Source organism: Andrographis paniculata, unplaced genomic scaffold, assembly GCF_009805555.1.
Source record: "Andrographis paniculata isolate CXL003 unplaced genomic scaffold, ASM980555v1 Contig69END, whole genome shotgun sequence".
NCBI lineage: Eukaryota > Viridiplantae > Streptophyta > Magnoliopsida > Lamiales > Acanthaceae > Andrographis > Andrographis paniculata.
The window spans coordinates 7,806,233-7,878,321 of record NW_026137605.1 but is presented as its reverse complement, the minus strand read 5'-3'; the positions used below and the strand labels follow the sequence as shown (position 1 = coordinate 7,878,321).

Below are 72,089 nucleotides of genomic sequence, written 5' to 3'. Positions count from 1 at the left end.
AAATAAACGATTGTTTTTTTATTTTTTAATTTTTTTATCTAATATTTTGTTGATTGTTATAGTAATTTCAAACTTAAATAATCCCTCCGTTACTCTTTTGAAGTTTCTTAGTAGACTAAAAGATAATACTATTTTATTAATTAGTTAAAGTGTGTAAGAGATTTTAATATTTTTGCTCTTTTTAACTTTATATATAAAGTAATTGTATGTGAAATTGTATATTTGTAGTTTAAATAAACGTTAATGGTATTTTAGTATTAGTGTATGATTATTTTTACTAAAATAGAAAATTTATAATTTTTGAGTGGGACAAACGAAAATAGTAAAAATAATAATATTAGTTGAAATAGAGATAGTATAATATAAAATTTACTATCCATATATAAAAAAGAATCTATTAATGGAAATTTATCATAAATATACAATATAAACAATTATCTTTATAACTATAAATTTAATTCTCTACAATAATTATTAATCTATTTATTTATAATAATTTATTGAAAATATTTTAATTATTATTAATATATTTTTTATATATATAATTATAGTGAAGTTTATATTTTATAATTCATAATCATATACCTATAATAATGTTAATATATTTGAAGGATGGTAACATATTAATCATTGTTGAATAATTAATATAGTAATAAGAATAATTATATGATATAAAATTAATAATAACCTCTTTTAGAAAGATTGACTAATAAAATATATTTTTAGTGAATAATTTTAAATATTTATTATGATGTGAGTATTATAAAAATTATAAACACAAATTTACTAATTATAAATATCCATATATTAGTATGTGTAGTTATAAATATTAAGTAAATTAATTTTAATAAATATATATATATTTTTTTTTTACCTACGCACAAGCTTATGCATCCGATGGAAATTTCACCCAATTCAAGCACACATGGACTCACCACCCAAGATCGAACCAGGACCTAATCCTTAAGTCATGGATGTCTCACAACTTAATCTACAAGGGTTTGACAAATATTACAACATACAATTTTTATTTTTAGTTTTACAAATGATAAAAAATGATATATACAAGATAAAATTATTATTTTTCTTTAAAGATATGAATTAAAATACTCATTAATATGATTTCATCCCCAAATAAATATAAAAATATAATTAATGTATTTATATCTTCATATAGAATTAAATAAAAATATTTCATAAATATTATTAAGCGCGTATATTTTCAGCATAAAAAATCTCACCTACCGCGTCATTTCGTCTATTCGCTAGGCTTACTAGACATTTTTTTCCTTTGAAGAGTTTTTTTTCCTAATATGAAATTTGGTGTGCGCAATCATGAGAATTCGCAAAAATGCTAATATATCTAAACTATATGAAACGGCGTTTTCCACGCCGTTTCAACCTATTGTTTGTCAGATAAATCGAAACCCTTGGGATGTGATGGAGTTTCCTCTTTCACCACCTCCTCATCCAATGCCGCCACCCGCACTTGTAACACAATTCGCAATTCTTTGATTTTGTTATTTGAGTTTATTCATTTCGATTCAAACTTGTAGATTTGCTCTAAGATTTAGATTCTCGTTCTCTTTTTAATTTTTTCCTATTAGATCTAGATATTGGTAGCTTGTAATTTTGTTAGCTAAAATGCGACATTTTGTAACTCATTGTTTATGCGATCTTTTATGTTGCGATTTTATTCAGTGTTTAATACGCATTGTATTTATTTTTAATACGACGATTAATACATTTGTAGGTCAACGAAGACACATCATCTGGTTGTGAAAAAAATTTACCTGATTTGAATTTACTTCCGACAATGGAAGATGGATATCAAATCGAAAGAAGTTTGCCAGATCTGAATCTAGTTGCGGAGCCGGAAAATGAATTGCAGATGGTTAAGGAAACTTTGCCAGATTTGAATCTATCCATAGAGGAGCCGGAGTTACAAATGATAACGAATAGTTTGCTGGATTTGAATCAACTTCCAATGGAGGAAAATGAATTTCCAGTCGTAAACAAAGGTTTACTCAACCTCAATTTGACTCCAGAAGAGAATGATGAAACCCTAGATGGAAATAAAATTTTTCCTGAGCGGTAATATTCAATTACATTTTCTTCTCCGGTTCATTTATCATTTTTAATGCCTACAAAATAATTTAAAATTTTCCAAAATCATAGGTGTGTTTTTTTTTTTTTTTGGATTTTTAATAGTAAAATTTTAAACTTGAATAGTTGATTGATATGATATAAGTAGAAGTTTATGTGATGTGATGTTTTGAATATAAACTTTATGTTTAATGTAATATAAAAAATAAAGAATAGGCATTTGATTTGTTATTTTTTGGGAATTTTTTTTTGTGACTAGTGGAAATCTTGTCAAACTTGATTATATGATATTTTGTTAGATGAAATTGGTATTCGAACTGGTTATATAAAAATATTATTGTAAATAAATAGTTTCAAAACTGATTTCTTGATGTATGTAAATGAAACCTTATTTTCACTCAATTTATCAAGAACTAAGTAAGTTCTTTCCTCATGACTATCACCAACTTAAGAACATTGAGGATAATATTGTCACAATTCTAGAGATAGTACAAGAAAGAAGATAATTGTATTGCTCACAACTCTAGGATAATTTACAAATGAAGGAACCACCCCTTTTATATACATCTCAAGTCCAAGATATATGCTCGAGACCAATTCCATCCAATGGTGTAGATTAAATGTTTAGAATAATAGAATTCTAACAAGTGAAATGATAGAAAAAGCCATAAAATTTCGACTTTCTTTCTCGAGGTTTTTCTTTTTTCTTTTTTCTAATTCAAATTTTTATGTCCATAAAATAATTGTATGATATTACATATACTTTCTTTTACAAGGTTTCGAAGTTCCTTTTAGCCTCCTCCTAGTCCTTCGCTCTCTACATGTCTTTACCATGGGCACTTGGTTTCATTTAGACATAATTTTTTAAAATTTTGAAAATATTAGTAAAAGTAGAAGTAAATATTTGATTTTTAATAATTTTTTTTTAATGTATATCAACAGAACTCTCAACGGAGACAAAGACCCCCTAAAAAACGGGGTAGGTAAAATGGCATCTAACGACAAATCTAAAGGAAAAAGAAAGCGAGGTCAATGGGAAGTGGCATCATCTATCAAAAATCAAATGGAGAAGAAGGAGAAGAAATAGGTGCATGTCTGCCTATAAAAAAGAAAGCCTGCGGAAATCATCATATTTGACTTTGTCGAAGAAGTGAGGTAAAGTTCAACCAACACTATGGTTTAATTTGAATTTGATTTTCACAAGACTCAGAAGAGCAATATGAACTACAGTATGTTTTATTTATGCTTACATATAGATATGTAAGCTTTTCGAACAAATTTATTGTTATTACAGTGCAGTCATTATATACATATGATGTGAACGACAGTGATCTGTCTTTAATTTGTTTTGTTTTGTTTTGTTGGGAATCCTAATTCGAAAGAATGGGCAGGTTTTCTGCAAAAAAAATATTAGCACAAAAACAATTATTAGTAGATAAAATAACTATTGTAAAAGAGTCCTGTAAGGGATGACATGGTGTTGTAGGGATGGACTCGTAATTATGAGGTCATACTTTCAAATCCCGACGCCTTGCAGGTTATTAGGTTCAGTTGAGAGTTTATCGGACATTTAGTCTTCCGGTGTCAAAAATGCCTACGCGGCACCTAGGAGTGGCAATTAGGATTGGCCCGGTTTTTTTCATGTCGGGCCATATAGGCACAGCCCGGTTTGAAATCGGGCGGCTCCGGGCTGATCCGTTTTATTTTATATTTTTATTTTAAATAATTTTATCCTTTTTTCTTAAATTTTTATTTAATACAAATTTTATTCGAATGAGAATTTAACTCATAACCGCAAAACCCAGTAATCAACCCTCAAGCGCGATGTCTCACCAATTATCTACAAGGGTTTGACATAACCACATGTATATGTGTAAAGAACTTTGCCACCAAGCTATGTCTTCATTTTTCTTACTGTTTCATTAATTAATATATATATAATATTAATTTGATAAATCGAGCTGGGCCGGATACAACCCAGTCTTTATGGGTTCAGGCACGGCCCAACTTATTAGCGTGCCGGGCCAGGTGTAGCCCGAAAGAAATCAGGCCTATTTTTAGAGGCCTAAGCACGATTTTTTCGTACCGGATTCGGACTGGTTTTTCGGGTCGGCCCTATTTTTGCCAACCTTAGCGCACCTGTGTGACATACCGTAGGACACGTATCTGCTAGGTCAGTGCCATCTAGCGGACACATGGATAATTTTTATTTTTTATATTTTTAAATTTTATTTTTTTTATAACGTATCTGCTAGGTCAGTGTCACCTAGCGCACACATGGATAAGTTTTATTTTTTATATTTTTAAATTTTATTTTTTTTATAATTTTAAATTTTAATTTTTTATATATTTATTTATATTTTTTACTTTTAAAAATAAAATAAAAAATAAAAATTATCTACGTATGGCGCTGATCTGGTGAACACTTGTCCTCCAGTATGCCACGTAGGCATATTTGATGCCGAAGGACTAAATATAGGAAAAGCTTCTACTTACAAGATTATTTTAAGATAGCATTCAGTTACCGAACTAAAAAAAAATAATTTACCTTAATTAAAATGAATTAAAACAATAATATAATCAAACAAAATATCTAGAATTCGATAAAAAAAAAAAAAAAAAATCGGCTCAGATCACAGCCTATTTGGTGCCAACTTCAAGTCGCCAAATGAGGCAAAATCACACAAAGGGGGAGAAATAGCTTTGTTTCATATATAATGAACACAAAATCTACAGGAGAAAGATGATTGGAACAAATATGGCAATAATCCGGCAAGCACTACGAATAAACAACACAATACACTAAATCTCAAGTCCATCAGAAAAAATCCACGAACCCACCGAAATATATAGCTAACGAAGATTATAGATAAACCCACAAGTTAGGAGTAAAAATACCTCATCACAACAACTTCAAAGAAGAAGAAATGGACTCGGAAGAATTGAGGAAGAGAGCAAACTAAAACTAGTCGTGATAGAATAGGTCACAATGAAACAAAAGGTAAGATTATATTTGTAACCAACCCAGTCAGGTAAGATTTGTATCGGATTGGATTGGGTCCAGGTCGGATCGATTGAAAGAGATAACCCAACTATCTCTTCATTGTTTCTAGTCGACCATCATGATTACTTTAGAGAGATAAATAAGAGTGTGGAACATATTACCATCATCATATTTATACATGCAATTCAACACATAGTTATTGCATAAAAGAAGAATATATAAACACGGAAATATTATACATGCTATCAAAGTAAATAATACAAAGTTGTCAAATCAATACATTTATTTTCCATAGTTAACACATAACTAAAGAACCAAACCTTAGACTAATATAATCCATAGCAACAGTAACCTAATTCAAAATAAATTTCTCCAAGTCAATATCAAATAGTCATTCATTTGCACAGGATCACAAATAGCACAAATTTCTTTCACCATAAATACATTATTCATAATCTCATTCTTTATAGTCAAATTTGTTTCATTATATTATTAGTTTCTAATTTTTTTTCTTAAAATGTTGACAATAACTAATAAAATTTTTGTCCAACAAAATTAGATGATTTTCATTTATAACCAAAAAAAAAAATTCTTACACATTGGTTGTTTTAATATTATTAGTTTTAGTTATTTTTTTTGTGTTGGATATAAATCATAAGTCAATAATAAATATATATATATATATATTTCATATGAAATTATTGATTTTTGACTTTTTATATCATATAGAATTATGTAAATACTGTAATATTTTAATTTTTGGTAATAAAAACACACCTAATTTAACAGCCACTTAAATCAAACATACACTCATATACACACAAACATGTTACCATCACAAACCCTAATTTTGGCTTTCTCACTCCTCAACTCCTCAATCCTCACTCACCTTCTTCCATGAATTTCTGTCAGTCCTTAGCTTTGATGGCAAACTTTTGATGGTGAATCTACTCAACCTTCGATTCTAACAGTCAGTTTTCTTTCTTTACAATAGAATCCGTTTGTCTTCCCCTTCGTCGTTGATATGAATCTCTTCACCAATGAATTTCATATTTTCTTCTCTAGGGATGGCAAAGGGACGGGTTCAAAATGGGTCTTGCATACTTCAAAATTCGCCCTCTCAGAAAATTATAAGTCCCAAAATCCGCCCCCAGCTCAATCCGATCCCAAAATCAGTCCCGGCTTGAACTCTCAGATTTGGGGTCAATTCGGAAAATTCCTTTTATTTTGTAAACTATATTTATATTTTTTTTTCTTATTTACACTACAGACTTTTTTCAATTTGTCTTGTAATTAGCTTAAGAAACAATTCCGAGACTATAAAAATACATATATAATAAATATTAAATCAAATATTAAATTCAAGTATAAATTTGCCTCCTAACCACCATTTCCTATTTTTTAAAAATTCAAATATTATTTTTCTTAAAAGAAATATCAAAACATAATAAAATTCTCAAAAAACACTTTCTCATTTATTTTTTGATTCATTAATTTCACATATTCCTTCTTCTTCCACTTTATTCTCTCAATATCCTCCTCTCCCTCCACCAACTACTTGACAGCTCCTCTTTCTTTTTTTTATCCAGTAGGTGGGAGTGAACGGCGACATCATTGGCATCAACGGCGCGGATAGGAGCTTTTTTTTCTTTTTTCTCTTCTCCGGCTAGGCTAAGGCACTGGTGGCAGAGGCAGAGGCTCGACCTCCTCTTTCTTTTTCATCTTCTCTGGCTAGCAGCGGCAGGCGGCAGCACTGGCGGAGGATCGCAGCCTCTTTCCTTTTTTTTCTTCCCTGGCGTAGCGGCGGCAAAGCCCGACTCCTCTTTCCTTGTCTTCTTCGCCGGCGCAGCAGCAGGCAGCGCCACCAGCGGTGGCCCGTGCTCCTCTATCTTTTTTCTTCTTCTCCGGCGCAATGGCAGCGGCGCCGGTGGCGGCAGCAGAAGCACCGGCTGTGGGGCAGTGCCGGAGAGGCGGCAGAGTAGAATAATATATTCTTTTAAAAAAATAATTTAAAATTACGTCGGAATTTGTAGGCTAGCGGGATAATATATTCTTTTAGAAAAATAAAAAATAAATTTGCTTCGAAATTTTCGACGCTATTGGATAATATATATTTTCTTAAAAAAAATTAATTAATTTGTTTCGGAATTTCCAAGGCTAATTTGCATAGTCTTGGAATTTCCATATTTGCTTCAAAAATTCCAAAACTATCCATATTTGTCTTGGAAATTCCAAGAAATTACATAAAAATCAGTCACAAAATCATTTTCGAGATTATGTCCGAGACTGATGTAAAATAAGTTCGGATATAATTCATTTCCCGAATTAATTTTCGGAGTCAAAAACAGATTTTTCGGTAGTGTTATAGTTTATATAATAAAATATAACAAATTATTCAGATATTAAATATTAATTATTTTAAATTTTAAAAATTTTAATAATAGAAAAAATAATATATTTTTAATTGAAGTGATATGTATCGATGAATAACAAAATAATGATGAGTTGAAAAATAGAGAATTGAAAGATACATCACAATTAAAAATGGTAAAAAATTTAAAAATAAAAATGAATAAAGATGGTAAAAGTATTAAATTATAAATTTAGATTAATTATATAAATAATGATAAAAATATAGAATATTAATTTTCATAATTATTAATTTAAGTGAATTCAAGATTGGTTTTTATCCAATCCTAACCTATCCCGAACCCGGCCCAATGTAAAATTTTAAAATTCATAACCGGTCATATTATAAAATTTTAAACCCGAACTCACCTCATTGTTAATGCTGGGGCTAGTCTGTGCCAAGATCCGCCCCAATTGTCATCCCTATTCTTTCTTTCTTACGAGTTTGATTGACAAATGAATCTAATTGTCCGGAAATCACTTCTCCTCGTTGTTCCGACCTAGATCCGTTCTCAAACGACTGTCCCGATGATGTTTGCAGGTAATAGAACCCACGAACTCAATTATCTATTACCAACCGATGAAGGCACTTTGTTTTAAGCTCTAGTTCTTGTAAAAATATTTGACTCTTGTAATTTTTCTTCATGTATACATATCTACAGTGAATTCTCTTCTCTTCTATATATTCGAAGAATAGCTGTTGCGAGAAAACAAAAAAAAAAAAAAAAAACCTCTAACTGCAGTCACCACTCGATGATGAATATTTGTTATAAAATTTTACATTATTCATTTAATTAAATTTTTCAAAAATAAAAATAAAAAAGAAAGAAAAAAAGAAAAAGCATTCTATGAGCAAAAATATTAAATAATATTTTTTAACGCACACTTATTTAATTTATTTATCTATAATTAAAATTTTATGCAATGTTAATTCTCACACTAACCATAAGAATTAATTACACAAATTATGTGAGGAAAAAGTTGAGTCCACATAATAATTATGGGCTAATTAATTATGTCCAATTCTAAACTATATGTGAGCCCATGCAAGTCAATCTAAATAGAAAGCATTTTATAGGCACTATTTAGGAGGTGTTTTTTCTTTTTTCTTTTTATTTTTTCAAAATTTTAATATGTGATTTCATAATATTATATTTTTATTTAAAATACTACATTAAGCAATTACTTCAACTTAAAATATCAAAAATTATAATAAAAATATACATATATATATATAGGTGTGTGTTATTATTATTATTATTAAAACAAAAAAAATAATTATTAATTTTTTAAGAATATGACATCATATAAGATTGATACTAAATTCAAAACATCTCAACATACAATTTAATGTATGTTTCTTTAATCAAATTTTCAAATTTTACTATTTCAGTTTTACGTTTTTTTTTAAACAAAAAAATATACATATATTTACTTTGTTTCACAAAATATTATATCAAGTATTATTTAAATACAAAATCTAAATAATTTTTTTTAAAATTAAACCCAAAGAAAGAGTTCTTTACTTTTTCATGTCCAATATTACTAGAGAAAATTGCAAAAAATATTTCACACGTATATTATATTATTACTTTTATCATGTATTTATCTCGCTGACAAAATATATCTAACATGTTTGCAAAAGTAGTTATTTCTTTCATTTGGCCGCGCGTGGCAGTGCGTGATCACGCGTAACGGCGCGTGGTGTGAATGTCACGCGCGGACAAATGACATAAATAACGACTTTTGTAAACATATAAAATATATTTTTCCAAAGAGATAAATACAAAACAAAATAATAATAGGGTACAAGTGTGAGATATTTTTTTTCAATTTTCTCAATATTACCGTAATACAATTGTAGAGATAAAAAAGAGAAAGAGTTTAAATATGTTGGCGCCCGGCCCAAATAGACTCAATCCAAACCCGAATTGAATCCGACTCAAGCCAATCCATCCCGACCCGATTAAGATTAGAAATTTAAATAAAATCACACCAAAACCACTTTGACATGTTTTGTATTTATGCATTTCATTAGTGATTGAGTCTCTGTCATTTCTCTTCCAAATTCCTCCAAAGTTTATTTTGATTTCTTTGTGGTCGTCGATAATGTGTGTTTGTTTCCTAATTTTGTGGAATTATCCAAAATCTCTCTTGCTTGTATATATGTGGAGAGCTTTATGTGCTATTCGTCTCGTTTATTCCGATCACCTTAGACAGCCCGACAAGAGAAAGAATAAAATGAACTTATTCAACACAAGGGCGACATTTTTACCTCAAAAACAATAACTATTTTAAAGCATCAACCATAAATACAGCCTGATTTAATCATAAACATCCATATTAAGTATTTCAAAGCGCGATATGAAGTTAGAAACAAACAAACACTTAGCTCCAATTTTACGAAGAGCTGCAAATGTACCTTTTGCAAGTCATTTTAAGTGCATTAGAATGCTTCACACCCAAAATAAACATAATTCTGCTTAAGCAACTAATAATATATATAAGAAATATCATGTTTAGGTCCCGTAAGGGATAGGGATGACCTGGCATGGTGTGGGGAGTGAACTTGTGACCGCGAAGTTATGGTTCAAATTCCGACGTCTCCAAGTCCACCTGCCACACATGATTTATCTAGTATGACTTGCCTTGTCGGGCCTAGTTTGCAGGGTATTAGGTTAGGCTGGAGCGCACTGGTGGCTGCTGATTTCCACGTTATAAATAAAAAAAAAAAAAATCATGTCTGGTACTTATTCTTAAATATATCACATACCCTATAGAGCATTTGAATAAGACACACTTTAGGCCAAATTTGTTATGATCAATTTTTATTTTTATTTTTGATAATGTATGTGCTGTTTTATTTATTTATCTTTATCTTATTGATTTTTAACTCGGAAGTTTTATGGCCCAAAATTGGGTATATATTTTGAGACGTGGTCTCGCTTGGGATATATTTTACCTTTCTAGTTCTTTTTCTTTTTTATTTTTAATTAATAAAGTATCTATTTTAAAATTTAAATTAGTACATTAAACAATTATATTAAACTCCTATTTGCATTAATAAAGAAATATTTTTTAATTCAAATGATTGGTAATCATACTACAAATCTCCCCTGGAAGCCTTCCATGCACTAGACGCTGTCGTTTTGTCGGATAAGATGAATTACAAATTCGAAGCATAAGCTTATACATACATATATATATATATATATACATACATACACACACTATGTTATTTTACTACAACTAATTAGAGTGGATAAATTATTTTATCTATATATGCTAATTAATAATATGCTTACTATGACTTATCAAAACCTGTTTTTATATTCAATTTCATTATTAGTATATTGTTTTTTTTTTTTTTTTGAATTATGATTACTACATATGTCTAGTAGGTGGAATAAAAAGAATATTTTAAATCAAGCTTATTAGATCATATTCTTCGATGTAAACAAATCTTATATATTATACTATCAATTTTATTCAAATTAAAACCTGTATATCATAATGTAGAAAATAAAAATAAATTCTATAGCTTTAATTGGAATATATATATATATATATCTCTGTGGAACGAGTTAATATTTGTACCAATTTCCTGTAATAATTCCAATCATAAATTATGTACGACAAAAGTTTGTGTTGTGGTAGGGGGCATCCGATCCATGCATGCATGCACACACACAAATATAAATATTATATATATATATATATATATATACATTCTATTAGATTCCTCGATTCATTTCAGGCCTTATAATAAATTGAGTTGTCACATTGTTGGTCGGTCACCAATATATCAACATTTATAGATTACTATAAATTTTCATTATATATATTTTATATAAACCAAAAATTTGAATGAGAGAGAGAGGAGGGGGGGGGGTTAGGTATTTTTTATTAACCCTAATCAGCAGCACCATAAACTGACAATACATAATAATAATAATAATAATAATAATAATAATAATAATAGTCTTTGTAACACATTACACAGTTAGTTTAAGTAGAAGGTGCATATAATATAAATATATAATACTCCCTCCGTCCCGCAAAGAAGGGCGATGTTTGCTTTTTGCACGTAGATTTTTAAATATTAGCATTATATTGAATTGTAATAAAAAAGACAAAAATATCCCTATTAGTATGGTGCAATATAAAAGTAATGGTATTTGTGTAATATATTGTAAGTTGAAAGGGTATTTATTGTGTGAAGTAGGTAGTACAATTACTAAATTAGAAAATGATAACCTTATTTTGGGACGGACGAAAATAAAAAATGGTAATCTTTCAATGGGACGGAGAGAGTATATAAATTTATGCAATACATAATAATATATACAATAAATGTTGGTCTAATTCAAACCATGCGTCGAATAGGGCTAATCAGCACAACTCTAATCGCCCTTACATATGTGTGTTTGAATTTTATCGTGAAATGATCACATATTGTACATATCGAATCAATTTTGCGGAGTCGACATCATATTTAATGCTATTCAATAATCAATATGTGACTATTTATTATTAATGATCCATCACATTATATATAAATGTACTTAATGTATATATTTCGTGCACTCTTACACGTGAGTGAATTATATTTTAGATTACAATCAACCACTAATTAGAGAGAGAAATAGTTCGATAATACATTGAAAATTATGTAAATTTATTAGTATAAACTAAATTTAATCGGAATGTGTAGATATTCGTTTTTGAATTGAGTTTGGCAATTTCTTAAGAAATCAAAAGTTGAATTATGAAAAGGTAAGTAAAACAAATTATGAGTTAATTAGTATGTCAAATAAAAAATAATATTAATAATAATTGACACTACAAAAAAATTAGTATATTTGTAACGGAATTCCGTTTCTAAAGTTCACGTAGCTAATGTAATTCCATCTCTAATTCCGTCTCTAATATCATTAGTAACATAAAAAGTGAATTTAATAACGAAAAAATTTCGTTACAAAATTGATAATTTTGTGTAGTGTGAGTTAATTAGAGCAAGAATCATTTATTTGTAATTTTATATATTTTCATTTATTATCCAATATGTACTTCCAATGTATATTTGAGGTATTCATTGATTGAATTATAAATTGAGGGTTTGTTCTTTTCTTGTTTATGGTTAAGTTTATATATTAATTTGGGTTAAATAAATATTAGATGTGATATTTTGTATGAAAAATTTTATGTATTTGTTGTAAATCGCGAGTTGTATAGTAATAAAATTAAATATATATATATATATTAAAGAAGACATAATCTTAGGGTTTGTTTGGTTTTGATTTGATGAATTTGAGATTTTGATTTAGAGTTTGATTAAATAGTACTTTTGATGTGATATTTATGAGAATAATAATGTATTTTTATTGATAACTACGTGGATTCAGTAGTGATGATTTGAATTGAATTTGAAATAGAAAACAAATATGGCTTTATTTTCAAAATTGGGTTATAATCGAACTAAAATATACGCGGAACATCAATATTCGTACACATGCCTTGTAGACTTAATTAACTATAATAGACAACTAAAATTAATGAGTCATTAGATTCATAAATATAGAGTAAGAAAATTGGTTGTACATCAAAATAGCTATTTGATGTTAAAAGCACAAATCACTTTATTATTAATTTTAAATAATGGTGTATATTAAGCCAAGATTGTGCAGATATTACATATTGATATGATACTAAAGAACTTCATAATGATCAAACATAATGGAGAATTTTTTAAAAAAAATAAAATAAAATAAAATGAAATAAAATAATGGTTTGATTGATATTAAATAATTCACTGTTGAATTGAATGTGACATGTGGGATTCAGTCAAAGAAAAATATATATATGGACTTTAAATGAAAATAAAAGCAATTTAAAAATTGATTCAAATAATTGTGCCCTACTCTTAGCCTCATGGGCAATAATGATAGGCATGGGGGACACCTACAAAGTTCATTTTCATAATATGTCCTCAAATTAATTTTAATTTTTTCGAAATATATATATATATGTATATATAACACTATATTGAATGATACACAATTGATTATTTGGGGTAAAAATTTGGACTTGAAAATATGTGTTCAATAACTAAATATTTAATATGGACTACTCAATCCATGCATTCTATGGCAAGTCACAAATGTTTGTGTTTTCAAGCATTCAAATTGAATATTGATGTTTTTAAATTGGCAATGTTAATATATGTGATATTTTGAATGAAAAAAATAATAATAATAATAAAAATAAAAAATAGCACAAATATGATATTTAATAAATAAATATAATATATTATACAAATCTATTACTTTTATATTACACAATACTAATAAAAAAAATTCTTGATTTGTACTACATACAAATATAATATTAATATTAAAATATTTACGTGAAAAAAAAAATGAAAATCTTGTTTCAGGATAGAAGGGGTATTAAAACATAAATGGGTTTTGAGGGCACAATATTTTTTTATTATTCTATTGTATTATTATCTATAAAATTTTAGAATTTTAAAATCTACGTACAACGCCTCAGCCCGAACTTAATAGTTTGCAAACTAGGCTCTACAATGCAAATCACACTAGGCGAACCATGTGTGGCAGGCAAAACCTGGAGGCGTCGGGGTTTGAACTAGACCATCCCTTACGGAACAAGAAATAATAGTATTTTATTAGTTAGTGAAAATGTGTAAGAATTTTTTATATTTTTGCATTTTTATTTTATGTATAAAGGTAATTGTATATGTAATAGTATATTTGTAATTTAAGTAAAAGTTAAAAGTATTTTGGTATTAATATATAATTATTATTATTTTAATAAAAAAGAAATAATTTGAAGTATAACCAACGAAAAAAGTGAAAAAAAAAATGATATTTTAAACTGAGTCAGAAAGAGCATTACTTTTAACTCAAAATATGATCATATCAAAATATTATTCTAAAGCTAAAACAAAAAGTGCAAAAGAGAACACATAACTAAGATAACAATACATTAAATTAAATTAAATTAAAGGATGCATTTAATTTCTAACTAGGTATATATTATACATCTCAAGAATACTCATTAGGGTTTGTTTAGTTATTAGTTAAGATAGTGCTTAAAAGTTCGATTTTACGAGTAAAAATATTTGGTTAATTAATGATTATATTGTAATATAAAATATATATTTGATTAAAAATAAATTTCAAATATATATTGAAATTTTTTTAAATTTATGATTTAATAAATATATAATATGAGCGTCATTTCGTAAAAAAAATAAAAAATAAAATATTATATATATAATATAAATAAATAAACATATATATATACTTAATTTTAAATATTTATAATTGTTTTTACTTAGAAGAAATAGAAATATAAAATTATAAATGAATCTTATATTTCAAAAAAAAATTAAGATTAAAAAAAATCAGAACCATAATGCTAAGCAGAACTCAACCTGATAACCAAAACACACCCTACATTGTTAGGCAAATAGCCACCTCAAGTCAACAATAGCTTCTTCAATAATAATAATAATAACAACTAACGTCCACGTAGGAATTTACGAATTGCATTAATTTCTTGAAATATAGATTAATATCTATTTAGAAAAATTGGTTAATTAATTAAATATTGTGGTAATGATTTGCCTATAATTTTTTATTCTAAATTTAAGCAACAATATAACCAAACTGACATTCAATAATATTTAATTTTAACTATATATACCTCCCATAACTTAATTAATAATTATGTTTCAACTATATATCACTACTTTTTAATTTTAATCAAAAAAAAAAAAAAAACAATTTATAAAATTTAACTATGTTAAAGAAATTACACTAATGTGTAGGCAACCCTACCCCCCTACCCACTACCCATTGCTTCACAAACTTGGACTAATCAAGGATTTAAAGTTAGCAGCTCCAAGGCCCTCCAACACCAGGCACTCCCTTTCTCCGGTCTGGCTCTGTGATCCCCGGAGCTCCCGAAAATAACCTTCGTTCTTGATCTTCCACATCCGTGCCCTAATTTTCAGTGGCTGCAAATGCATTATCATTATTACATGATTATTTTTAAAAATATTAATTCTTGAGAAAAATAAATAAATAAATAAATTTATTGGAAGCAGATGGAATCATAAAAGAGACAATAACTAGTGCATTTACAAGAGTTAGCTCCCACCGGCAAGCAGCCACCATCATGTTTCCACCTTCTTCTTCGTCTTCTTCACCCACCTGCGACGACAACCTTAACCCTTTCCACGCCTTAACTTATGCTCACCCACAATCATCTAATTACTCCAAACAAGATCGAAATCAAGATCAAGATCAAGATCAGTTCCTATTCAATCTCCCAACTCAATTCTTCAATGAAGACGAGCTCCCTCTGAATCAGATCTTCTTCCAGACTCACCTCATGTCTGCACCCCCATCAGATACAAACCCTAATTTTGCCCCCAAATTATCTTCAGATGACGATCCGTCGAAAGAGGAGGAATCGGCTAAATCCGACGGCCAGAAAACGACGGCGGCGGTTCCGGGGATCGTGAGGCGGCGCAACCTCGGCGTCGTGCCGAGGAGGAGGGCCGGGAAGAAAGACAGGCATAGTAAGATCTGCACCGCACAAGGGATCAGAGATCGACGGATGAGATTGTCCCTCCAGGTTGCAAGAAAATTCTTCGATCTTCAAGACATGTTGGGGTACGATAAGGCCAGCAAAACTATAGAATGGCTTTTCACTAAATCGAAGAAAGCCATTAAAGAGCTCACCAAAGGCTGCAGTGCTGTTAATCATCAAAATGAAAACCTTAAAGCTCCCGACGACATTAATGGCGATACCAAGACTGAATACTTTTTTTCCGATCAGCCTGATCCTTCGATGAATTTAAGTCGATTTGATCCGAATTCGGAGGCCAAATTGGAGGCCAAAAACAGTAGCAGGGAATCGAGGGATAAAGCTAGGGCAAGGGCAAGATGCAGGGCGAAGGAGAAGATGATCATTAAGAACCTTGAAGGATCATCAGCTTCAGCACAATTACCAAACCCTAATTTTCAGAAATTAGGGTTTTCGAACATCCATCTGCTCGAAAATGGCGATCGTGACGACAATTCCTACGATCAGGAGAGGGCTTCTTCTTACACCACGGTTTTCAACACGCAGGATCTGTCTGATCTTGGAACCATCGACAAATTGCTCGATAATTCAACCTCGTCAGCCATGTCTTTTCCTTGCACTCTTTCCGACTACGTCGATCCGAATGGCAATCTAATGGGGTTTTCTGGAAACAATTGGGATTTTTTGAGCAATGATCGAATGAACTCAATTCAGTATGCAGTTTTCACGAACCAGGTCCAACTAGCTGCTGATAACCCTAACTCGATTTACATGGCTGCTACTGCAAATTTTCCATGATGAACAACAAGATCATCGATCGGGTGATTGTCTTTAAACTCTCTATCTCTGTGTTGTATTTTGATCTCAGGTATGTGTTAATTACGTATGGATGGATTGTAAGAATTTGATCTTGAGATCGAAGTTAATTTAATTTGAATTTGAATCGATCTTTAATTCGTATATGATTGTTGTGGTTCTAACTGCCAACTCCAGTCTCTGTTCATCAGTCATATAGATCGATATCCATTTATTGATTAAGACAAATGTTTTGACTGATGAGTCCTGATCCTTAAATATACCAAACCATAAATGGATGAACATGATCTTGTTCAATTATTTCTTTCTTTCTTTAATTTGTTTGCAGATGATCATACATACATATATATATATATAAAGGGTTTATTTTATTTTACTTTATTTTCAATGTCAAGCTATGATGATTCATATTCATTTTTTTTATTTAATATTTTTTTTGGAATTTTCAAGTCCTTGTGAAACTTATTGAGGACAATGGGTATTTAATTTGTGTTCTATACATATATACAAGACTGATGAAAAATTTAATATCAAATAAATGTCAAGCACTTTTGGTAACATTATGTGGCCATATATAATGTTCAATATTCAAAACATTTAAATCTGATCAGACCATCTCCAGTTCATATCTTTCCTCCTATTTAAATACATTTTCGAATTTATAGCTTTTTCTTTTTCAATTTTCTTTTTTTTTTGGAAGCTTTAATTATGTGTTGTAAATTTTTATTTTACAACAATACACACCCACCCAAACTAGATGCATTGAAAATTATAATAAATAATATTGGCGTTAAGACCATGTTTAAATTCAGGGATTATATGATCTTTATAGTAGTTCAAATAAAGAAGAATTGTAGTCGATTTATTTAAATTAATTCGACGCGCATTTAATTTAACTTATCCAGTATTTCCATGTCATATTCTGATATGGATTTCTTGAGCACACAATGGGACAAAAGAAAAATAAAGATTTGTATTTAAGATGAATAGTTTTCAAAAATTTGTACCGACATATCGTTTTCATGTTAGAGACGGAAAGGTGTTCAAGAGAAAACGATATGAGGCATATGGTCGGTTTGGTATTTAATATCGCATATAGAGTAGGAAAATGATAAGAATTAATGTGGGGAGTGATGATTCATACTTATTATTATGACTATTGATCTTTGATGATCTTTCGACAAACATATCTGTTTAATTTAATTATTTTTTTATTGGATGGAAAATTACTTTTTCAACATCGATCAATTCATTATTAATGAAAGTTTGGTGTTATGTATGTGCCATCATGATTAGTGTAAGAAAGTCGATGATAGTAGATGTACATACACTTTTGATTATATATATTAATTCTAGCGCAAGATTTCGACTTTCCTGTTCTTGTGCGCGGGACATGTAATACATTCATTGGCGCATTGATATTTGACATAATTAATAGGAAGATTCTTGAAAATAAAATTTATAAAATCTCATTAGAGAATTTTAAGTTTTACGGGTAAATGTAACCTTTAGAATTGGGTAAATGTAACATTTAGAATTGTGTTGCGGTGTAATAAAGAGTTATTTCAACTTGGATTATACTTAGCTAGACATTTTAGGAGGCTACTTAACTCAATTTATTTTTTATATTAATTATTAATACAAATTACTATTAAGTACGTAATGAAAGTAACATATTTTTTGTTAGGGAAAAAGAAAAAAAAAAATTGTATTGAATTTTGATATATAGAGGTATTACATAAGGAATGAGATTGCAGATGAAGCAATTATCATTCTTTACAGAACCTTAGTTGCAGCAACTCAAAAATATTAATTTAATTTACCAGGTAGATATATTATAATTAAACTGTCGGAAACTAATGACCGTCTCACCTAAAAGCTCGAACTTGTTAAGGAAACTAAGCCATTAGTTACATATTCCGCAAACGGGAGTCCCCAACATAAACCAACAATAAAAAATTAAATAAAGCAGCAGGTTATCATATTAAATTTTAAATATATATATATATATATATATTGGTTGATTGAATTAAATCAGTGGTAGCTATCATTTTTATTATACTGCAGTTAATTTTCTTGAACAAATGCATACATATGAACTAATTAGGGTTTTGAATGAAGATTTCAAAGGGCTTTAAGATCCTTCATATTTTATGTATTAAATAAGCTTTGAATGAAATTTCAGGGGGCTTCAAAATAATTTTTAATAATATGAATATATATATATATATATTATAGGCTGCATTGAGAAATGCAATAAATGTAGTCAACAAAGGACAAAATAATGTAAACCCTAATAACTAAAAGCACTAACAGAAGACATATTATTAACTGGATTATATTCCTTCGAAATTATATATGCTCTGTTGTTTAAGTTTGTGGTTTTTTTTTATTATTATGGTTTTAATTTTTAGTTAAAATATAATAATTTGTAACATATTTGTTGAGATATTTTAGATATTTAGTTTTAAATTTAGTAGATTTATATTTAGATTTGATCTTAAATTTGAGTCTATCGAGTCTATATTGCCTATATATAGGCTTCTTATTTTGATGATCAATAAGACAATCTCATTATTTTCCCCCAAAAGTTCTAACATGGTATCAGAACCTATTTTTTTCATGTTGTAGATATAACCTACCAACCCGGGTACATTCAACCTAAATTGTACCCGGAAGTCTTGTGATTTTGGGATCATGCCTTTGTCTTTTTGCAAATTTTTGCAAATCTGTCTCGTCTTCGATCTGCCATCTGTTGCCATCTGTCCGCTGCTTGTCTGTTGCCTGTGTGCAATTTGAAATCTTTGCTGCTTTTCTGTTGCCTGTGTGCAATCTGAAAGCTTCGCTGTTTGTCTGTTGCCTGCGAACGATTTAAAACGATCTGACATATATCCGTTGTCTGTCTGTTGTTGCGTGCAATCTGCCATCTTTTGTTGCTTATTTTTGTTGTCGGAAATCTATCTATGATCTGTCATATGTCCGTTGTTTGTCTGTTACCTGCGTACGATTTGATTTGTCCGATTTTGCATTTTGTCTGTTTTCGACTCCGGTGGTTATCTCATTTTCGGCTCCGGTAGACCGTCATCTCGTTTTTTTATTCCGGTGAAGTCATCTCGTTTTCGGCTCCGGTGGAGCGTTATCTCGTTTTTTGGTTCCGGTGGAGTCATCTCGTTTTCGGCTCCAGTTGAGTCGTGTCGATTTCGGCTCCGGTGGAGTCGTGTTGTTTTTCGGCTCCGGTGGAGCGTCATCTCGTTTTTTGGCTCCGGTGGAGTCATCTCGTTTTCGGCTCCAGTTGAGTTGTGTCGTTTTCGGCTCCGGTGGAGTCGTGTTGTTTTTCGGCTCCGGTGGAGTCATCTCATTTTTCGGCTCCGGTGGAGTCATCTCATTTTTCGGCTCCGGTAGAGTCTTCTCGTTTTCCGGCTCCGATGGAGTCATCTTATTTTCGGCAATGGTGGAGTCATCTCCTTTTCAGCTCCGGTGGAGTCATCTCGTTTTTTACTCCGAGGTGGAAAGTCATCTCGTTTTCGATTTCAATGGAGAGTCTACTGCTAATTTTATTTCTATTTTCTTTTTGCGTTTATATTCAAATTTCTTATCAAACTCAAGTTGGTTTCTGTTATATCACTGAGGGGGATGTTGAGATATTTTAGATATTCAATTTTAGATTTAGTAGATTTATATCTAAATTTGATCTTATTAATAGATTAGATTACTTACATTTGAGTCTATCGAGTCTATTTTGTATTGCATAGGCTTTTTATTTGGATGATCAATAAGACAATCTCATTATTTTCTCCCAAAATTTCTAACAGTATTTATTTTTTTAAAAAAAATGGTGAAAGTTGAACATATATAACAAAGTTAACAAAGCCTCTCGCTTTGTGTGTTTTTTTCCTCATTATTTAATATTATATTTTTCTATAAAAATATGATAAATTTTCGTATAAAATATCACATTCAAAAATTATTTCACCAAAAAATCAATTATATACAAGTTTTATGTGTTTTGATTTTTTACTTTTTTTTCAAGTAAAATGATAGTTGGATATATAATATTTCAAATGGAAAACAAGTAGTTTACTTTTACATATTTTTAGAAATAAATAAATAAATAACCTCCAACACAGTTTAATTGTGTATATAATTATCGGATCGGGAAAGTAGTCATAGAGCTGCATTTTTTTTTTAGTTTTATAGCTTATATGTATAGAATCTCTAGAATCTAACCTTTGTTGTCTGAATTTATTATTTTTAAACTTTTTTATTATGCAAATTTGAAAATTACTTATAAAATATCATACTCCGTCCGCCCCGGTTATCGTGTCATATTTATTGTAGATACAAAAATTTAAAATATTTATCATATAATAAAAATAATTTAAATTAAAATTAAGATAAATAATTAGTTTAATTAAAACATAAAAAGATTATAAATTAAAAAAATTTAAATGAGATTAAAGTTTAAAAAAAAAAAAAAAAGAGAATGACATAATAAATAGTACAAACAGAAATTGAAAGGTGAACACACTAAGTGGGACGGAGAAAATATTTAATAATCTTTCATGCAAAAAATTGAACATGTAAAAAGTAAATTATGGGTGTTATAGGGGAGGGAGGAATATATAATAATAATATTTAAAGCTTATTTATTTTAATCGAATTGTGTTATATTATATTTATTTATTTATTTCTATTAATTTTTTTATATGACAAATGATATTTATATTTGATATATTTTATAAATATTTTTAATTTATTCCAGTTGCATCATCTATTTAATTTATTACGTGGGCTAAAGATCACGTTTGATTAAACCTTGAAAAAAAAAATTGCTATTCCCTCCGTATGGGATAAATATGTTACTCTTTCCGTCCCAAAATTATAGTTTGGGTTGTCTTTGACACGGGATTTAAGTGGGTAAAAAGTAATGGTAAAAGACTTTTTTGCCCTTGTAAGTGTATTAATGTAAAAAGTAGTAACAATTGTGTAATAATAATAAAAAAATAAGGATAGTTTTATAATAATATGGTTATTTATGGAAATGAGACTATTGTTTTGGGACGGACAAAAATATAAACACGACTATTGTATTGGGACGGATGGAGTATTTTTTAGTTGTCCGGCTTATGCGGAATAATAAATAATTTCATCCACCTACAATTTTATTATATTTACTTTAACAAATAATAATCAATTCATCACTATTTTTTCTACTTATCCACTACTTTATTATTAACTCTTTAATAAAAATTTTATAATATTTTACTTTACTTTTTATTTATCATTTTTTTAGTCTCCCTGTATATATCATTATCACTTTTGTTTTGTATTTATCTCGCTGGCAAAATATATCTTATATGTTTGCAAAAGTCGTTGTTTATATCCTTTAGCGGCGCGTGACGTTCACACAACGCGCGGCTATGTGCAGCCAAATGATATAAATAGCGATTTTTGCCGGTGAAATAAATGCAAGACAAAAGTGATATTGAGGTATACACGGGATAGTTTTTGCAATTTCCCCTCTATATTTATGTTGATTTGTATTTCTAGAGGATGTTGGTAGGAATAATAAAGGTTGCGATTGTTTTGATTTTTTAACATCCTCGTGACAACTTTTACATACAATTTTTAATGAAAATATATCATTTCTATCTTAAAATATCAAATCAAATTACACTATTGCACAAGCTAAAACCAAACATACTCAAAATTTTATTAATTAGTCGATCGATTATTTTAAATCATATGTTGTTGTCTTTGATAGAAAATATGTATAATTTATTACTACTAATTAAAACTAAAGTCAACAATATATTTAATTTCATGTTTTTATTGGGGAATTCAGAAAATGGTAATGTGCATGTGCATGCAAATGGAATGATTTACGTGGACCAAACCCCAACCTCATTCACTCACACATAAATTAATTAATAAAACGAAAATGATATTCCTCTCAGAATAAATAAATAAATAAATAAATAATGCATTGATGAAACATAAATTGAAATTAATTAATATTGAAGGGGAAGCAATTAAATGAGGGCCGACTTTGAACCATACAGTCGAGACTTCTTTTTTTATGTGACTTTGACTGCATTATACGTGTGACTCGGACGTATATGTTTTTGTGTGAAGGATTGGATTTTGATTTGAAATTTGAATATTAAAAAATTTAAATTTGAATAGTTATATGATGTGAGATATATAAATATTGATATGACATTTTGAATGTAAAATTAATTTTTAATATAATATAAAAAGTAGATGTTTAACGTGAGATATATAATATTGATATTTGTTAGTTAATTCAATTAGTTGATAATTGTTAGTTGATTCAATTAGCTAGCTTGACTAGCTGATTTCACATAGTTGTTTGTATTAAAATATTTGATATTTCTATTTTATTTTTTTAAAAAAAATATATTCAATTGTGTTCTTTTTAGTTTAGAATATTTGAAATTTTTTGTTATTAGTTATTGAAAATTGTAAAAATGTTATAAAATAGTATTTATTTTTATTATAGTTAGATTTAAAAAATAATATATTTTTATTGAAAAATATAAATAGTTTTTTCTATTGAAAATGATGTAAAATATAAAATAATAAATTTTTTGTGTATATATTTATTATGTTAATTATCGATTAGTTCATTATATTTAGGGTAAACTGTTTTTTTAGTCCCGTAATTGGACCCCCTTATCATTTTAGTCCCGTAAGTGGAGCCTGTCGCAAACCAGTCCTATAAGTGAAAAATTTTCGTTGTTTTAGTCCTCCGGTGCCGGAGACGCCCGCGTGGCTCGCCGGAGGTGACGTGTCCGCCAGGTCAGCGACACGTGGCGCTGACCTGGCGGACACGTCGATTTTTTTATTTTTTTTATTTTCTTAATTTTTTTTAAAACTTATTTTTAATTTATTTTAAATTTTATTTATATATTTTAAATTTTTAAATTTGATTTAATTTTAAAAAAATAAAAAAAAATTGGAAAAAAAAAATAAAAAATCCATGTGTCCGCCAGGTGTTGCTGACCTGGCGGGACACCTGGCGGACACGTCACCTCCGGCGAGCTACGCGGGCGTCTCCGGCGCCGGAGGACTAAAACGGCGAAAATTTTTCACTTATGGGACTAGTTTGCGACAGGTTCCACTTACGGGACTAAAATGATAAGGGGGTCCAGTTACGGGACTAAAAAAAAATTTACCCTTATATTTATAATTTTCAATAAATTTAGTTTATTTTTAGCATAAAATTTATATAATGTAATTTTAATATAAAAATAAATTATTAATATTTATATTTTCTATTTTGTGTTTGATTTTGATAAGTTTATATATTTTATAATTAAAACTAATTATATATAAAAATTAATTATTTTAAATTTATAAAAGTAAAACTATAATATAATAAAATATTCTAATATAATTAATAAATAATCAAAATATATTTATTTGTGTAAAATGCAAGGACAAATAAGAAATAAAAAAATTTAAACTTTTCAAAAATTAACTTTTTAGGTAAAAAAACTAATTTACCAAACACCTAAATTAGTTGTTTTTTGACTGGTCAAACACCTAAAGTTATTCAATAAGCTAAAACCTCTTCAAAAAGCTCTTTGTCAAACACCTCAGTAAATAGTAGAAGTTTTCTAAAATTTGATATAAGAACACACCAGTACGCATGTTAAGGGTACATTTGGTTGCAAGTTCCAAACTGTAGTTGAAAATTTTAGTATTTATTACTCCCTCCGTCCCAAAAGAGTTAATCTTATTTTTTCATTTTTGTCATTTTTAAAACAATTGTCATATTTTCTTATTTAGTAACCGTGGTCCCTATTTTATAAAAAAATTATTATTACTTTTTCAAACTACCCCTAATTATTACTCTAATCTATTTTTTAAAATCCTTCACAAAGCAATGGCATTTTAGTCTTTTATATTGTACTTTATACCCACTTTCAATTAAATATTATTATTCCTTAATTCTCGTGTCAACTTCCAACAAGACGTGTCTTTGGAATGAAGGGACTATTTTTTAAAAAAAATAAGTTTTTTTAATTATAAAATTTAAAGAATATTAATATTATATTATAAAATAATAAAAATAAGATTGAAGATTTTTTTGTTTTGTAAGTGTATTTTAATTTAATTATAAAAATATTAATATTTGTGAGATAATAATAAAAAAAGTAAAGTAATTTATTGTTGGTATAGTTATTTATGATAATAGAGCCGGCAAAAAACTATCCCGGATAATTGGGTTTGATTAAAAAACTTTACTCAATTATGTATTGGGTCAACACGAAACCAACACAATAATAAACGTATTGGATTAGGATTGATGCCGTCAAATCAAACTTGCCACGAGAATCCGATCATAATATATTAGTATTATATAATAAGTTTATTATATATAAAATAAATAAATCTAATTTGATGATTAGTCTTCATATTAATTTAAATTAAGTTCCATCCTAAATAATCTAACATAAATCACTATACACATTATACTATAACCGACAAAAACTAACATAACACGATAACTCGACAATAAATAATTAAATTTGGATCAAGAATTTTGACCCAATTATATATACGAGTCAAGACAAGCCTGATACAATAGTAAATAGATCAAATTAGAACTAAGTGATTTAATCTGTTTAAAGTATTTAATCCGACACGAACCCGACAAAAATTGATCCATTGTCAGATCTAATGCTAATGAGACTACGATTTTTGTACGGACAAAAATAGTAAAACATGACTATTAAATTCAGACTCGGAGTGGGCAAAATATCCAAATCAAATTGTTGAACTATTTACCAAATTGAATTGAAATTAATTTTCGATTAACCGAACAAATTCGATTCAAATACAAACATATTTGATATTTATTCGGTTCGATTTCGATTTTTAACATTGTTTCGATTCGGTTAACCGAAGCGAATATAATTACATATTTAAATTATTATATTTTAAAATTCATTTTAATAATTACTCCCTATGTCCCACATTGGATGTCTTAGTTACAGTAGACACGAGGATTCATGATAAATATAATTAGTAAATAGTTAAAAATATATTACTGAAAATAATTAATCTATAATATAAATCATTATAGATTAAAATTAAGGTAACTCATTAGTTTAATTAAAATTAAAAAAATAGAAAATTTAAAATAATAATAAGGTGTGTAATCATTTTCAAAAAAAAAAAAAAAAGTGACATTAGAGGTGAGACGAACATAAACGACAACGTGGACATGGTAAGTGAGACAGAAGGAATATATTATATTCAAATTTGGTTCTATTCAATTCAGTTCGAAATATTTACAAATAATTTTAATCTATTCGAAATTTTAATTATTTAAACGTATTTTTTAAAATTCAATTTTAATTATTTGTATATGAGACCGTAGTAATTAATATTTCTCATAACAAAGTATTCATTTTTTATTTTTTTTTTATTTTTAGTAATTATAATATCTACCTAACATGATAAATATCCTTACAATTTATAATATTTACACAAATGTAATTACTTATATATTAGACAATACTGATAAACTTATTTTAGTTATAATACTTTAAATTATGTGTAAAAAACATGTACTTACTTAAGGACAAAGGGAGTATATATTTATTTAAAATATATTTTGAATATTTTAAAAACTTGTGTTTTTCAATAATGTACTATTTGTATTGTTCATCTACTACAATCATTTATTTTATTTTTTTTTCATCTTAAAACATCACATTATATATATTTAATACATGTAAAAAAATTTTATTTGAAACATTATACTATGAAACTTATATCATCTCAAATAAAATATTATGATAATGCATATTTTTTACTATTTAAAAATAAACCAAAACACCAAAATACAATCAAACAAATATTATATTTTAATAAAATATATTCACTATGATGTCACTTGATAAAATTGCATACTTCCTCTCCCACCAAAATGTATGACCATTTAATGGGCACACATTTTAAACAAAGTATATAAAAATAAAAACATTCTTTTTTAGGATAAAAAAATAAAAATAAAAAATAGTACTTTTTACTTAAAAAATAAAACGAAAATACATTTAAATAAAAGAAAAAAGAAAGTTAAAATAAATTTAGATGACTGATAAAGTATAATTTACTTGAGAGTTAAAAGTCATCATACTTGATATTGCAGTCATAAAATGTGAAAACTTACTCCCCAATCTTATTTACCATTTTTATCCGTTCTAAAATAATAGTTTCATTTTCATAAATAATCATATTACTATAAAACTATCCTTATTTTTTCATTATTATCACACAATTATCACTACTTTTTACAAGGACAAAAAAGTCTTTTACCGCATTTTTTTAACCACCATCATTTATTTGTAATGTAAAGAAGAAGCCTGAAACTAACTGCATGCCATGAATTGTCGGCCCATAAAAACCACACAGAAGAATAGCAATTTGAAGACGCCTATGTGTGAAAAATTTTCCCCAATTCATCAGACCAACATTCCTTAATTTTCTCAAACTAGAAAATTCAAATCGACACAGACAGACAAGGAATACCTCTAAAATCATACCTCTGATCCCAAGATATCGAATCACATCAGCCATCCCATTTCCACCTCCGCCCGGCCTCCTCGAGGACTTTCGCCCGAGCTTGGCTATTTTTTGCCTCCTTCTCCATCCAAGTTCTGCACCAAATACTTCCGAATTCGTCAAGAAACAATACTCGGGATCCAACACAACGAATAGCAGGAATACTGATTCTTACCGTAGCATTCGCATTGCTTCGATTTCAGCTTCCAGTATCGACTTAGTATCGATCAGTTTCGCATAATTAGCCTGCAAATCATGCCGCGTGCTGCTCACCTCGCGCTGTTCGTCAATGTGCTCCGCGCTCTCAGAAGAAAGTTTCTCCGACAAAGATTCGACTTCACCTTTCAGATTCAAAAGCAGCTTCTCCTGACAATTCAACGCCGCCTTCTCCCTCGCAAATTCCACAGCAGCGTTCTCTTGGAACATCTTCGCCTCTTCCAGCGCGCTTACTGCTGAAATATAATCCGCTTCCACTTTCACGCCCCGGTTTCGTTCCTCCTCAATCTTCCCCTCCCAATACTCGCGTATGTCGCCTCTCTCGAGGAGCTCAGACCTCAGCTCCTTTAGTTCACTCTGCCTTGCGATGATTTCGGCTTCCAGTCTCGATATCTCCGCCTGTATGAACTCTGACATTCGTCCGCTGGTCAGTGCAACAGCAGCCTGAGCCTTCGTGCACGGTTTGCTCGGCTGCAATCGCTTGCTCTGTCCTGTTAAAAGCATCTAACTCACATGAACATACATTTATGACGATAAAAATTAAAAACCAAGATGGAATGTAAAGGAGCTAACCGAAAACTGCTCTGATGACACTCTTTTCATCGGCCCTGATGTCCATATAAAGATCGGGTAATATGTCTACGGGAATCTCCTTCACATCCAGAAAACCAATGTTTCGCCTTGACATCTGAGCTGCAAGAAAAGTCATGTCCTTAGAGAAGAATTACGACGAATTGATACTCTTGTCAAAGAAATCCAATATGTTCTTACCTTTCCATCCACTTCCGGCACTTCATACTCTATTTTCGCTTTCCAACAAACCAGATCCTGACGAGATATAAACCTATTACATTAACCAATTTTTTATTCAGTAGAGTCAAATATAAAGCAACGAACACAATAGTGAGGGAGTTTATTTAACTTCGGCTATAGACTTAATGTACCTCTCAGGAGAAAAATGTGCAGGTTCTTCTACTTTATCTAGACTTGAACCAGAATTTCCATTCGACAGTTTGCTTCTAACAATCCCAGCCTCAGCCAGAGCTAAATGCAAGTTGGGGATGGAAATTTTCATTTTTTATTTTAAAACTGAAAGCATCCGCATATAATGAGATGATGGGTTAACAAAACCTTACATTGAATAGCTTCAAAATCGGGATCATCAGCTGGCACATCATCAAAGGCAGCAATTATAGATCCAGAAAGTGCAGCAGGGGAATTTATGCGATGCTTTCTACTTCTGATCACCAATTAACGCATCCATATCACTAATTTCAGTTTCAGTAAGACTGATGCAAATAAGAAATATATATATATCACAATTACCTCTCCAGATGTGAATTTGCCCGCACTAACCACCGTGCATATTCCCGTCTTGTACACAATTCACTAGCGCTGGCGTCATCTTCAATAATCTGTACAGCTTGAATGAAATGGTGAGATCACACAGTCAACAGAAGCTCATTTGAATTTTGCCTAAAATTGGGTTATTTTGAAAGGAGAATGTTTAGTAGTGGTAGATGCAAATTGAATAGACTATGCTTTGAGAACAGAACACTAAGAATAGTAAAGGTTATTCAGATGTTTCAAAGATTAACCCCTTGTTGAAAATGAAATTTGAATCACACTTAGTTCATCTCCTTGATTTATCAGCAGCAAGAGTTCAAACTTAAGTCAGTTCCATATGTGTCTTCAATGCTTAGGAAAGTAGATAAAGAATGCAGCATAGTTCTAAGGTTTTTTGCAAATGCCAAGCATGAACCCAAGCTTATTTATCGTTGTTAAGAAAATGTTTAAAAAGGATAATACCGAGGCTTCTATGATTCAGACAAAGAAACAAAGAAAAATTGTAGCCCGACCACCAAATAATCATCCATCAAAAACCAAGTTTGGTTGGAGATTTGGCCCAAGTTCACAGTATTTATCACTTTTTTTTGCGTCAAATCCACCTAAGTTAAACACATTCATTCAAATCATTGGTTCAAACAACTATTTACACCACATCAGAACCTACTTCAATTCAATTTCTGTAATTCTCAAACCCCAAATCCCCCATTGAAACAAGCCCTTGTGCCAGCACTCCCAAGATACTCTACACATTGATATATTATTCTCTCAATTATACATAATACTTCAAAAACACACCATATGAAATTGATTAAGGGATACCTTGAGTTTCTGTAATGCCAAGAAAGCTTCCTGCTGAGCCGAATCAACAACAAACGAAACTAGAATATGCTCAAACTTTTGTTCTTTTTCAGCTTCAAAAATTTTCTCTTCATGTAGAAAAGAATGGGTTAGAAAGATTGTTTCATTGCAAAGGGCCAAAGCATAGTAAGAACCACATTCGAAAATAGACTAATCGTATGTATGTGTATATATACATATATATATATATATATATATCCATACAAAATCTTAAGTAAATATTTAGCAGATCTTACAGATTAGGCCCAACAGTTCTTTGAAGTGATCCTACATATACCAAATTATAACTTCACAATATTCCATCCAAATACCTGTCATCACAGATGCCTCCGGTGCATCATCCAAGTTTTCAGTCGGGACGTCGGTGGCCTTTAATGGCACATCTGGTCTGGTTTCACTTCTGCTGTCATCTTTATCACTTGAATAAGAAGGCTCTGAGAACCCATGGAAACCATTCCACGGACTTCTGAGTCGAATCCCTGGGAAAGCAGAATAAACACATCAAGCCTGAAATTGAAACCATTTAATTGAACATTGGATCACAGTGCATAATCAACATCTTTCTTAACTCCCTATGAAGAATTAACCAGTGCACACGAATTAACCGGCAGATAGTTGAAAGTAAAACCAACCTTTGCTCGATAATGCAAAATAGGCAAGCAAACCGATAATTCCAACAGCAGAAGCTCCAAAACCAATCACAGCAAATACATTCAAACCTACAAAGAAAATCGTTCAATAACTATCCCAAAATATAACCGTCAGATTTAGCAAGATATGATTTACCCTTCTTTTTGACCAGTTTGGGATTATCTTCTTCCTCTATATCCCACCCGTTGAAGTCGTCAGAGGCAACTTTATCCCAAGAAATCCAAGCTAAATCAAGAGCTAAATCGCTCTCAGCAGTTGAAGCCGATATCGAATAGCGGCTAGGGTTCCTGGCTCTAATGTGCAAGGGATTGCCCCAAGAACTGGATATGAAACCGCGGTTCAGTAAGAAGGGGATTTTAGAGGGCAAGCAGAGTGAAAAAGATGCCAAAGAAGAGCACATGTTCTCGGGCTTTTCCTTCCTATCTAAATCTTCCTTCTTCTTCTCGAACTTCTTGGCTGCGCAGAGGCTGCAACTATCAGAGAATCACAGTTGGTTATGGGATCGAAATTGGGAAATTGCATTGACGTTAGCTCGAGAAAAAAATGGAGTGTCAAAGTCCTAAATAACGGAAATGACCAATGCTTCGTCTTCGTTGGGATGGGAGAGCGAGGAGAGCAAAACCCCCATCGAAATTACAGTGTCCGCTGCCCTGCTCTCGCCATTCTGAATTTTATTTTATTTTATTTTAAATTACAATAATAATTTTACGCCGCAACTCCAGTGCGATTGTCCGTTTATATTGAAGTTAAAACTTGGGAGCTCCAGGGACCTCAGGTCCTCCACTGATTAGGAGTGTGATTATTATTATTATTTGCTAAATTTTCCTAAATTTTACTCATTTGTGTATAATTTTGTAAAATATATTTATATACTTTAATTATATTTTAAAATTTATAATAAATTATTTAGTCAATTAACATTAATTTATAATTATTTTATTTATTATATTAGTAATTATTTTTACTAATATATTTTTTAATTATTTACTAAGAAAAAAGTAATATATTTTTGCTCCGTTCAAACTAAAATTTTAAAGTTTGATGTTGTTCGAAAAAAAATATATATTTAATATAATATTTTTAAATGAGTAATACCAAAACCTGTCAAGAATATAATTTCAATTAACACATTATAGGTTGTATTTGTTTGGAGATTCTTCCAAATTGTTCCTCCGTAGATATCAAATCAATTATACCCCTATTTCAATTCAAAATTTTTAGGTATTGAAATATATTCCACTAGATTGAACAAAACTAATCAACATATGAGGACTAATAAACACTCTAACCCTTCCAAAATTTTGACCCTAAGTTTCAATGTCAAGTAATAAATCCAAATGAGGGATGATCATGCAAACTATTCCAAACCATAAATGGATAATAAGGTCTAGATAAAAGTTCCAACCACAATAAACTCACAGACATTAGTACAGCCAAGTATCGATTTAAGAAAACAAAAGGATCCTAAATCTCATCTCTCATCTTATTATTATTAATAAAACTACCCTTCTTCATATAATGCACAGCGATTACAAACTAGGTTTTGTTGTAGTAGAGCAAATTCTAGGTTTTACTCTATTTGCCATTTTTTCTTATTGTACCACCAACATGCTTCGGATCTCTACGAGGCCCGGTTCTGGAAACCTCCTCGCCCACGGCCTCCTCCCCCTCCCCGACCAGAGTATCCATACCCGCCATAGCCTCCTCTGCCATGATAGGAGCCGCGGAAGCGGCCACCTCCACGGCCAGGGCCACGGCCTCGACCACCACGGTACCTTGAAATATCTCCAAAAGTCTGCTTTTATGTAAATACATTTTGGTCCCGTTACGACACTTTTTCTATTTTCGAGGGTAATATGGAGATAGACAGCAAATAGGTTTGTTACCTCTGAATCCAACTTCATTTGCTCAGAATATCTTGTCCTTCCATTGTTTGGATTGTTGTTACTCAGGGAATTGCAAGAAAGGGAATCGAAGAAGTCGTCCTTGTTATAAACAGCCTGGAAATAAACAAATAGGGACATGAATAATGATATCCTAAGTTGCAAGAAAGAAACACGCTAAAAAGATCTATCTCACGCACCTTTGGCAATTCACCATTTTCGACTTGCGCCTCATCTTCATCACTGCCACTTACATATCCTTCTTTATCCTTCCCTTGTGATTTACCACTTTTCCCCAGATGACCCCACACTTCGTCCTTATTAAATTTCTCATTCATGGCCATGAAATCAAAATCTTCAGTGAATTCTGTCACAGCGCGGGAGACCTAGAAGGCAAAAGTGGAGGCATTTATTTAAGGATCATTTGTATTAATACAAAATGCATTATATTGAAGTGAAGCCACATGAAAAAAAGCTAACTAAATAACTCCAGAAGAATGTATATCAAACTCTTACCCTGTATCCTCTCCCACCGCGCCCTCTGTAGTTGTAATTGTTCCGGGTGTGATAAGAACCTCCATTTGGCTGAAGGAACAGCAAGAAAAAGACTATCATGATGACACCCAATTTTTATCAATATTCACATTTATAGGCTATAGCAATTATCAACTAGGTAAAAAATATAACATATCGATCTATATCTGTGTTTGTGTGTGTTTTTGTGTATATATAGATATAAAAAGAGAAGGCTGGGATAAAAATGTTACTACAAGTCAACCCAGGAACACTATTATCCAAGGATGACATAGCATCTAGTCCTACAAAATTATTAACCAGCATTAGACAAATTTTTAGGTAGATAACACTAGCAATGAGCAGAAAGCGAAAACCAAACAAATATAAACCCATCCAGAGCCATCATTCCAAGGATGGATTAGCCATTAGCGTATTGAATAAGAATGATAGCAGGATGGTAGCAACTGTCAATAGCACCGCCCCTACTAATGCTTCATGATACTGAGGGTACATCATCTAGCAATTTTAAAAACTCTCGTTCCTAGAGATCATAGAATTGAAAACCCTAATATTCTATTTCATTTTTCATTGCTATTCAATACACTAGTAGGTTCAAAAGAAATTGCAACTCCTGTAACACTGAAAACACGAATAATTTACCCTGCTCACTATAGATCTACTTATTGGGTACACCAGCATACTACTTGACCAAATATTGGGACACAATTTTTCACTTCAGTATAATTACGAAATACAGCCAAACTATTAATGATATTGGGAGGGTGGAATTATCAGCAACACTTCTTATAGCATTCATTTGCAGCCATTAGCCATTGGTAAATACTATAGCCTCGTATCATCAAGCATATTGATTTTATTTACTCAGGAACATCAAACATTAGTTCAAAAATAATGGTATGTGTATGCAAGAGACATGCAAAAATAAATAGACAAAATACCTTTTGAGCTCGAGAATTTGCTGGTAGAGGCAATATTGGCGGTTGAGCTTCTGACACTACTGGCTGTGAAGTTTCTGGCAATGGCTTGGATGCCACCTGTACTACTTCCACATCCTTCTGCGTTGTTTGTAATGTCTGGGGCATAGCACCAGGAGCTGGTCCAGAATGCAGTAGATGACCAGGAGTTATGAGTGAAGGCGTCGGTGCTTCTGTAAGAACTTGACCAGATGTCCCAGAAGTTCCATGATTGGATAAGGGTTGCTGTGGCAAGGTTGCAGTGCTAGGTATTGTGCTGGGTTTGCTAGAAACTAAAGGTGCTCCAGGATTATCAGGTCCAGATGTAGGAAGATGGGATAGAGTCGACAAGCTAGCGCTTGGAATCAATGTAGGGATTGTAGCAATTGGATCCCTGTTTGGAAAATGAGAGAGAGATGGCAAGCTAGTGTTTGGAGCTGAGGTAGGGACTACTGCAATAGGATCCTTAGCTGGCAGAGAATTATTCATCGTCTCAGACATTAGAGACATAGGTTGAATGGGTGGTACATTCAAAGTTGAGCTAGAGGCAGGTAAAGTAGATGTAAAACTAGAAGAACTAGATGTGTTGGGAATGAAGGAAGCATGGTAGTCAGGTAAATTAGAAGTTGGCAAGCCAGATCCAGTTGTTGGCAATGATGAATTAAAACCAGAAAACTGCATCTGTTGCATGGAAGGAGGTAAAGACAGGCCAGGAGGTGGCCGAAGCAGGGATTGCTGAGGTAGTTGAGGTAGCCCATTAGGTGCACCATAGAATCCTTGCCAATACATTGGCATTGCTAAGCCAGTACCATTTGCATTAGGAGGATTTGGGCCCCATGAATTCAAGTTTCCGCCGGGTTGGTACATAGGTAGACCACTTTGGAAATTAGATCCAGTAAGTCCCGAATGTGCACCATGCTCAGTTAATGAACTGCTAGGAGCTGTAGGCATGCTGGCTGGTGGTGGTGTAGGATGAGTATACTGAGACTGCACCAATAGTTATGCAGGTTATGGTCATATTTTTCCAGCTCAAATTACAAACATAGTTGGATTATTGGTTACCTGAATAATTGCAGGATCATTGTTAATGGACGGAGTACTTTGAACTGGTGGAGAAGCTTTGACCTGTAAATCCTGTGGAAAAAAATTAAAAGAATCATACTTGCAGTTTGACTGAAAATTGAGAACTTTGTACTTCAAATTTATATTTCTTTTCTGTTTAATCAGGTGACCAGTTTTAATTTCAACTAAATAACTATTGCGCAATTGAAAATTCTTATTTTGTTTGCGACAGATAATAGTTCAAATATCATGGACTAACTAGAGGTGGAATGTGGATATTCCAAGCAGGACAAAACAAATATCTAGTCAGGAAGCTGATGCTTGACCAATCCAAACAAAAGTTAGCTAACAGGTGAACAGCCAATTACAATTCGCACCTTGATATCGCTTCCTCTAAAGAGTATGTATTCAAAAATCTTGTCGCTTGGAGGGACCTGTGGACCATCCTTCTTCCTCCCTTCCGTACCAAAAGACCTCACTGCCAAAATATATACAAGAAGTCAGCAACAAAAGGCTGTCAACAATATCCAAGATTTTCAGCTACAAACAATGACAAAAACTTTGGTTACGATCTTCACTTACCCATATTTAACTATATGGTAAATTTCATGAATCAAATTCAAACATTAAATTAGTGGCAATATCCGTGAGTCTCGAATGCACCAAAAGTCATTTAAATTCATATACCCTCATGCAAAAGGAAACAAGACAGCTTACAATAAACCCAATTTTAATAGCTTGTAAAGAATAAACAATGTGCCGGAAGTCCTCGGACTGCATCCCAGTTATATATATAGTAGCACCATTAAGTATTTAAGCAAACTTTTAATATCATTAACTTATAGCTGCCCTGCGCTACCCTACCTGATTATAACATCTTAAAAGAATTTAATAAATAAAATAAATAGTAGAAACCTCTCTTGAAGTAGACCTACCACAGATACACTAATCTGGCTAACAGAATGTGCCCAATAGCATGTTCATGAGAACCCAAAAAACAGCAGAGCACAACAAATTGCAGTCGAAATAAGAAATAGGGTAATATCTCATCCTCAAGGATTTTGTGCTTCAATTCAAAAGCCCAGTAAAACTTTTGAATTCTGATCAACAAAAGGATAACACGAACAGATGCATGAGCACAGAATATATGAGATATGAGCCTCGGCGAAATTATAGACGTGAGAAAAGGACAATTAAAACAATCGACAGTGAAAGGCAAGAAAATGGCGACCAAGATGTAATGAAGAATTACCCAACCCCAGACAAATGCGAATTCTAAAAAAGCATAAAACACAAAAGCAAATGCGAATTACAAAAATAAAAAATAAAAAACTACACAAAACTAGACCAGTAACAGCAAAGAAATGAATGCATATCCTCCCTAATCCTTCTCACCGTTTCGTAGGCCGATGCTGGACTCTTCGGTGTTGATATTGTACAGTATCCCTTCGTACCTGATCTCGCTCTTCGAAGTCAAGCTAATCAAACTTCCGATGTACGAATCCGCCGACGCTCCTCCGCCACCAGATCTACTGCTCGCTGCCGCCGTCGAACTATCGGCTGCCATTTTCTCCTACGCCTAAATTATCGTTATATCGATCCTCCAAAAAAAAACAAACAAAGATTCGAACACAATACAGTCCGTAAGAGAGTGAGATTAGTGTCGTTCAGAGAGAGAATCTCCAAACATTGACAATTCTTTGAAGTGAGATTGTGTGGGTGACGACTGATGGCTGGGCCAAGAAAATTTTTAGGGTTTTCAGTTTTCCCTCTTTTCTTTTCGTTTCCTCTGTTTCTTCGTCGTTCTTTTCTACTGCGATTGCAACTCATCTGGGGCTTGTGGGTGATAATAAGACAAAGATGGGGTCCTTTTCGTAATTTCACAACCCGCCCTTTAAAAATTGGAAAATTAATTGGGCCAACTCATTACCGAATTAAACTCACTTGGGCCCAATTCAAAATCCAATTTCAGCCCAAACAACTATGCATGGGCCTTGCTGTTATTGATAATTACATTGATTTATGTTATTGGGCCTACACATTTTTCAAATTTTAGACACCTCCACTTCTTTGTATGCTTATTACCCTAAAATCAAGTGGCTTTTATTTAGAGTATAAAAATGATAATGAAGTCTAGATAAAAATTTACAAATTTTTCTATTTTATTTAAGAATAATGGCTTTGGTTACTTTGATTTTTTTTTTTCAATTTTTTATGATACAATATTTACTAAAATTCAAAATCAAAACATAAAATAATATATATATCTAGGAAAAAATATATATAGACCTGATATCTTTGATTTGATGTGATTGTATATATTCTTGGAGATTATACCATAATAATGAAAAATAAGTAAATAATATTTTATTAGTGCATCTTTAATCCACGCTAAATCCAACGCCGAGTGCAACGTTAATTTTGGTGTTGCACTGTATTTGGCATTGTTATATTTTTATTTTTTCTAATTTTTTTAATTGTAAAATTATAAATTTTATTTTTAAATTTAATTTTTATTTTTCAAAATTTTTAAAAATTTTATTTTAAATTATTAAAATAAAAAATTATTTAAAATAATATGAAAAATTGAATATTTGAAGAATAATAGTGAAAAATAGAGTTATGATTAAAGTAAAATTACTCTAACAACTACATATTTGGAGTTAAAACTGGATAAATGAAATCGATTGGGTTGAAGATGGCCTTACACAACACTCTCCTATTAAATAAAAATATTAAAATATATTTCTTCCCTTCTATACAGTTGAATCTTTTGAAATTTTTAATAAATTAAATAATAATAATATTTTATTTAATTAGTAAAAATATGTAAAATAGTTTTGATGTTTATGTAATTATGAATTTGTTTGTTTAGTATTTTGATTAAAATAATTTTTAATCTAGAATATAGAGAATTGTATAATTAATAAAAAAAAATACTACGTCCAGCTCTAAGGTCTCAATTATTTTTTGCTCGTTGATTTTTATATATTAATTATTATATTAAAACGTATTACAAATTAAAAAAAATTGCAAAAATATTTTCATTAGTATATTATAATACTAATAAATAAATATTTATAAAAATATATATACAAATACAAAAATATTTTTAATATTAAATATAACTATCCAAAAAAGTAAATGTAACTCAAAAAGTAAATGTGACTCGGATATGTGAGTAATATTTTATTATTGGTAAAATATGGGCTACAAAGTTTTGACTTAATTTTCAACTGCATATATCGGTGATTTCTATATTATTATTATTAGTATTGGTATTATTATATCGTGAGTTATTCTACGACCGTGTTCTTTTAGTCGTTGCCATTTACCTGGTCACTGCCACTTACTCTAACTGCTTAACGTGCTTAGTGGTTTTTTTGTCCTTTATTTGTATTTATGTTTTTTTAGATAAAATATTATATACAAATTTTACTTTTTTTTAATCGTGGAAACTTGCAGCCGCTACCGAAAGTAAGCATTGGCTAAACTCTCGATCGATCCTAATACCCCGCAAACCAGGCCCGACGAGAAAGTTACACTAGGCGAACTATGTTATCCAGTAAAAAGTTCAAATTTAAGTTCAAAGCTGAATAAAAATATTTTAAAATACAAACTTCGGAATACATTGAAATATTTTAAATTTATATGTAAAAAATATTTAAAAATCAAATTATAATAAGTTTTTAAATGAAGTGTGTTTATTTGAGTTTGGTTTAGGAAAATTTGGTTTGGGCTTAAATTATAAAAAATGATTTGAAATTTTGTATTCCTTTGAGTTTGTAAATTTAGTTTCGATTTTGTAATTCCGACCGATATTGATGCGATATGTAATATTAATTGGACATAAATTGAATGGTTATAATTCCATTTAAAACATCAAAGGTTGTGTTTGTTTGGAGTTTTTAGGGTATTTTTATTATTCATATCATTTTTTTCTCTAAAATTATCAAATTAAAATTTTATTTATATTAATTATATTAAAATTCAATCTCATATTCAAAATATTATATTAATATTTATCTATACACATCATTAATAACCTGCTTAACCAATGCCGGATTTACCTTCCAACTCTCTCCTACATTGATAACATATTAACTAACTTAAATTTACCCATATTACAACTTAGCTCAACATCTTTTTTTTTTTTTTTTTTTTTTTTTTTTGGAAACGTAACAAATTTGATTTATCATAGGATTTACAAGCCAACACCAAAAGTCGAAGAGCTTTTTACATTAAAACTACACACCTGCATTACTTAGGCCTAATTTCTTACCAGTACATTTGACTGTTTCCACAGCTTCTGTGCTTCGTAACGACAAATTTTTTGTGCATCAAAATAATATAATGCCTATAGGAACCATTGCTCTTGTATACATGCTTCAAAGCCAGGCATTCCTATTGCGCCGCATTTTGCTAGACAATCAACCATAGCATTGTCTTCCCTAACAATATGTTTAACCTCAAATGTCTTTGTATGATTTAGAATCTCACAGATCTCTTGAAACTCTCATCTAATATCCAAGGATGTATTGATTTTTCGGAATACCAAGCCATGACTAATGATGAATTATGTTATATCACCGATTTTGAAAAATGATATCCCCTATGAATTTTCGGCTACACCAACACTTTCCGTAGGGCTTCTATAAAATTTGAGAGAATAAAGAAAATAATTCATTTACCATCTCGGATAATTGCACCAATTGAGACACTCGAATGCTAAACCATCAATATTAATCTTCCAACATACATCTTCATAAGGCACCCAATAAATATTTTTGCATTGGGGGTTTTTGTTTCTCCAATTAGATGAATTAATCAGAGATGGATTCTCATAAAGCACAACCGACACTAATCCAATTTAGGAGTTTTTTGCTTGGACTTATTTTCATGCGTTCAATCTGCTTCATTCCAATCCAACATCCCAACTGTCAATGCTGATTTTCTTTGAAATATTAGCTCATTGTAAGATGTCTAAATACTCCAAATTGCTAACACCATTACCAACTCTCAAATATCTAGAGCGCTTTTTTTCTTTTTTCTTTTTTTTCTAAGGAATCTTCACTGAACAATTAGCTTCCAAATATTTTTTCATATCACCCAAAGCACTTTATACCATTGTATGATCTCAGAATAGATACTTGACGTCATGACACAGTGCAAGAACAGATGATCAATAGTTTCAGCTTATGGATTACAAAAAGGATAGCTACGGTGACTCACGTCTTAAATCCCTCTCATTCCTAAGGCTTTTCAAATGGGTATTCCTACATGCATAATCCTTTACACCATGTATAGGAATTTAGGAAGAGCAACAAATTTCCATAGTTTCTCATAAATAGGATTAGGCATTGAATTTCAACCTATCGCTACTCGACCAGCTTTAATTGATTACACCCTATTTGAAGTTTATCACCAAATGACGCGATCTTCCATACCTATCTAGGGGCTGCAAGTATTAATAACTTCAAAAAATTCCTCGCACACTTGAATTTTTCAATCAAAGTAATGTCTTCTGAGTGTTAATTTCTAGATCCAATATCCCTCTGCCCACTCTTCAAAATCAAATATCATGTCTTCTTTTTTCACTGATAGTGAAAATATTCTTAGAAAAATAATTTTCAAAATCTCTTTCTCCACCCATACATCTTCCCAAAATCTTATATTCTTTCCATTTCTCATCAAGATTTTCAAATAGCATTCCGAGTTTACAACTTGTTCAAAACCAGCCCACCATTTTTAAATCCACCACATCGAATTAGTTAGGATGACAAGTCCCCTCCACCTACGACTCTCTACACTCGAGATTACTTATTTCCAAATCGGTCCATCAAGCTGAAATCTCCATTTTCATTTGTATACCAAAGCTAAATTGAAAAGGTTTACATTTCCCACCCCTAATCCTCTTGTTACTCGGGGTTCTTGAATCAGTTGATAATTAATCTAACATAATTTAATCTTCCTTTCTTTATCCCTCCCAAAAAAATTTCATTTCATTTCTTTAATTTTTGCTGCAACCCTTGCTTGAATTCTGAAAATAGATAGAAAATATAAAGGGATCGTATTCATCACCGATTGGATTAAGCACAGTCTCCCTGCTTGCGAAAGAGATATTTTTTCCAATGGCACAAAAAACTATCAATTTTTTTTCAATGATCGACCTCCAAATAAATTTTATTTCTTCCTTCAATTGGAATTTTTAAGTATAAACACGGCCACCTTCCCTTACAACATCCGAAGATCTTTTTAGCACTCCCAAGTTGTACATTTGTCACCCCAATGCCAAATACTTGGGATTTAGCAAAATTTACTTTGAGACCGGTGCAAATCCGAAAAATCCGAAGTATTCTCTTTAAAGCTAACAGATTGTCATCCTCTTTCTCTATGAAAAAGATTGAATCATCAGCATATTGAATGTGACTTACTTGGACCCTAAGACGTCCTACTGAGAAGCCCTTTGATCGGACACTAGAGCAAGCATTCTTCATTAAAGCGTTCAACACTTCCACCACCAGTACAAAAAAAAAATACCCGGTTAAGGTCTCCTCTGCGAATACCTCTACGTATTAAGAAGAAGTTTGTTGGAAAGCCATTGTTGAGCATTGCAGCCATTGAGGATGTGATACATTTCATACTTCAATATCTCAAATTATCGCCAAAATTTATGGCCGAAATTATATTTTTCAGCTCCTTGCAAGCAACACTATCATATGCTTTAGATATATCAACCTATATGAGAAAACCCTTTACTCCGGCCTTTTTTGCTGCTTGAATAGTTTGTGATGCTGTTAAAATTTCATTTAAATTTGTCGTCCTTTAGCTCAAACCTTTAATAAGTTTCAAGTTCAAATAATTGATAAAACTTCAATTATTTCAATCTTTTGCTCAATATATATATATATATACATATTTCTACTTACCAAATAATCAATTTTAAAAAATTTAAATTTAAGTTTCTGTAAATTAAATTTCATCAATTATTTAAACCGATTTATACAACAAGATATATTTATTATAATTGAATTATTTAAATTTAATTATTAGTAATTTTGATTTTCCTTATGTACATAAATATCACGTGATAGGCCATATGCATAACTGAAATTTCCATACTACTCTTCTGTAGTCAAGAAAAATAAAATGGATATTTAATATAAAATAAAATAAAAAATTGAAACCAAATATCCATATCTAGTTGACGACTTATAGATATACCTAAAATAAAAATAAAAATAAAAAACAATTTATTTAGCACCAATTGACAACAAATTAAAATAAAATAAAATAAAATAAAATGATTTGGAGTGGAAGCAGCCGGTGGAATTTCGTAACCGTTGACATTGAATATTCAACTGCTCTCTATTATTCCTAAAACTATTTCTATTTCCTTTGCGTGTACAATACTTTCCCATGCAATTATAAAACCCTAATTCGATTCCCCAAATTAAAACCCTAAATCCCAAAATTAAATCATACAAGCATTAATTTTTTAATTATTTATTAATTATTCCATGAAGAAGATCAGTTTTGCCATGGTTGCTGCTCTTACGTTGCTTCTCCATTATTCTTCCTCCGTCGAAGGAAGGGCGGCGATGATTTCGCGGGCGCCGGCGCCGGCGCCGGAGACGGCCGGAGAAGATGAAGAAGGTGGATTCAGAATGATGACGTGGTGGAGATCGTATTTTAATGAAAAGGAGAAAATCAAAGAATTAAGTATTTCTTCTTCAAGTGAAGATGGATTTTTATACTTCAGTAGACTTCCCCGAACGGTTCCGATTCCGCCGTCGGCTCCTTCGAACAGACACAATTCTCTGCCGCCAAATTGATGATCTTCGATCGCCATTGTTCATTGTGCTGTTATATTATTGTTGTTATAATTTATTATTCTTTGATTCTATTATTTTTATTTTTTTTATTAATAAGAAAATTTTGGCTGACAAAAACGTGTATAAGTAATTTTTCTTTGGGTCCTATGGTGGTTAAGGTTTTGCCATAGTTTTGATTGTTGGTGAATTATTAATGAAGTATAATGATATGTGGATTGTTGTTAAATTTTGACATGAATGATGTTATGATTTAATATTTTTGTAAGAAAATGTAATGTTGAACTCTTGAGGTATGATAACGAGAGCTTAACCAAAAATCTATACTTTTGTTCTTTAACACAATTTTATATTTTAATAAATCAGGTCAGGTCAAGCATGGCCTGACTCTTAAAAGACTGGGCTTGATACGGTTCATCAGTTGTGCCGGGCTGGCATGATCTAAATTTTATTGAGTTTATCTTTTTAAGTTCAAATGTGATTTTTTTTTTTTTTTAATCGAATTTGGATTGAATTTTTGGACCGTATCTATATTTGCCGATTTTATAGATAAGTTTGAAAACATAAGTAAAGATGTTTGCGGGCCCAGCTACCTGACATTCTAACAAACATTATATAATATTATTATTGCAACACATCATTTATATTAATATAATATAAATGCAGCAAATGAGTTAACAAGTTATAATATTATATTACATATTATGTGTAATAAAAATATGTATTATTTCTATATTTTACATTTGTTTATTTGAAAAAATCGTCGCGGCCCTAACCCTCCCCGAATGTGTGATATCATTACATCCTACGCCATCAAATTTTGAAAATTTCAAAATGAAAATAATAATAAATAAAGCATATAAAGTTATTACTTGTAAAAGTTTGTAATTTTAAATAGAAACCATAGATTTGTACACGTCAATGAATTAATTAATGAAATTAATAAATAAATAGGCCAGGGGAAAAAACTGAAATATTAAAATAATGGAGCAAAAAGTGTATATATATATATATTTACTACGACCATTTATAATCGTTACATGGTGTGTTTGGCCTTGATTTTAATTTAAAATAATAATTATCCATTTGGCATGATTTTATATTTCTTTATAAAATTATTATATTTAAATTTTATTTGAATAAAATTTAAATAAATATTTAATTTTAAATTACAATCGAACAAAGCTGACAAACTTGGAGAGGAGGGTAAGTCGCCGGTGTATATATATTTGTATGATTGACTGTTTGAATGTCTCAACGTCAACGTGGGTTATTTGACTTTGGGCACAACTAATGTGAATTTTATTAATATTATTATTTATATGATTAATTTCTAAGTAGGAAATAGTCAAGTGTACAAGATTCAATGGTCCAAATCTTACCCCACACGTAAGAAATCCATGCGTATTAAATTCCACGCTGAACTTTGTAGGGAGTGTTTGTTTGGAAGTTTGAATTTTGAGTTACGATTTGAATGGTAAAAATTTTGAATTAGAATAATTGTATGATGTGATATAAATAGGTGTTGGTGTTATATTTTGAATGAAAAATTAATTTTAGAATAATATAAAAAATAAAAAATAAGTGTTTGATGTGATGTGTTTTAGAGGAAAATTTGAGTGAATAGTAGATTTTTGGCGAAATTCCTCCAACAAACACACCTATGATTTTGAGGGGTTTGGATTTGAATACTAAAATATTTGAATTTGAATAATTGTATGATGTGATATAAATAGGTGTTGATGTGATGTTTTGAATGTAAAATTAATTTTTAATATAATATAAAAATTAAAAAATAAATGTTTGATTTGATATTTTTGAGAGAAAAAATTTTAATGAATAGTGTAAGTTTGGGACTCCCAAACAAACACACCATTAGTAAAACAATTGTACATGAATACTTTTAGGTGACTTATGTTACAGACAATGAAATAAACTTGTGGAGAAATGAGAGAAGATAATAGCATTGTAGAAAAAAAAAAAAAAAAGAATTTAATAGAGAAAATTGTTAAAAATGCATGTATTTGGATGAATCGATCAAGAATAAAAGATTAATGGTACAATAAAAATTTTAACGAATGAAAATCCAAAAAAATGATTTTTTGTGATTTTTTTTTTAAATAATAAATTAGATGTGACACTCTGGCTTGTAAGTCATGTAAAACCGAGCGTGTCAGTGTCAGGATTGTAAACTGGCCCTACAGGTCAGCACAAGTCCTTTTTTCTGTTTTCTTGAGAGACTTCCTATCTTCAAATTACTCTAGGACAAGCTCGTCAGTAGGGTTTTCGAAAAAAAACGTGCATATTATCTATTAAATCTCTTTAATATATATTCAACCTTGAATGGTCTGACACCGACTCATCCACGGGAGTTGATCTAGCACCGGCCAAACTCCGGATATTACATTAGATACGATATTTTGTAAAATTAAATTTAGTATAATTTTTTTAAAAAATAGTAAAAATAAATAAATAAATATTTGAACAATAAATTAAATATAATATTTGATAAGATCAAAATAACATTATTTAATAAACACAAAAATTAAATAATACAAAAGATAAAAAAAATAAATATAATGCATCAATATACAATTCTTTATATTTCCCTGTAAATGATAGAAAACAAAATCAAACAATGAGAAATAATTTATTAGACCATGTAAAAAATAATAGAAAATATTTATGTAATTTATATAATGTATTTATAATAGAAAGTATAATGTATATATAATAATATATTTGTAATTTATATAACAACTAAAACCGTATCTTGATAGTAGTATATTATTATTTTTTTATAATAGAAAATAAATATTTTTTAATAGACCAATAAAAAAAAAAACATATTTTCAATAGAGACACTAGAGTATCATCCAGCCCCTCCCAAGCAGACGCTGCCTTTCTTCTTTTTTTTTTTAATTTTTTTTTAAATATTATATTTATTTAATATTTATAATAATTATAGGGTAAAAAAATATATATGTCTTTTTGTAAAGAATAAAATTTTGTATAATACGAATAAATAAAAATTTAAATATATATATGTTTGATATAATATAAATTCATAATCAAATCATAAAATATAAATTTTATCAATTAAATTTAATACATATTTATATTATTTTATTCATTATCCATCAAATTAATACATATCAAAACTCCTCAAACTCTGACCAAATTTAAATACAAAAAAAACAATAAGACTCAAACACATCAAATTGCCCCGTACCCCTCTAAGGAAACACACCCTTATAATTAAGGAAGTTGAGAAATTTTCTCCTATGGAAATTAAAATTTCAAAATTTGGACCATTTTAATAGTCTTAAATAGAGTGTCTTTTATATAGCCTTATTAGACCATATGAGAGCAAGCACAATGGACTAGTTTTGGATAGTCTTTTGGTACAAACAAAAGTTTTTTGTCCAACCACACAAAACATACATACAACAGGTGTGTTTGTTCGGGGGATTGGATTTTAAATACATTATTCATCATTTTTTTTAAAAAAATAAATTAAATCAAACACTTATTTTTTATTTTTTTATATTATACATCAATTTTACATTCAAAATATCACATCAATACCTATTTATATCACATCATACAACTATTCAAATTCAAAATCATAGATTTCATATAGTACCTGGTATTGTAGAGACACTGTCGATGCAAAATTTTTTCATTTCTCCCTATTCTATCTCACAAAAACACACACTTCCCACCAAAAACATTAAACTCCCTATTCTCGTTCTAAGATTCAATGTATATAATTACCACCGGAACTCTATTTTATTTTATTTTCCTTATCATACATTGCCGTTGGCCAACATCGATAGTTGTTGGTGATACCTCCATTGATGAGTGCACCACCTAAAATTATTCTTCGATTGTAATATGTCAAAAGTTATTTATGTTGGATTTTTTTTTTGTTATTGTTTTTGCGTCATTTGCTTTCAGTGATTTTTTTGTTAATTTATTTAATCGGTCGTATAGTTTTGGAGTGAGTGAAATAGTGTATGAATTTTTGTTGATGTGAATAGAAATGAGTAGGATTAATCCTTGAGGAAGAGTTGAGCTCAATGGTGCATTGATTCACATGTTACTCGATCACAATTGGTATAAAATTTAAATGAAAATAGTAGATGAAATATCAGTGATCACAAATGATCCAATAACAATATCAACACATGAATCAACGAAACACAACCACTACACTTCGTTTAATGCTAACAAAGTACTAATAAATAGATAATCATCATCATACAAAGAAACAATACAATCATACTTTTTGCAATTGATCAAGAGAAAAAGTATCAATGTGTTAATCTGAGTAGATAGTGTATACCACATGACAGATAACATCATTACGAGCTATAGAACACCAATGGGAGACCTATAAGATAACAAAGAATGAAAGAACAAAGAGTAAAATATAAAATGTGATTAATTATTGATAGATGAAAGAATATTGATAAAAAAAAATTAACCACATAAAGAGTATAAATAACTTATAACAATATAACGTTACGACTAAAAAAAATAATTATAAAAATACTTTATTAGCTCACACAAACTAATTTTCAAATATATGTAAAAGCATGCTCCTAAAACATAACATTTTTTCAATTAGTAATTTTCATATAATACATAATAACAAGTTCACTAACTTAACTCGTTTTTCTACACAATGAGACATTCCTTATCCTAAAATTGTTATGCATATCTGATCTAAATGTCTATAATTAACTTCATTTTCAAAATTAAACATAAAATATATCTAGACATAAAATAAAATATAACTTCGAGTCATCCATAAAATAAATAGCATGTTATGCCAATAGTGAAAATATTGCAATATAGTAGTCAACCCCGACAAATTATGTAAATACATATGTATATACATCTGTCTAAGTAAGCAACCAAAATAACTTCGGCCTCATAACAACCGATTCATTAGACTATTGTCAATAAATAGCTAGCAAATCCTCAGCTCAAAAATAAAAAATTTGATAAATTCATAAGAATATAATGGTCATTTAGCCAATTTCATTTGTCTATCATACGACCCCCAAACAATATATATTATGGATAGCCGACGTTGTCATCATTAACCATAAAATACTCTATAGTTTGTGATAGCGAATATAGGATCTTCCGATCTCGTCTTAATATGAGTAATATAGTTGTATTCGTGCAACCTAAAATCACTCAATGAAAACTTAGAATCAAACTGTCATGAATTTTGAGCATATGATATATTGAGGCCCAATACATACACAATCGACCCGCCCAATTGAAGCTCGGATCTATAACCTGCAACCCGACCTGGTGGATTAGAAACAACACAAACGATCGTTATATTAGATGGAATAAGTCATTGTACATAATTTGTAGCATATTAGTACTAGGTAACAATAATTGGTTAGTACACAAAAATTAAAAAATAATAATATTTTAATATTAAAGTGATGCAGTTAAAAAATAAGGGAAGAGAATATTATAAAAAATTTGTAAATAATTGATAAAAAAAATAAAAAAATAGGTAAGTAGAAAAAACAGTGGCAAATTGAAAATAGTTTGTTAAAGTAATAATAATAAAATTATGAGTGGATAAAGTTATTTACTGTTATAAATGAATTGTTTATAAATTTAGTTGATGATAAAAAAACAATAATAATATTGAATTTATTTTAAAATTATAAATATTATTAACTATATAAAAAATAATAAAATAATATAATTAATTAAATATCATTACCTTGATACTGTATTACTAATAAAAATTGTCAATTGTGCTGAAATTATGGGAATATAAATTAAAACAATTTCAATAACAACGGGTGTATTTATTTTATAAAATAGCTTGAATATTTAAATGCTAAATATAAAAAATAATAAATATATATAATATATTATTATTATCTATATATATATAAAAAAGAGATCTGTAGGGTTGGCTCCACTAAATCTTTTTTATTCATATTTTTGATTTTTTTCAATAAAATTAAATTAATATGTATTAAATGCTATTAATTATATTATAATTGATAAAATTATAATTAATATATTTTTAAAGATAATAAAAAAATTGATTTAATTTTATGATTAAAGTAAATTTGTTTATATATATATATATATATATTTTGGATATGTTAGTTTGGAAAACAAAAGAAGAAGAAGCCTATATGCCATAAATAAATAAATAAAATATAAAGACAGCCCAACTCCGACTCCAAATACAATCCATTCCATCTGCAATCTGAGCCCGCTTTCCAATCCCTACTTCGTCTCCTCACTCCGCCCGGCCCCCTCCTCCGCCCCCGCCCTCCTCCTCCTCTCTCTGGACATCTTCTTCTTCAGAGGTTTTGTAGGTGCATCCATTTTGCTTCGTATCTGATTGAGGATTAATTTTCGCCTTGGATTTCCTCTTCGCCATTTCAGAGGGTTTTCGGCTTTTGGGGCACTGCACTGGAAAATGACGAAATTCAGAAAGCTCAATCGGCCAACCGGCCACCGAATGTCAATGCTTAGGTATTAGAGAATGTTTTTTTCCGAATTTTGCCCCCATTTCGTTATATGTCTACTTGTGCATATATTACGTTTTGTCCTGGAGATTATGATATAGGTTTTGATTTTGTACAGGACTATGGTATCGCAGTTAGTGAAGCATGAGCGGATCGAGACCACAGTTGCTAAGGTGATCATTTTCCCATTGTATTTTTTTATTTTTGGAAAATTAGGGTTTAACCGAGGTTTTACAGTTTCTTTGAATTGATCCTGTTAGCTTAAAATTTTGTTGGACCATTGTTGAAGTGGTACTACTTCTCCTTGTTTAAGTCAAAATTTGAAGGATCCAAACTTATAGATGTTGGGCGTGAGGAAGAAGGAATATTTGCTAAGAGTTAGAAGGATAATTCAACTTTGAAGGCTAATTAGCAAACGAGGATGTGCTTTGTTGGAAGAATGAGATATTAATCAATGAAAGATGATGCATGTTAACACCTCTCAGTTAGACTGCAGTAATACAATTCATCATGCTTTTAGTAATACAATGCATATGTGCCGATTTTTCCTTCTACTTTGGGAGATTTATGCTGCGGTTTGGTATTGTGAATCCTGATGTTTTCAACAGCCTGCCTAGCATCTCGATGTTGGGCAAGTTTTTGGTTCAGGAATTAAATTTTGTCTTTGGATCTCTCTATCTGTTTCTATAGGCAAAGGAAGTTCGTCGGCTTGCTGATAATATGGTACAGCTTGGAAAAGAGGTATGTAATACAGTGGTGCTTGATTTACATGGTTCATATGCTTTGTTGTTTATAAGACATATTTTTAAAGAGAACCTCTTCCAAATGGGGTTGAAGTGGGAAAAAGTATTTTCAGTTCAGTGAGTCGAAGAAATCAAATGTTTTTGAGAACTTATTGTTTGTCAAAAAACTTTTAGCAACATCTATTCAATGTAATGCATTTGATATTTAATGTTGCTTATTTTATTTATTTATTTATTTTATTGGATCATAAACTAATCTATGCATACACTTTAACAACTGCTTTTATCAGCTACATGTTACATAGCCGAAGCCTAATCTTTTGTGAGGTGATATACTTTGGACACATTGGCTTTACTGAAACAGGATAGAATTTAGATGATTCTGCACAGTCATTACACACAGCTTTCTGAAGATTAAGCTGCTTCGATCTCTGAACTTAATTTCAAACCAGTTGATAAGCAATAACCCCATTGATTCCCCTGAAAATAAATTGAAATGACTCTTACCAGTTCTTGCACAGCATGCTCTTCTGCTGCTTCTTGATTACTACCTTTAGTGAGTAGGTGCCTTTTTATAAAAATTTCACGAGTGATCACTACCATCGATTACATGCAGTGATCTATTCATTTCATTTTCTTCATTACAGCTCCCTTTTGCTACCCTGCACAAACATGATCAATGGGACAATTTTGGCTTCACTATATCTAGTCTTGGACCCATACCTTGTATTGTAATCACCATTTTTAACATAGACTTGAGCTTTCTTGAACTTTATATACGCCTAAGCTATATTAATTTAGCCCGAAAGATCCATATGAAGATTTATGTGGATCATATGCTGATGCATATACATTAGCAGCTATTAGTGGATCATCGAGACTTAGTTATTCTAATAATAAGCTACGAATTAGGGAAATTTATCTGCTAGTGAAGTAGGCGTTAATGTTTGTAATTCTTGGTGGATTTTATAGCCCTCGATTTTCTTATCAACACTTATGCCCATGTAGGGAACTCTTTGTGCTGCAAGACGTGCTGCTGCCTTTGTTCGTGGGGATGATGTGATTCATAAACTCTTCACAGAATTGGCCCATCGATACAAGTTATTGTTCAATCTGCATCTTGTTAACCATCATGTTAAAAGACAATGCAATAATACACTGCAAATTTGTTGTGACAGGGATCGGGCTGGTGGATACACTAGGTTGCTCCGAACTCGGATTCGCGTTGGTGATGCCGCACCAATGGCTTATATTGAGTACGTGAAGTCCTTCAAGCTATTTGCTGACCTTTTTTAAAAGCCCGACTTGTCTTTTTCAGACGAAACTCACATTATACCTCCTATTTTTTTTGGACTTTCTTGCTTTCCTTGGCAGGTTTATAGATAGAGAAAATGAACTTAGGCAAGCTAAGCCACCAAACCCGCAACCACCACAAAAGGCACCCTTAGATCCATGGACAAGATCCCGGCTGACCCGACAATTTGCCCCATCTAAAGAAACAAAACCTTCTGAATCTGACAGTTGATTGGAAGTCAGTCGGGGATGCCAGAGTTGTGTTTTCGTCTTCATCCTGGTACACGTGAACTCTCTGTTTGCATAAGCTATATTGTTCATCCGGGTATCGAATTTTGGTTGAATGCTATAGCAAAGAATTTGAAAAAAAAAAATAATATTTTGGTTTCATTCTCTCATTCAGGTTTATTCTGTGATGGTATTTACTTACATTACTATTCAATCTAGCAATTACATCTAAAATGGTTTCAGGCAACAATAATATTTATTTAGCACTATGACTTTACTCATTTTGTGGGCTGTGTAGGCAGTTTTATTTTACATTTTAGTGATGCTGATGATCATCTTTTCTTTGGACATCAATATCTATAATTAAATTTATGATAATCTCTTTTTATAATTCTGTTATATGTGTCAATGGTTGTATTCAAATTCATTGTAGAATATTTTGTTATGGACACTAGTGAATTACATTATACAGCCTAGGATGTCAATGGGTGAATTTTTTATTTTTTATTTTTCAATAAAATTATGTGTTATTTGAACTTTAAGGGCACCTTTGGTACAAAGAATTGGTGGTAGAGAGATTAAAATAAATGGTTTTTTTTTTTTTTTTGCAAGTGGAAGTTGAGAATTGAAAAATAATTCATTTTTTATTTTCTATTTTCAATTCTTTCCAATATACAGAAAAATAAGAGAATAAATTTGTGATTTGTGGTAAAGAAAAAAAATATACAACTTATATCAAATTATTTTTATTACTTCTCAATTTTATTTTATTTTATTTTTGTTTTTCTTCAATTTTTCTCCTCCATCTTCGTCTTGGTCATTATTACGTCATACCGTAGGGTTGGAGGATTTTATGTATAAATAATAGGGTTCTATTATTATTATTATTAGTATTCTCAATTATTATTATTATTATTATATATATATATTTTTTGTTTTATCAAACAATAACCAATTCTCATTTTTCAGATAAATTTTTTTTTCTACAATTTAATTTTCTGCTTTTTTTTTTTTTTTTGTAATTTTATTCCCAGTACCAAAATGCACTCTAAATAATGCCCAAGTTCGGATGGGTTTGGGCAACAACCACCTTTCGAAAACTTGAAAGTTTAGAAAAATTTAGAACTGATAAAAGAGTAAATATTGGATATGATATTTTATTAAAAAAAACAATCATTTAATATAATATTTATTGAAAAAATATTGATAAGTAATATGAAACTTTCAAAAATATACAATAAAAATAATTGAGTGCTTGGGGCATATGTTTGTTATTTATTATGCCAAATATAATAATGATATTCTATGATTTATTCAATAAAAATATTATGCAAGCAAAGCAAAGATAATTAGGAAATAATACTCTTTCCATCCCCAGTATTATTATTTTTATTTATAATTTTTTTTATTTTTTAATTTAATAATTGTAATACTTTTAGAGCTTATAACAAATGCTATTGTTTTATATTACATAAAATTAATAGGAATATTTTTTTAACTATAAATTAATATAATATTAATATTTTAAAAAATATACAAAAAATAAACACTATTCTTCTTATAGGACAGAGTATAATTGTTTTTGGAAGGCATGAACATTCTACTTTGGAAGTTAAGTAAAATATAAAGTGACAAATATATAATAACAATCTAAACAACACAAAGCTATAATATTTATGAAATAAATCATTTATAAATCTTAAAAAAAGAAGAAAAAAAAATCTAAAAACATATGAACTTCGTACATGGTAAGACATATTACAGCTGCATTTTAATAAGAAAATATAAAAAATAAAATAAAATAAGTAGGAATAAATCCATTTTGTTAACTTTAATAAAGTGTGTCATGGGAATCAGAGAATAGCACTAATTATTTTGTCCCAAATCTGTTTTTAGTATGACACTAATTGCCATCTTTTCCCTCCTCTTTCCTTTTCTTTATATATATATATATATATATATATATATTTATTTATTTTAATATTATTATTATTTTTTTTTAATTTTTTTTTTATTATTACTGAAAGAGAAAAACATTGGGTCTCTTCTTTTAAAAATATATAGACAAAAATGCCTTAAAAGAATAAAGCCCTTTTGAAAACAATGGTTCTGATCAAAGAAGCTGGACCAGTCTTATACTTTATGGACATTTTTGCCCTCAACAACTCCCCCATGGTTATGACATATCTTGTCACAAGAATGAGACATCCTTTGAATCTTTACAACCAGCCAACATGTTTGGACATCACTCACTCAACTGTGACTCTCAATATATATAAGGGAATGGGGGTGCCACATTCTTGGGGACTCCCTGGAGCTCAACACCAGATTGGTAATTAGTGAGATGTGGTGCTGGGCTCCAGGACCTCCCAAGAATCATGCAATGAAGTGATATTTTCTAGTAATTTATTTGATTTGGGACAAGAAAATTTAAATGTCAAAGAAGGTTGGCATGGCATGATCACATATATATATATATAGATATATAATGTTGTATGTGTCCTTAGCATTGATGTGTGCAAAAGGGATTTGTGTTTTTTCATCCCAACAAGATGAGGTGGGTTGTTGTGGTCTGAAATTAATTTAAAATAAAGTGTTAGATTTAAATTTTTATTTAAATGATATTTTGTGACAAAAAATAATATATTATATTGAAAATTGTATAAATTGAATAATATTTATTTCAATTTGAACTTACAAAAGAACAAAACTAATATATTATCTCTATTTGGAACAAAACAAAATAGAATGCTAGGGTTTGTTCATTTGGATTTGATTTAGTACTTTAGTTTTGAATTTTTATTTGAATATTGAGATGATTATATATATATATATATAAAAATTCAAGTCAAACTCGTAAGTAAACAACCCAAAGTATAGTGAAGAATTCAAATGATATTGTCCATGACGAACGAGCTGATAATGTGGGGTAGGACGTATGACAATGAGGTCATGGGTTCAAACTTCGGACATAGTTTACTTTAATAAGAAAATAAATTATATAATATTTTCACAATTCCTCGTACTCTAATGGGATTAAAAAAAATAATAATTATAGAATATTTATAAAATTATATGAAGTATTAATTTTATACTATAATGAATGAGATGCAATCAAAAGTACTTTTTGGCATATGAACCAAACCGTGTAGTGTTTGAATATTAGTTCATTACTATCATACTATTATATAAATAAAGCCAAATAAAATAACATGAGTGCATAATTTATTATTTAAATCCAAGACTCTGTATCATTACAAATTTTTCGTTTTTTTTTTTTTTTTTTTTTTTCAAATTTAAATTGTAGCTTTGAATATAATTTTTGGTGAAAAGAAATATGCATTTTTATTAAAACCGAATCATGAAAATTAATTAGGATAACTTTTGAAAAAAAAATTCAAAACAACAAATCCTTTTTATTAATGGGAGAGATGTTTGTTATTATTACTCTCTCCGTCCAATTTTTATTGTCTTAAAGTATATTTACACAGTTTTTCTAGGTGATTATCTTTTTTGTTATGAATTGACAAATTTGCTCTTAGATGAAAAATAATAAATTAATGAAGGTTGCATTTTAAAAAAAAATAATAATAATAGTTGTTGGACATCCCAAATAAGAAAGTAAGACATTAGTTTGTGGATGGAGGAAGAGAGTATTATTATTATTATTATTTTACATTTGAAGTACATTATACTATCTATATTTTATTTAAAATATTATATAAAATATCTAATTTTTATTTAATATAATATATAATATTTATTTATATTATATTAAATATTTGAGACTCCTTCGGTTCAGTAATTATGTCGGTTTCTTTTTTGGTTAACTGCTGAACTTTTGCAATAAAATACTGTATTCAGTCATAATTTTATTATATTTTTATTTTAATAAATAATAATTAAATTATTATTATTTTTTCTACTTGCCTCAAAAAAACTTTTTTAACTCTTTAATAATTTTTTTATAATTATTTTTAGTTTTCGCATCTAACTACACAAAAACAAATATACTGGACAAAGAGAATATATTTATTTTTTATTACATATAAAATAACTAAAAATATATAAGTGTTATTTGTTTGTGTTTATAGTAGTTTACTTTGATATTTTATAAGAAAAAATTGTATTTTTCTAAAAAATTATAAAATATAGAGTATATAATAAAATGATTGAAATAAATAAATAACTAAGATAATTAAAAATAAATAAATCAAAATGTGTACATAAATTAAAATAAAAGAGTGAAAGTGATGAGAGGGTGTTGGGGGTAAATTGGAAGTCCATAATTGATGTCTCATATCAATCATTTGCTTCCCCTCGTGGCTATATTTCATCATTCTATTTCATGCCTAATTTAATCATTCCCATTTTTTTTTTAAAAAAAAATAATAAATTAAATTAAATTATACAGATACCCACTGGGTCGTTCTCATCTTGGTAGAAGAGTATGTGACAGATGAACAAAACATCTTCTAGAGAATCCCATAAATTTCTTTAATACTACAAAATAAAAATAAAATAAAATAAAATAGTACCAACACTTCTTGTCCAAGTAAGAAGATGGGACCACAACTCCTGATGATACCCTACTAAAAATTTATATATGATATTTAATACAACTTAATTTTTATTTTTTTTTTTGATATATATAACTTAAGAAAATATATTGCAACTAGCCATTTTATTGATCTTGGTACGAGTGATGTGGTTTGCATTGGGGGTTGGAGTCCCGGGACCCGCCAAAAATCAGCACCACCTTCATCAATTCTTGATGATATTAGTTTAGGGAGTAGCAGAAATTTAGGTGCAGCTATTCAAGTGGACTTTTAGGGCTACTCTTTGATTTCTAAATAAATTAATAAATATCCCAAACTCCCATTTGGATATCACCAAATTCAATCTTAGCATCATGAAATTTTTCCAAATTTGTACTTTAAAATTATGTACACACATTTTATGTATATATCTAAAAAAATGTGTTAAAAAACTAGTTTAACAGAAGTGGGCAGACAAACCAATTACTACAATAGCCTCTCCCTCAATTTAAAACAGAAAACAATTAAAAAAAAAAAAAAAAAAAATCTCCAAAAACCAAACACCCCCTAAACCAATTTCTTACCATCAAAATTAATTGATTAGTTATTTCAAGAACTATATATGAAAGATCAGAAACTATTATATATATAACTCTTTCATGAATTCATTCATATCATATATATATATATATATATTAAAATTAAAAAAAAAAAGAAGAAAAATCAGACTCTGAGCAAATAGATACTAAGCTCAGGTCCTCCATTGCCATCTGGATTCATCATATAGAAAGCTTCAGAATCTTTGCTGCCCACAACCCTCTCAAACTTTGCCCGCATGTACATCATCTCCCCCTCCGAATCTGCCCCGGGCAGCACCCCCGCCCCCATCGAAATCGGCCCGATGGCGTCCAGGACCTTCCACTCCTGGACCCCACAGTCCCTCCTCATGGCGTACCCACACTTCTTACCGTTGCAATACGTCCGCCAGATGGGTTCTTCTAGAAGCTTGAACCCTTTCTTCACCGCCGCCGCCTTCTTGTCGCATTCCAGCGCTATCCGTACAAGCCCCGACGCCATTTCCTTAACCAGTATGCTCGTCGGCGTCGCCATCTGGACCAGGAACGCCGGGACCTGCTTGAAATCCTCCTGGAACGCGAAATGGACGTGCCCCCGCCGGTACCCGAAGAGGGTGCCCACAACTTTGGTCCCTAATTGGGCTCGGCCCCCCCGGCCCAGGGCCAGCGCGGCCCGGAGCTTCGAAACCGCAACGGCTCCCGGGAGCTGCTTCTTCCTGGGGGTCCTCGCCGAGCGGGAGTGCTGTAATTGGACGGTGGGGATTATTTTGGAGGAGGAATCGACGGTGAGGATTTCTTCCATGTCGTCGTCTTCGTCTTCGACTGCGGCCTTGTTCTTCTTCCAGTGGAAGTATCGACGGGAGAATGAGAGCGATTCCTGAGGGTTTCTCGCCGTGATTGTCTTCATCCTTCGATTCGATTCGATCCGATCCTGTCGAAACACCAAAATTATACACCCAAATTATATTTATATATGAATTAATTGCAGAAGAAATTAAAAATGGCGGAGAGGAAGAAGACGATGGATTTGGGGAAAAGCTGGAGGAGTTTGAGAGGTGATTTAATGAGGGGGAGCATAGGGAACAGTTAAGTATTGGTAAAGCTACACCAAACTGTGCCCCACCATTCCATTTTCATTTTCATTCAAGAAATGAATAAATAAATAAATATGTATGGAGGCATTCAATTCATACACAGTGGGTATTTAATGTTAGGGGTGAGTGAATGAACATTCATGAGAGCCACCGGTGTGTATGTGTAGGTATACATGTATATATATATATATATATGTGTGTGTGTGTGTGTGACTTTTTCATACTCAAAGTTGATGGAGGTTGAAAATTGGATGCAGCCTGTGACTTTGGTTCTGTGATTGCCATTTCTCTCCATCTTTGGGTGTGTTACTTTGATTTGATTCGAGAAATTTTAGTTTGACGTTGATATTAAAATGTCGTAATAAGATGTTTTGTAAAAAAATACTCAATTCGTTCCGAAACTATAGTCTTAGTGGACACGAGATTTAAGAAATATTAATATTATATTAACAGTGGATAAAAAATACAGGTAAAAGACATATTTGCCCTTGTGAGTGTATTAATGTAAAAGGTAGTGACAATTGTGTAATATTAATGAAAGAGTAAGAGTAGTTATATAGTGATATGATTTTTTATGGAAATAAAACTAATGTTTTGAGACGGACAAAAATAGTAAATAAAACTATTGTATTGGGACGGAGAGAGTACATTTTACTTTTTTTTTTTTTTTTTTCAAAAATATATAGTTTAAATAATAAAAATTTTGATTTTGATGGCTAAAAAAACACACTCAGTTCTATATTATTATTATTATTATTATTTTACTTTTTTGGATTCATACGGACCTATACAATTTTTATTTTGTTATAAAGTATGAATCTCATGTAATAAATTCAGCCGAATCTAATAAACTTACAAATTAGTTGACTTACCTTGCTATCTAATTTGTAAGTTTTTAGATTCGATTAAATTTATCTAGAGTGCCAAAAAAAAAAAAAAGTGTATAATAATATATATATAAATATATGTGTGTTTCTTATAATTGGTTGGGAGAAAAGTTTTATTTGAATTTTATATTAAAATAATATTCTATGAATTATTTTGTGAGAGAAAAATTTTTTTTCAAAAAATACATAGATCAAATAGTAAAAAATTTGGAGTTTGAAACTAAAGAAACACACCCATATATTCTATTAATATTACAAAACTAACGTAAAAATAGATACAGATCAAGTATTTTATTCCATGTAAAATTAATTTGTGCACAATTGATTGCCCGTTTGGTTCGCATTATTTGATTGTAAATTGAATTAAAACATATACTTGTTTTGAAATAAATTTAAAATATGGTAGGCTTGTTTCAAAAATTATATTTCAATAAAATATATTGAAAAGGAGAATAATTTTTTTAAAAAGAACAAATATATATATTTTTATACATAATTTATATTGGAAAGGAGAATACTAATGTATAAAAATAAATAAATATTGTATGTAATATTTTGAACATAAAATAATTTTACTTAATATAATATTTTAAATAAAAAATAAAATTTGAATAGAATACCTTTTACGGAAGAAAATTATGATTAGTCATTGCAGAATCAAATTGAAAATAAAGTAAAAAACAGATCCTTGACAACTTGATTAACTGGTTCAGTTTCTTCCATTACTTGCAGACAAGTTCTAAAAGAAATTCTCAATTGGGATTTACTTAAATCTCCAAGACAAAACTTTCTTTGGTTTATGATTCTTTTGAACATACAAGCAACAATTTTTTTGCAAAAAAAGTGTACTAATATTGGATGTCTTAAAATGTTCACCTACAAGAAAGCAATAAAGTGATTACATACATACACATATATAGATATGCATACTGAAATGAAAAACCACTTAAGAGGATTCAAAATAATTTTGTTCTAAACTATTCATTGGAGGGCTGATTGAATTATATCAGAATCTTAAAAAAAAAATTCAGTGCATCTTACCAATGATTTATGAACCACAGATCAGTTCTCTTCCCTGTAACATAAATTGAAGAATTTCATTTGACTTCCTATTGAAGTAATGCCTAAAAAGAAACAACTATTATAATATTTTGCAAGTCCCCACTATTTCTTTTATAAAAGTTCATCCTTATTCAATGATTTTCAGTTTTTTATTTCTCTGAATGTGAATTACTATTTACTAGCACACTTGGAAATTTTCACAATGTCAGTGTCAAAATTCACAAAAAGTGAGATAATCATGATGACATTACATAGCATTGAGCCAATAAACCAAAATCAGCAAAGGAAAGTGCTGCCCACAATTAAATTCAATGGTCGGATTTGGGACAGATCAGTCACTAAATCTTAATTAAAAGACACAAGATTTTGTCCACTGGTTGTGTCAAAATTCTTGAATTTTATGGCTTCATAGTACAAAATATCTTGTCAGTTCTTGGTCTTGGAGCCACCCCTTTTGTCAATAATATTTTATACACTTGATTATTATATATGTGTAGTGGTAATGAGTTCAGAATTTTATGGATGACCTAATCATCATCTGCTCCCAACAACCAGAGACTTAAACTAGCTTACTTTTGATTTCATTAGATTTTAATTTCTTCAAGATTCTTTAAGTAATGATGCTACAGAATCAACATGCAAATCAAGATCCAAATTTCAGTGCAATGAAATCAAAGGCAACCTAGGATTGATTATAACAAATGCTTACAATCCCAGAACAAAAGATGCATATAATTTGTGACAGATTTATGCCTAGTGATTCTTCAAGCTAAGTTCCATAATACCATAGAAATGTCATTGTTTTTCATCAAGAATCAGGCAATTTATTTAAGTTACCAAGCCAAGAAACAGACCAGCAATCATTGTCCTAAACGACTAGCAAAGGGATTGACACCATGTAAGATTGCAGTTTCTAAAGGTTCAAATAAAGGTTTTGGAAGATCATTCCAATCATACCAATCCCAGCCGTCGCATTTATCTGGCTCAGGATTGATCAGCTTCTGACCCGGATCGACTAAGGCAGCACGCATTAGAATTGCTATTAACTGCACTGGTTTTGGTTTGGACAAGACATTGTTTGTAACCATCACAAACTCAACACCGGTGACGTCTAGCCCTGTTTCCTCCTTCACTTCCCGGGCTGCACACTCCTCAAAGCTTTCCCCTGAAATTGGTGATAATTCATACAGGTTTAGGTTCCTTTGTAGCAATGGTTAACTCATGTTGTCTCTTAGGCTCTATTTACTTTGAGATTTTATGTTCCAATTTCTTTACTACGCAATCCTCACAATTCTTTATAAAAATATGATATTTTCTCACAAAACATCACTTCAACCAAAAAAACAAAATCAAAGCCCAAAAAAGGATTAAGTAAACACAACCAAATATGGGATTAGAGTAGAAAAAAGGATCAGTTAAATCCAGTCGCCGAATAGATGTATGATGTAATACATATTTGAATGGAGATTAGAATAAACCATTTCAATTAAAAGCTCAACTATATCGTTTAAGATTCAATTTACACGATTAGTTGGTACCTACTTTGGTGAAATCATTTTCTACCATTTCAGTAATTACTATGAGTATTTTTATTCTACATTCCCAAGGGAGGTTCACAAATTTATACAATTAGCTGAGAGACCACATGCCAACAAGATTACACCTAAGTATTGACCACATAGCAACAACAAACTTGGCATCACAGGTCACCCAATCCACCCATAGCAAGAACCACAAAAATGGTGGTTTATTTCTACCTTAATAATTCGGTTATTAGCTACATTGTGCATTCATTGCTGTTAGGAGCAGAAAATAAGCCTATTGTAGATCCTTCAATTCCTCTTTAAAACCAAGTGTTCTATTTACTCATTCTCCTCAGAAAATTTCAAATCCCCCAATAGTTGACGTGAAATTGGGGAAATTAAAATCCTCCATCAAAGACTTAGGGTTTCACATATTATGGTCAAGCAGTTATCATTCCTTTCAATAAATGGACATCAAACAATCATCAATCCGTATAGTCAAACCCTAATTCGTTAGAAAATGAAGATGTTCATCAAACCTAATTTTAACAGAAGAGCAATAAAAACTGAGAGACCACAGAGTATGAGCCGAACAACCATTCTCTATTCAACATCAATCAAGTTACACAAACACAAATGCTGACCGAATTCGAGGTGACCGCCGGGAAGGGCGAAGGTTCCTGAGCCGACGGGGGTGCGGCGGCGGCCGAGCAACACTTTATTCCCGTTGACCAGGAACACCCCCACCCCAATTTCTTGCCTCGGTGGCTGTGACGGCGACGCCATACCTTAACGTGACTATTTTCTGAGCTTATACTTTAATTTTTATCTCATTATTGAGCAACAGGCGTTTGGTTTGCCAATAATTAAACACATTAATAAAAATAATAATAGCTCTTCAAAAAGGACCCTCAGTAATTCCTAGGAAGCTCCGGGACTTCAGCACCGGCCTGGCATACTATCTATTCTTACACCAAACGTTGCTCAAACAATGAATTAGCTGAAGCCATCAAAAAACCATACACACGTACATACATGTATGATACATATATATATATACAAGGTTTCCCAAATGAATGTAGAAATAATTCATGAACATTTTCTTGCCATGATCCAAGTAGAGTGATGATCAAAAGGGGCTGACGGCGCGGGCCAATTTCAGCATAAATTCCGGCACCAGCCGCCGCCTCGGCGGCGCCGTGCTGTCCTTCGCCAGAGCCTCCGAGTCGCCGGCGTGAATCAGAGCCACCAAATCTTCGAACATGTCGTCCTTACCGCCTCTCATTGGATCCTGAAGGAACAAATCCGTGTGCGTTTTCCCCTCGTAAAGAATCGACTCTGCCTGAACCCCCAGGCTTCGAAGAACCTCGGCAAAACTTTTGCTGCAATAACAATCGGATTCTCAAACTCTTGTCCGAAATGCATTGATGCACCGGTAAGAGAAATACGTTAAGGCTGACCTGGCATCGGAGGGAATCGAATAATCTGCTGTCCCGTGGAAGAGAATTATAGGCGGCAGCAGAGAGACAGCAGCCCGATTGCTTGGATCCTGCGCCATCACTTCCGGAGAGTATCGTTGTAATGACTCTTCTCCCTCCATTATGCTTCGAACAAACGATCACAGAATTTATCAACAACGCATCGACATATCGGACAAACATATCAGCTACTGACGAACAAATTTCTTACCTAAGAAAAATCGAGCGGTACAATCCGCGGCTGTGAAAGTGATCTACCAAACTGTAAAAATTGTACCTGCGCGTATTCGAAGAAAGCTCCCGTATTAGTTAACATAGATCGAAAAAATTTTATGTTTGTTGCAGTTAAAGAGACAAGCTTACCCTCCAGATAAACCGAAATATGCTTTAATTTGGGAGACGCTCCAAGAAATCTTGCTTCCGGAGGCTTCTTGAATCGCCTGTTCTAGTAGAGCACAGGAAGCAATGTGGGCGCCGGCCGACTGCCCCATAAGATATATTCTACGACGTGAAAGAACAGTCATGGTTAGAACTCAAAATGTGTATTCGTATCAGGGAAATAACACGATCGATCTACCTGTTAGGATCCCCTCCATATTCAGCGATATGATTGCACACAAACGAGATTCCTTGGGCGGCGTCTTTGATCATGTTGCTGATAGTTCCTTGAGGAAAGTTCCTGAAAATTGAAATGTTGGATTGGATGATTCGTTGTGGCAATGTTCATGAACTATTCATAAGGAAGAATCGACAAGAACACAATATATACTCATCAGAAGAACATCAGCGAATTCATTTACCTGTAATCTATGCAAGCCACTATAATATCCCTTTCTGATAATTGTTGTCCGAGAAGAGAACCCCATGCTTTGTAACTGCATCAGCAGAATTTCTGGTAAAAATCTTTGATAAAAACTAACAGATAACATTTCGCAAACGATATATATTATTGATCACCGATAGAGGAGCTCACACAGCATTGAATAATTGAATACAGATTATGTAATGCGACGTACTTCTAATGTTCCGTCATTACATTTCTTGATCTCAGCGTAGATTAGAATAGATTCTGACATTAACGTATTGATTTATTTGTGAAATTGCGTTTTTTTATCTACGGTTGACATATAAGGCGTATGGCTTACAATAGATAGCGTAAATATCTCAAGACAATAGCTGTTATCAATTAAACACATATTGATCTCAATGCATTATTCTCATGCCAATTCACAAAAATGTTTGTCTACGGACATTGAAAAATAGTCTTAAACGATTTCATTAAAACTATACGACGTGCATTATAAACACAGACATAGAATTGCCTAATTAAGAAAATCTTGCCAATTTCTTTCCAGTAATTATTTTGTTGAAGCACAACATCGGCGAAAGGGATGAAAAGAGGAAACAATACCCAATAATCCAGGCTCCACCCGTCACAAATGCAACAACTGGCTTTGGCCCTTCCCTATTTTTTGGTAAATATAGATCGAGCCTGTAAAGGAAAATTCAAACATTGAGACAATAAAAACCAGGAGAAAAAAATGGGGATAAGAGAAAATTTTAAAAACAAAGCTTCCTTGTTATAATAGGATTACAATATAAAGAATGGATTACAAGGAAACTTCACCTATTCCTGGGCAGGTCTCCATAAACTATACCACGTCGAATGTTTTTAGAGAAGAAGTAATAATATCCAACTGCACCACAAAGTAAATAAATTTAGGTAATGAGATCGATATGCTTAACCAAAATGCATATTCCGCAGCATGAACATCAAACAAGAGATGATTGCTATGTTTGGTAAAGATGGATATGAATTGTGAAGTTTGAGAATATCACTCGCGTCATATTGAAAATCATTTAACACGTTAATTTGCACAACAAGTAATTATGTTACTAACCTTGAACAAAACCAGGGAAAAGAAGGAAAGCATAAAAGCCAAGGGCAAGAAATCTAGTGATCCATCTGTAGCCTACCCTGAAAAAGATAAAAGCTTAGAAAGTGTTTAGAAGTGAAATTTTTACTTAAACATAAACAACTCTATGCTTGTGAGTGAAAAAAAATTATGATAGGGAAAATGCTGGTCCAATTAAATAGCACATTTATAAAAACATCTTCACTCCAAAGTACACACCATAATCTTATTACTGAAGACTGAAGAGGTAAATGGAAACATAGCATTGGAGAGTACAACAGCTGATTTTTCAAGACTCATATATTGGATTCCATGGTGTCCGCAACTTCAAATTTCTTAAGCTATCATTAAAGTGATAACTTTGTTCAAACAAATTCATGCCAATCCTCTTATATCATCTTATGCGAAGCTATTTAAGATCAAACAAGGATTCCTTGAAGCTTTATCAAGAACATGGTTAGGAGAAGTTTATTATATCCTCCACGCTACATTTCTTCGAAAATTTTAAGAGGCAATTTTATGAATAACACACCAGAATGCATAGCACCCGTCCAGTTTCATTCGACGTACATATCCAAACTTTAACACTAACAAATGAATCATTCTTTCCTCAAACAATGGAATTGTCATAAAACTAACTTTTCCAACACATTACGTTCCTAAACATCATAAAGAGAAAAACTAAGGCATAAACACACAGACTTGCATCCAAACAAAAGCAATCGTGTAATGACTAATGATACTTCGCATAAAATTCAAAACATAGTAAGATACAAAAACTTCTAAAACAGCCACAAGAAGAACAACAAAGGTTAGAATCTTTACCCAAGATACCGCAGTAACGTAAAGCTAAGCCGTGTAATCAAATAGGTGTCCGACGCAGCATCCCCCATGTTCTGCCGGAAAGATCGCCGCTCTCCGGCCGTTAGCGTTAAAAGGGAGGTATCACTCGCCGCGCGCCGCCGCCGTTTCTGCTGAAACGAATTCAAATGCAAATTCATATTCATATTCAAATTCAAATTCGAATTCAAATTCGCAGCAGCGTCCGTCTGACTCAAGGTCCTCGAAATCAATGGCCTCATCTCATGTTTCCGATTCTCCTCCACAGATGGAGGCATGGCAATCCTCGTGGCCCCCGCCCCCAAATCGTCCTCCGATCCGATCAGCATTGCCGCCGATGACGGCGCGCTTCTGGTCATCTGAGAAGGCGCCAACGGCGACGGGGAAGGAGGGCTGCTGGGAGTCGATACCGGGAGTATATGCGACGGCATTTTCCAGATATATATAGACACACGCAAACGCACACCCTGTAAATCTTTCCCAGGAATAATTTAATAAGTGGATGTCAGTTGAGATTGAGTGCAGTGTTAAGCTTGCAGTAATCGAGGATGGATGAAGATGGGGACGAAGAAACAAAGGGAATTCAAGATTCCGTCTGAGGGTTGCCAATCTCGAGCGATTGATTATTTACAGTTTTTATTTTTCTTGGAAATGTGTCGTTCGTTTTCGAAATTGCTTTGACCCTGCAAAATTAGGGATTTGTGGACCCGAAGTCCAGACGGATCACAGGACAGGGATGGGACCCACTTTCCGTTGTGACACGTGGCGCGTTTTGATATGCTACGGTTGGTACGTTAGGAACACTTGGAATTGGTCGTCTCTACTGTCGTGTCCGTTGGTGCCGTTGCTTTATGGGCTTTTCTTATTTTGGTAAGTTTGTATGTGACAACATATTTTTTCAATTTAAAGTTTCATACTCTTATTTTTTTTGTCGTCAGAATTTATCTATTTTTTCATTTTAGTTCATTTCATAACAGTATCTATATTTTTTTTAGTAATTATATTATTTATCTAATATTACAAATATCCTTTTAATTTAGAATATATTACACAAATACAGTTACATTTATATCATACAATATTAATAGGGTTAATTTAATTTTTTTACATTTATTTCTATTTCATCTCAATATAATACTAATATTTCTAAAACTCCGTACAAAAAACAAATTGATATATAGATATGAGAAGAAATTTAACAAATATTGATATTTATTGGTAGTTGGTAGAAAGTATGGATAAAAAACATTTTTGCTCTTGTGAGTGTATTAGTGTAAAAAGTAGTGACAATTGTGTAATAAATATGAAAAAATAGAGATAGTTTTACAATAATATAATTATTTATGAAAATAATTCTATTGTTTTGAAACACACAAAAATGATAAATAATATTATTTATTTGGACGGAGGGAGTAATTTATATACACATTTATTGCTTAATAAAGTAATCATATAGTTAACCATTAATAAACAGTCTAGGTAGTTAAACAAATGGTCTTTTTTTTTGTTTTTTTTTCTTAGTGCTTTTATATGATACAATTTTTTTATAAATATTATTAAAATAATGTAAAGATGAGATGTAATGTGGGAAAAAAATATAATTTTTTTTTTAAAAATACAAAGTTCAAATAAAAATTTGAATTTTGTATTAAAAAAAATAAATGGCGTGTTTGGCAATTAGCTGATAGCTGTTAGCTGTTAGCCGATTCAATTAGCTGATTTAACTAGTTGATTCGATTAGCTGTTTGTATTAAAATATTTGGTAAAACAACTGATTGATATTATTAGCTGTTTATACGTAAAATGATAATTGAGGACATTTCTATTTTATTCTTGTTTCTAATATATTCAATTATGTTTTTTTAGTTTAGAATGTTTAAAATTTTTTGTTATTAGTTATTGAAAATTGTAAAAGTGTTATAAAAGTATTTATTTTTATTACAGTTAGATTTAAAAAATAATATATTTTTATTAAAATATATAAATAGTTTTTTTTATTGAAAATGATGTAAAATATAAAATAATAAATATAGTTTTTTTTATTGAAAATGATGTAAAATATAAAATAATAAATTTTTCGTGTATATATTTATTATATTAGTTATCGATTAGTTCATTATATTTATAATTTTCAATAAATTTAATTTATTTTTAATATAAATTTATATAATATAATTTTAATAAAAAAATAAATTAATAATATTTATATTTTTTATTTTATGTTGTTTTTAATAAATTTATATATTTTACAATTAAAATAATTTTTATATAAAAATTAATTATTTTGAATTTATAAAAGTAAAACTATATATAATAAAATATTCTAATATAATTAATAAATAATCAAAATATATTTATTTGTGTAAAATTTATAATAAATTTTTAAGGGCATATAAAGAATAAAAAAAAATTACAGAAAATAGCTATTTCAAAACGTTGGGTAAGTTAGCTTTTCAGAAATTAGCTTTTTGGGTCCAAAAAGCTATTCCAAAAAGTTAATTTACCAAACACCTAAATTAGCTTTTTGACTGGTCAAACAGCTAAAAGCTATTCAATAAGCTAAAAGCTCTTCAAAAAGCTATTTGCCAAACACGCCCAAACCCCCAAATATTTTATCTTTTTTTAAAAAAATAAATGAATACTGAAAACTGTAAAATATACGCAGAAACAAAGTCCCACACTTTTCCATCTATGCATATATATATATATATATTTGTGTAGTATATAATTTTATTTTTTTTTGACAACATAGAAACCCCACGGTCGCTACCCGAAAATACGCACTTGGTAAACCTCGGCCAAAACTTTAATTTTATCAACATTAAATATGGGCTTGCAATTGAGCTCCAATTTAGATTTAATTTTTAGGTGTGTTTGTTTTCTATTAAATAAATTAAAATAATATGATAAATAAAAAAGAAGAGTATTGAATCAGGTTTACTATTGACTAAAGGTCAGCATTTTGACACTAGTGCACATTTATTATTTATATTTATTTAATACTTATTGTAGTAATATTGTTATAATTTTCCGTGCACGCGTAAATTTTAATAATTTTATTTTGAAGGATAAGCAATGCCACGTCGGTATTCTTACATGGAACGACTGTACTATATATGGATAAGGTATTAGATGAGTTTATTTGTTTTTAAATTAATTTTATTATTATTATTATTATTATTATTATTATTATTATTACTATTATTATTCAGTTTGTACCGAATACTTTTATTTTATAAAATATGAAAGTAAAATATTATTTTAATTATTTTTTAAAAAATTAAATTCAATTGTTTTCAAAATTTTATTATTTAGGCATTGTATATTTCAAACATAAAAAAATATTTTTTAATAAAATAAATACCAGATCAATTATTATTTAAATAATCCAAACTAAAAAACACACACAAAAGCTATTAGCTTTAAAATAACAATAACGGATATATCACATTATAAATTGCGCAATGAAAATACAAACAACACAGCATTATGTTAAATCCTTGCAACGGCATCTCCAACCCAGAGCCATTAATGACACGCCAAATCCTGCGCCATTTTTTCAGCGTTGCTTTTTTTTTTTTTTTTTAATTTTTAATTTTTAATTTTTAATTTTAACTTTTAAATTTATCTTTTATTTTTCTAAATTATAAAAAAAATATTTTAAATTATAAAAATAAAAATTATTTAAAATAATAGGAAAAATTAAATATTTGAAGAATAATAGTAAAAAATAGAATTAAAATTGAATAAATGAAATTGATGAGTTGGAGATAGCCCAAATTAAGTGATAAGACATCCAATGTTAGGTCTGAGTTCGATCACAGGTGAGTATATATGTACTTGAGTTGGATGAAATTCTCATTGAATGTGTAAGTGTGTGAGTGTGGCTAATAAGAAAAAAAAGACACCATTATTTGTTTATTTACTTCGACCCTCAGCTTAGCTATTTATATTTTTTTGAAAAATATCAAATTAAAATTCCTTTTTTAATTAAATTAAAAAGTAATTTTAAACTCAAAATATTTTATCAATATTTATTTATATCACATTAAATAATTTCTTTTAAAATTTAATTATTCAAAAAAATTTAATTCCAAAACTCATACCAAGGAAGCCCATATGCTGTCATCATCACATAGGCATAAATTCAGAAACAAAATTGGGGACAAAAAGTTAATACAAGTTTTTGTGTCATAGACATAAAAATGTCAAAATTTTAATGTTAATTAATTGAAAGTAAATTAATTGTAAAAAAATAAAATAAAATTACACAATAGCACAATTTAGTGGAACATTATCAGCTACATATAGTCATGAGCCGCGTTTTACTAATAACATAATACTTCATTCGTCTCAAATAATATATTTCTATTTTTTATTTTCGTCCGTCTCGTATAATTTATTTTGGAAATATAACTATACACTTTAATCAAATTTTAAAATTTAAAATTTATAATTTTTTAATCTTAATTAAAATATTTAATTACCTTAATCTCAATTTATAATTATTTTTACTAATACACTTCTTAATTACTTACTAATTATATTTTATCTAAATTCTCGTATCTACAGTAATGCGTCAATATTACATGGGATGGAGGGAGTAATATATACTTAGATAGTATATTTAAATATAAATTTACAATACATATAAAAAATAAAATTAATAACACGCAAAAAAAAAATACTTTATATATTATCTGTTATATTTTCATATGATCTTTATATAACTTTCATATGTTTATAAATCTCCGATCAACATCCTATCCGAAACGATAATCATGACTCACAAAATAAAACGTAACAGAATATAGTATACGCTAAAAATGAACGCATAATCATGATGAATCCTAATTTAATTTCGCATTGAAAATATTCTCATAATTCATTTCAAAGATATAATTGGATATTCTTTATTGATATGAATATTGATGATTAATATAAGAGCATTTGCTAGGAACCTTAATCCAGAATCATATACCCTCAAAATTATTACATCTCAGAATCTTTTTTTTTTTTTTACATTTCCTATGCTTCTATTTTTGTACAAAATAAAATAAAATAAAATACATTCTGCTTGACACGTTTCAGGAATCCAAATAAAATAACTAGGAAATGTTAATCAAGACACAAAACACCAATGTGTAATCCCTTTCAGCCCAATTATGTATCTACCACATATATAATTTTTTTAACCCCTATTTAATAATATATTTTAATTTTCAATAAAAATTGAAAATTTTACGTTGAATATAGCATGAATACAATAATTATTAAGATATGTTTTTGAAAGAATTTTAAGATTTTGAATCGGTTTTGTTGATATATATATATATTAATATTGTTTCTACTTGCATATATTTATTTTATATCACATATGCTTGTTTTGGCAAGGCCATTTTGCTCGAAAATCCAAATTTTAAACCCAAAAATTCTTTTTATTAGTCTAATGATAAACTCATGTCTGAAATCCAAGTACATGGCTTTGGTGGCAAGAATAGCATCGGGATAATACCTTATTCGGCGGTAAGTTTATCCGTTGCAATCAAGAATGAAATCAATGAAGAAGTAGAGTTCTTGGGGCATATTGTCGGGAATGGATGAATTCGCATGGAGTCCGGAAAGATCAAGGCGATTTTAGAGTCACCGAGAGAGGTGCGGTCCGTAAAAAAAAAAAAATAAAATAAAATAGTGAGTAGTGCAATTGTGCAAGATGCAACTATGAACAATGTTAGTACAAAGCCAAAATAGACATAATTGATGGAACAAAGCAGAAGATGTACAAATGGCATTCAAAAGAACTAATATCATGGAAGACAAAATACAGAACTAATAGGATTAGGTGACAATGTAAATAGTTAAACAATTCAAAATTCATAGAGCCCAAAAGATCATTATACTATCCAACAAGTTAATATTATGAAAGATGCTTAACCAAATCAAAATGACACCATAGATCGAAGAAAGTAGAGGTGACGTCAATAAATAATTATAAGAGATTCAACTTCAAATAAATAATCTACCTTGTTACTCGTCCTAAGAGTCTAGCCCATATACAGATCTCGAACTTACACACCAAAAGAAAAGAAAAGAAAATAATAATAATAATACTATATTAAATTAATGGCGACGGCTAGCTGAACAACACACCGTGTGCTAATGGACAACACACGCTATAACCAAAAACAGCACACAACATGCATTAATATAATAAAATACAACACAATGATATATTATCACACATCACATACAACAATTAATTTTAACATAAAAACGTACTCTCATACAACACACATTGTAGTTATAAACAAACAACACATGTCTTTATTACAAACAACTAATATTGTTTGCTGCTTGTAATAAAGACATGCGTTGTTTCTGTATTTGATTTTTCAAATTCAACACCGTAACCTTTCTCTAAATATTGTGACACATATGTTAGATGCTATTAGCAGAGCGCATAGAAAAGGTAAGAAGGATAAATGAGATA

The 72,089-nt window shown here is 30.3% G+C and overlaps 7 protein-coding genes across 7 annotated transcripts; 2 read left to right on the top strand and 5 right to left on the bottom strand.

Moving 5' to 3' along the window:
* The first annotated feature begins 15,708 nt into the window (after positions 1–15,708).
* Positions 15,709–17,133, top strand: LOC127263884 (transcription factor TCP1-like). Its single transcript, XM_051293168.1, has one exon. It carries the CDS (start codon positions 15,725–15,727, stop codon positions 16,934–16,936), a length of 1,212 nt encoding a protein of 403 aa, XP_051149125.1. The 5' UTR covers positions 15,709–15,724; the 3' UTR covers positions 16,937–17,133.
* A 10,222-nt stretch (positions 17,134–27,355) lies between these two features.
* On the bottom strand, positions 27,356–31,301 carry LOC127264080 (uncharacterized). Its single transcript, XM_051293455.1, has 11 exons — positions 30,764–31,301; positions 30,610–30,696; positions 30,289–30,456; positions 29,939–30,045; positions 29,096–29,184; positions 28,906–29,009; positions 28,714–28,813; positions 28,541–28,613; positions 28,343–28,457; positions 27,729–28,260; positions 27,356–27,648 (listed from the first exon to the last, which is right to left on the bottom strand). The coding sequence occupies exons 1-11, from the start codon at positions 31,026–31,028 to the stop codon at positions 27,561–27,563; spliced, it is 1,728 nt and encodes a 575-aa protein (XP_051149412.1). The 5' UTR covers positions 31,029–31,301; the 3' UTR covers positions 27,356–27,560.
* A 678-nt stretch (positions 31,302–31,979) lies between these two features.
* On the bottom strand, positions 31,980–36,883 carry LOC127263744 (protein decapping 5-like). Its single transcript, XM_051292942.1, has 8 exons — positions 36,459–36,883; positions 35,441–35,541; positions 35,064–35,135; positions 33,987–34,988; positions 33,028–33,096; positions 32,712–32,897; positions 32,515–32,628; positions 31,980–32,423 (listed from the first exon to the last, which is right to left on the bottom strand). Exons 1-8 carry the CDS (start codon positions 36,628–36,630, stop codon positions 32,250–32,252), a joined length of 1,890 nt encoding a protein of 629 aa, XP_051148899.1. The 5' UTR covers positions 36,631–36,883; the 3' UTR covers positions 31,980–32,249.
* Positions 36,884–49,165: 12,282 nt separating this feature from the next.
* On the top strand, positions 49,166–51,967 carry LOC127263342 (uncharacterized). The gene is made up of 7 exons (XM_051292322.1): positions 49,166–49,260; positions 49,340–49,429; positions 49,541–49,595; positions 50,113–50,163; positions 51,174–51,265; positions 51,344–51,421; positions 51,540–51,967. Exons 2-7 carry the CDS (start codon positions 49,374–49,376, stop codon positions 51,688–51,690), a joined length of 483 nt encoding a protein of 160 aa, XP_051148279.1. The 5' UTR covers positions 49,166–49,260; positions 49,340–49,373; the 3' UTR covers positions 51,691–51,967.
* Positions 51,968–56,765: 4,798 nt separating this feature from the next.
* On the bottom strand, positions 56,766–58,033 carry LOC127263772 (protein MIZU-KUSSEI 1-like). Its single transcript, XM_051292982.1, has one exon. It carries the CDS (start codon positions 57,704–57,706, stop codon positions 56,948–56,950), a length of 759 nt encoding a protein of 252 aa, XP_051148939.1. The 5' UTR covers positions 57,707–58,033; the 3' UTR covers positions 56,766–56,947.
* A 2,454-nt stretch (positions 58,034–60,487) lies between these two features.
* Positions 60,488–62,283, bottom strand: LOC127264123 (nudix hydrolase 1). Its single transcript, XM_051293519.1, has 2 exons — positions 62,010–62,283; positions 60,488–61,007 (listed from the first exon to the last, which is right to left on the bottom strand). Exons 1-2 carry the CDS (start codon positions 62,149–62,151, stop codon positions 60,703–60,705), a joined length of 447 nt encoding a protein of 148 aa, XP_051149476.1. The 5' UTR covers positions 62,152–62,283; the 3' UTR covers positions 60,488–60,702.
* LOC127264122 (isoprenylcysteine alpha-carbonyl methylesterase ICME-like) lies at positions 62,257–66,252 on the bottom strand. The gene is made up of 10 exons (XM_051293518.1): positions 65,585–66,252; positions 64,745–64,821; positions 64,471–64,540; positions 64,255–64,335; positions 63,644–63,718; positions 63,421–63,522; positions 63,207–63,344; positions 63,055–63,120; positions 62,826–62,969; positions 62,257–62,747 (listed from the first exon to the last, which is right to left on the bottom strand). The coding sequence occupies exons 1-10, from the start codon at positions 66,028–66,030 to the stop codon at positions 62,495–62,497; spliced, it is 1,452 nt and encodes a 483-aa protein (XP_051149475.1). The 5' UTR covers positions 66,031–66,252; the 3' UTR covers positions 62,257–62,494.
* Positions 66,253–72,089: the final 5,837 nt, after the last annotated feature.

Bases quoted from the DNA above. Each gene is read 5' to 3' on its own strand.
- LOC127263884 (XM_051293168.1), top strand. From the start codon at position 15,725: ATGTTTCCACCTTCTTCTTCGTCTTCTTCACCCACCTGCGACGACAAC.
- LOC127264122 (XM_051293518.1), bottom strand. From the start codon at position 66,030: ATGCCGTCGCATATACTCCCGGTATCGACTCCCAGCAGCCCTCCTTCC. The intron at 64,541-64,744 runs GTTAGTAACATA...TTTGTGGTGCAG, and splicing joins TTTCCCTGGTTTTGTTCAAG to TTGGATATTATTACTTCTTC. The intron at 64,336-64,470 runs GTGAAGTTTCCT...TTTCCTTTACAG, and splicing joins GGAGACCTGCCCAGGAATAG to GCTCGATCTATATTTACCAA.
- LOC127263342 (XM_051292322.1), top strand. From the start codon at position 49,374: ATGACGAAATTCAGAAAGCTCAATCGGCCAACCGGCCACCGAATGTCA. The intron at 49,596-50,112 runs GTGATCATTTTC...CTGTTTCTATAG, and splicing joins TCGAGACCACAGTTGCTAAG to GCAAAGGAAGTTCGTCGGCT. The intron at 51,266-51,343 runs GTTATTGTTCAA...TTGTTGTGACAG, and splicing joins GAATTGGCCCATCGATACAA to GGATCGGGCTGGTGGATACA.
- LOC127264080 (XM_051293455.1), bottom strand. From the start codon at position 31,028: ATGTGCTCTTCTTTGGCATCTTTTTCACTCTGCTTGCCCTCTAAAATC. The intron at 30,457-30,609 runs GTTGGTTTTACT...CTGCTTTCCCAG, and splicing joins TTTTGCATTATCGAGCAAAG to GGATTCGACTCAGAAGTCCG. The intron at 29,185-29,938 runs GTATCCCTTAAT...CAAGCTGTACAG, and splicing joins TGGCATTACAGAAACTCAAG to ATTATTGAAGATGACGCCAG.
- LOC127264123 (XM_051293519.1), bottom strand. From the start codon at position 62,151: ATGGCGTCGCCGTCACAGCCACCGAGGCAAGAAATTGGGGTGGGGGTG. The intron at 61,008-62,009 runs GTCAGCATTTGT...CACCAATTTCAG, and splicing joins CGGCGGTCACCTCGAATTCG to GGGAAAGCTTTGAGGAGTGT.
- LOC127263772 (XM_051292982.1), bottom strand. From the start codon at position 57,706: ATGAAGACAATCACGGCGAGAAACCCTCAGGAATCGCTCTCATTCTCC.
- LOC127263744 (XM_051292942.1), bottom strand. From the start codon at position 36,630: ATGGCAGCCGATAGTTCGACGGCGGCAGCGAGCAGTAGATCTGGTGGC. The intron at 35,542-36,458 runs GTGAGAAGGATT...ATATTTTGGCAG, and splicing joins CAGCATCGGCCTACGAAACG to TGAGGTCTTTTGGTACGGAA. The intron at 32,629-32,711 runs GTGCGTGAGATA...GTTTATTTCCAG, and splicing joins AAAATGGTGAATTGCCAAAG to GCTGTTTATAACAAGGACGA.